Source organism: Phaseolus vulgaris, chromosome 7 (genome assembly GCF_051622355.1).
Source record: "Phaseolus vulgaris cultivar YP4 chromosome 7, ASM5162235v1, whole genome shotgun sequence".
Lineage (NCBI taxonomy): Eukaryota > Viridiplantae > Streptophyta > Magnoliopsida > Fabales > Fabaceae > Phaseolus > Phaseolus vulgaris.
Window position 1 is genome coordinate 59316186 of NC_143504.1, and position 59509 is coordinate 59375694.

At 30.0% G+C, this 59509-nt stretch overlaps 9 protein-coding genes and 1 long non-coding RNA gene across 19 annotated transcripts; 6 read left to right on the top strand and 4 right to left on the bottom strand.

The window, feature by feature from the left end:
- Positions 1–5549: 5549 nt before the first annotated feature.
- Positions 5550–7474, top strand: LOC137827557 (uncharacterized). Its single transcript, XM_068633744.2, is given in 4 exon segments — positions 5550–5967; positions 5969–6068; positions 6070–6209; positions 6292–7474. Coding segments are annotated over 4 exon segments (1578 nt in total). The 5' UTR covers positions 5550–5614; the 3' UTR covers positions 7277–7474.
- A 112-nt stretch (positions 7475–7586) lies between these two features.
- LOC137827559 (uncharacterized) lies at positions 7587–8911 on the bottom strand. Its single transcript, XR_011083759.1, has 3 exons — positions 8747–8911; positions 8521–8595; positions 7587–7743 (listed from the first exon to the last, which is right to left on the bottom strand). It is a non-coding gene; the product is annotated as an uncharacterized LOC137827559 (long non-coding RNA).
- An 8287-nt stretch (positions 8912–17198) lies between these two features.
- On the top strand, positions 17199–19174 carry LOC137827551 (uncharacterized). The gene is made up of 2 exons (XM_068633737.2): positions 17199–17909; positions 17992–19174. The coding sequence occupies exons 1-2, from the start codon at positions 17308–17310 to the stop codon at positions 18983–18985; spliced, it is 1596 nt and encodes a 531-aa protein (XP_068489838.1). The 5' UTR covers positions 17199–17307; the 3' UTR covers positions 18986–19174.
- A 1455-nt stretch (positions 19175–20629) lies between these two features.
- LOC137827560 (uncharacterized) lies at positions 20630–22517 on the top strand. The gene is made up of 2 exons (XM_068633745.2): positions 20630–21266; positions 21349–22517. Exons 1-2 carry the CDS (start codon positions 20668–20670, stop codon positions 22331–22333), a joined length of 1584 nt encoding a protein of 527 aa, XP_068489846.1. The 5' UTR covers positions 20630–20667; the 3' UTR covers positions 22334–22517.
- A 3011-nt stretch (positions 22518–25528) lies between these two features.
- On the bottom strand, positions 25529–26490 carry LOC137827561 (albumin-2-like). Its single transcript, XM_090304294.1, has one exon. It carries the CDS (start codon positions 26411–26413, stop codon positions 25733–25735), a length of 681 nt encoding a protein of 226 aa, XP_090160420.1. The 5' UTR covers positions 26414–26490; the 3' UTR covers positions 25529–25732.
- Positions 26491–30968: 4478 nt separating this feature from the next.
- On the top strand, positions 30969–32882 carry LOC137827562 (large ribosomal subunit protein eL14). Its single transcript, XM_068633747.2, has 5 exons — positions 30969–31142; positions 31265–31366; positions 32205–32334; positions 32417–32529; positions 32700–32882. The coding sequence occupies exons 1-5, from the start codon at positions 31140–31142 to the stop codon at positions 32748–32750; spliced, it is 399 nt and encodes a 132-aa protein (XP_068489848.1). The 5' UTR covers positions 30969–31139; the 3' UTR covers positions 32751–32882.
- A 2857-nt stretch (positions 32883–35739) lies between these two features.
- LOC137828428 (putative protein phosphatase 2C-like protein 44) lies at positions 35740–37742 on the top strand. Its single transcript, XM_068635006.2, has 5 exons — positions 35740–35844; positions 36105–36380; positions 36717–36978; positions 37147–37280; positions 37365–37742. The coding sequence occupies exons 1-5, from the start codon at positions 35812–35814 to the stop codon at positions 37500–37502; spliced, it is 843 nt and encodes a 280-aa protein (XP_068491107.2). The 5' UTR covers positions 35740–35811; the 3' UTR covers positions 37503–37742.
- Positions 37743–38885: 1143 nt separating this feature from the next.
- Positions 38886–39861, bottom strand: LOC137827563 (albumin-2). Its single transcript, XM_068633748.2, has one exon. The coding sequence runs from the start codon at positions 39813–39815 to the stop codon at positions 39135–39137; it is 681 nt and encodes a 226-aa protein (XP_068489849.2). The 5' UTR covers positions 39816–39861; the 3' UTR covers positions 38886–39134.
- Positions 39862–43767: 3906 nt separating this feature from the next.
- Positions 43768–44713, top strand: LOC137827564 (albumin-2). The gene has a single exon (XM_068633749.2). It carries the CDS (start codon positions 43826–43828, stop codon positions 44504–44506), a length of 681 nt encoding a protein of 226 aa, XP_068489850.2. The 5' UTR covers positions 43768–43825; the 3' UTR covers positions 44507–44713.
- A 3790-nt stretch (positions 44714–48503) lies between these two features.
- On the bottom strand, positions 48504–56898 carry LOC137827565 (uncharacterized). 10 transcript variants are annotated; one of them, XM_090304295.1, is made up of 14 exons: positions 56441–56826; positions 55562–55741; positions 55399–55467; positions 55060–55180; positions 54925–54982; positions 54728–54780; positions 54592–54647; positions 53383–53535; positions 53052–53248; positions 51201–52621; positions 49599–50534; positions 48995–49385; positions 48826–48888; positions 48504–48744 (listed from the first exon to the last, which is right to left on the bottom strand). In XM_090304295.1, coding segments are annotated over exons 3-14 (3513 nt in total). In that variant the 5' UTR covers positions 55401–55467; positions 55562–55741; positions 56441–56826; the 3' UTR covers positions 48504–48682. The 10 variants fall into 10 exon arrangements, with proteins under 10 accessions (XP_090160421.1, XP_068489858.2, XP_068489857.2 ...); XM_068633757.2 differs by having other exon boundaries at positions 54943–54982; positions 56441–56816; XM_068633756.2 differs by having other exon boundaries at positions 51201–52624; positions 54943–54982; positions 56441–56803.
- Between the last annotated feature and the right edge of the window lie 2611 nt (positions 56899–59509).

Below are 59509 nucleotides of genomic sequence, written 5' to 3' on the forward strand. Positions count from 1 at the left end.
TTTTTTTTTACAAAAATTAATATTTATTAAGCTTGTAGAGTAAACACGGTTGTCAAAATATTAGAACTCTTATATTCAAATTTTTTTTTCTAAATATTTCTTACATTAAATAAATACATAAGACGAATTAAACTCTAAATTCTAAAGTTAGTAACTAAAATTTTATCAACCAATTAAATACAAATTTAAAAATTATTTATTAATAATAAATAATAAAAATAATTTAGATATTAATAATTTGTTAAGATAAATATTGAATAAATTCCTAAACATATATATACAATATAATATATAAAAATTTATACTGAAATGTTAAATTTTTGTGAATAATTATGGTTTATAGTTGTGATTGTGAATATTTGCTAAAACGTAGTTGAAAATTTCAAAATGTTGAGCAGGACACAACTCAATGTTTGCAATAGTTCTCAATGTCTAAAAGAATGCAATGATAATTCCAAGGTAAAATTATCTCCCATATTATAGAATTTAATATCTTGTTCATTTCTTTACTATTAAACTTTTTCTAAATTCTTCCTACTATTTCTAAAACTACCAATTTGATTATCCTTTTCTTAAAAATCACTATTTCTGGACCCTTTCTCTCCCACCCCAACCCACTCTAAATTGCTAAATTGGTGATTGTTGGTCTTTCTACATCTCCATACTTTCTTATGAGAATCCATAAGTTTTTTAATTCCTAAAATATCTTTTTTAACATTTTGGATTATGTAATCTGGAAGTCTTTTGTGATTAGCTTCTGGATTACAAAATCTGAAAGTCTTTTCTATACACGAGATTAGCTTTTAGATTATGTAATCTAAAAGTCTTTTTCTTTCATATATTAGCTTTCGAATTACATAATCCAGAAGTCTTTTCTAGATTAAGATTAGCTTTCGGATTACGTAATCTGAAAGTCTTTTTTCAAATGCGTGATTAGCTTCCAAATTACATAATTCATACGCTTATCTCAAATCCAAAAAAGACTTTCGGATTTCGTAAATCTAAAGGAAACTTTCGGATCCAAAAAATCTTCTAAATTATGTAAAAGAGTATTTTTCACATTTGGTACGAGGATGACACAAAAAAAAAAGTATGGAAGTGCATGAAGAAGGAGTCTGAAATTCGTATGGAACTCTCCCATCAATTTCAATGCATACTTGCCACATTTATACCAGCATCTTTTAGTAGTTTAAGATTTAAAGTTTAAAATTTCATAACTACTGAACACAGCCATTGAACAATCCATTTGTATAAGCTTTTCCAAGAGTACCAACATCCCTCGCCAACCACCTGGTAAGTTTCAGCAGAAAAAAAAAATTGATCTGGATAATGAAGAACAGCTGGATCAGCATGAAAATGAAAAACACGTCCAATTTCATGGTGAACAAACTCTCTGACAACACTATAACGATATTTATCTGAATGATCACTAAAATGAAAAGAGAAGACGTGAATTATAAATCATTATATAATTAAGAATAAACTTTTACTTGAGTTACAGTAAAAAAAAAAAAAAAAACTACTAGCTCATATTGACATGAATGAATGAGGTAATAGTTTAGATACTGCTTGCTTGAGAAAAAAACAGATCAAGATGAATATAGCTTGAGGGAGCCATTCATGGAGGAAGATAATGATAAATCAGAAAAAGATAATAATCCAGAAATAAACTAGACGAAACCTAGAAATAATAAACCAGAGTTAGTACAACGAAAAAATAAAAAAAGATAATGATAAATATTGTGCAATAAGAATTTAAAATAAATCACAAAAACTAAAGAAAGTTAAAATTTAAAATTAAAGTTAATCACGATTAATTAAAACTACAATTGTATGTTATGACACAAAGCAAGAATTCATGTTTAAAACACTACAACATCGAAATTAAAGGTAAAAATAGTTTATCAGAAAAAAAAAATTATAAACAAGAGAGTGTTTAGCAAAATCCATAACATAGACCAGCAATAACCACAAACAAATAATTATGGTCAATCATGTTTGTTTTAAGATGAATTAGTAAACTGGATCCCTTATAATAATGGAACTGTAAAATGACCTAATTAATTCATAAGGATAGAAAAGTTTGTCCCTGCAAGAATAAGATTAAATAAATTATGCTCACTTAGTATATATTTTAAATAGAGTTTTACACACTGAAAAAATCCAAGAGAATGTAAAATAACTGAAAAGAATAGGTAACAGAAATCACCTTACATAAACAATCATTTTCCTTGTGCCTTATAAATAGTCTTAGGAATACAAGCCAAACTTTTAGACTCTGGTAGAGCTATGATGTTTGGAAAACTAATTCATTGCACATTGGCACTGTGAAATAACAAAACAAAAAATAAAAGGACCAAAATAAAAATATATATATATATTTTGGTTGGGTGTCTTTTGTATAATATTTTGGTTATTGTAGTGTAATGTATGTCAGATCCTTAGTTAGTTGGGTGATGAAAAATTTGTTTGGTGTTTTTCTAAACTCCTTTCATGGAAGAGAAGCTTCGAAACTACCTAGCGTAGCTTCAAAACTATCTAAACCCTAAACCGCTCCAACTTTAAATAAACAGTTATTTCTATGTTTCTAAATCTCGTTAACCAACATGATCCAAACATTATTCAACATAAGATTAACCGAAGTAGATGCATCTTGAATCTTGAAATGTTCAAAATATGACTCATGGACAATAAGATCGACCGAGCTCACTCCAAACTAGTCGCAACAAAGATCCAAATTAACTAAACAACTCTCACAATGTAATTATACATATTCTTTTTTAGTCATGGCAAAGAAAATAAATATTAAATTAAATATTATTATCGAATAAAATGCATGCAAAATTAGGTTATTTCACTTTTTTTTATACAAACATTCTACTTCACATATTTTTTCAATCGTTTAGTGTTCTTGTTCACACAAACAATATCCTAAGGACCACACGTCACAACATATGAATTTCCATTAACTTAACATTAATTTTGATAAATATATGATGTTGTTACAAATCATGTCAAGGTGACAACTGTACCAAAATTGATTGCAGGTCCCAAACAAATACAACACGTGAAAAAATACCACTAGCAGTGTGGATTCTTTAGCAGATATATACGTATATATATACACTGCAATAATTTTCTTAAAAATACATCGTTAAGATAAAATTCTGTTTTCAATTTTTTATTAATATAAAGTATACACACAAAATAAAATAATAAATACCATTATAAAATAAATAAAAAATATTGAAAGATAAAAGTTAGAAATGTCTGAATTCGAAAATGAAAAGAAATAGAAAACAGAAAACGCATTGAATTTAATAGCTTATCCGAGGACCACGTTACATGATTATATTTTTATAATTTCTATAATTTCATTTTATTTTTTAACGTATTTCACAATTTGTAATAAATAATTATAAAATTGAAAGAATTAGTGTTATGACAATATCATATATAAGTGTATGCAATCCTCAACCTCAAGAGCAGTAGAATGTTTGGGACAAGTATTCAATCCTCTTGATTTGTATGGAAAAAAAAAATAACCCAATTTTGCATGCATTTTATATGTATTTGTTAAAGTTGATTTTTGGTAAATACTTAATATGTATTTGTTTTGTTGTAGTGATTAAATCTTGCTGTATACAAAGTTAACGGGTGATACAATATCAGAAATAGCTCTGCAATTTTTATTTTTTTTAAATCTACATGTTATTCAAATAAATATAATAATATTTGCTTAATACAATAAATATAGTACTAAAAATAAATGAAAAAACTCTAAACATACTCACATGTGTATTCTAGAAATTACATAGACAGATTTACTAGTATTCTAATTACAACATGTATGATATTAATTAATACTCTGATAGTTAAAAACAACCAGAATAATAAAGTATAGATGAAAAAATTAAAACTCAAAATGGACTTATGCATGCATACCAATTTATACAACATACACATGTCAATAATAAAGTTATTATGTTAAGTAAGTAATATTGCAAATTAAAATATCCTATGATAGTGCTAAACTTATCCAGTTTATGTGACGAGGCAAAGAAATTTGTATTTTTTTAATTTGAGTTTATTAATCGAAAAATGATTTATAGATCATATTTATTTTCATTAAGACGCATGAATTCATAATATATAAATAATTATTAGTTTAGCTGGTGTTAAACTAGAATTAATGTTAATTAATAAATAATAAATTAAATAAATATAAATAATAAAATCAAACAATATTAGCATCAATTAAATCGAATAATTTTATTTATTTTTAAAAATAATTTAAATTAATTTTAACAAATTCATCATTGACATTAACATAAAAGAATTTACATTTTTAACTTTAAAAGGTTAATCTTTTACACTATAATAAAATTATTAAATAACATTTAATTTTTTTTAAATAATTAATTATTATATTGATTAAGTTAAATATTATTTTATAAATTAAAAAATATTAGTATTTTAAAAAAATATTATTAAATAAAATTTATAAACTAATTTTAAATTACTATCTCACACTTAATCTTTTAACTATTAATTATTTTATATTCTCAACTAATCTTTATAATAACTAAGATATTATATTGTATTAAAGTTAATTTAGTCAATATTTAATAATGTTACAATATTGAGTGACACAATTATTTAGAATTTAATTCGATAATTTTTATAATAAATTATCATAATTTTAGTAAAAAATAAAAAAAGATTGAAAAAAAAATTATGTTTAACATAAATAATTTTTTATTTTCAAAAATAAAAAAAATTAAAATTGAAGCACTTATTTTATATGTAATTAAAACATATTTAACCTTATTATCAAAAACAACTTTTCGTTTCGTGTACGAATATCATTGAGTATATGGAATCTCATTCAGCACAAGATTTATTTGTGTTACCTGTAAATGGAATTTTTTTATAAGAATATTTTAATGATGTTTAAATATAATTTTTTTCTATATATATATATTATGGGATTTTCTATTTAGTTCACACAATTTTAAAAAAATATACTTAAAGATAATTATTATTTTTATATATAAGACATATAATTTTTGTGTTACTACTCTATTCAAATCTTATTTTTCTATATTTCTTACATTAAATAAACAGAATAGACAATTTAAAATATATATTTAATTTTTTCAATAATTGTAATATTTAATAATAAGTTAAATTATATATTTTTAAAAAAAAATACGAAGATGACAATGTGCATGTTTTCGTCCGTGTATATATATAATTATTGTATATTACTAATTAAAATAAGTTATTATAGTAGGAATGGAGAAAGAAAGTTGATGCGATGACAAAACAGTACACGACAATGATTTTAAGTATTTTTGTTTTAGGTTTGGTCTAACCCCACCCTTTAATCTTATCCAGAAGTAAGAGGAAGGACACATTTCTCACGTGCTTTACTTTACTAAGTTAGAAATAAGTGTATTCATGATAGTTTCCTGTATCAATAGTAAAGGACTTCCCACTCCATAATAGTATAAATAGGTGTCTTTCATAGGAATCTAACCATCCACAAATCAACTCAGATCTCTCTATTTATCTATACTTTATCCATCATTTTCTACAGTTTGTTAAGAAAATGTCAATCCCTCCACCAAATGATCCATCCAGAGGTTGTTCATCAGAATTCTCACAGCCTCTCCGAATGGTAGATTTTGTTGAAGCTCTAGAATTGTTAAATAATATCAACCGTGTGAACGTCGTGGAAGGAAACTTGACTGGAATTGAGTACAGGACAGGTGATCAAGAATTAGATATTCGTCGTCCTGTATATTGTTGGGACAGAAGGCCCTACCAGGAGATCTTTGAAAATGGCTTCCAAGCATGACCTCAAGGACAAACTCCCAACTCCACTTATTATGATTTGCATCACTTCATTGAACATGCAGGAGCCCCTCTTGATTCCAATAGGCCTCCAACTACAACACATGTGTACCACACTCAACAATGCTTGGCAACCAACACCTTCTATCGAAGTCCTCCCACCCGGCTCTCAGATCCAATTTTATCGTTATGAAATTTATGCTCCTGGTGGTATTTGGTATTTGGGTTGCTCTCAGTCTTAATAGTTACCCATATATTTCTCAAGCTGAAGTTTGCTTTGTTGGAGGAATTGCATCTCAGTACATTCGATCTTGTCTCATATTCACAGCAACACGTGAAGCCGGAGCAAGGTTAGATTACATCTCATGCTATATAATTTTTATAATCATCTCATATAATCAATCACTAACTATAACCTATTATATTGTGCAGGTTTCCGAGATTACAGAGAGAAACAAGATTGGTGATAAACAGAAATTTTAATCCAGTGTCATTTCCTTACCTTGAAGTTGTAGTTCATATGCCAGTGTACTACTACAGAGATGATAATGGTGTAAACAGATACCTACCTGAAGAAACTTATCCGCCTAGGAGAGAGAAAAGAGAGGTCTTGAGTGCTGATGAGGATGCTGCTCTTAAGTGGTATACTAGTTCAGTTCTAGAGATACCAAGTTATATAAATTCTGCATTGCGTTCATCAAGAACAAATGAAGTTTATTTCTTCTTAAAAAATAAGTATGTGCGGGTTTATTACACTCCTGGACAAACAGATGATAAGATTTTGACTGATTTACGTTGGATTTATGATGGCTTTCCATCACTTGTTGATACGCCATTTGGAGAATATGGAATAGACTGTGTCTTCGACACTGAAGGCAACGAAGCATATATCTTTTGTACCAAACTTTGTGCCTACATAGACTATGCTCCAGGTACAATGAATGACAAGATTCTCTCAGGTCCTACCACAATTGCTGAAATGTTTCCCGTCCTAAAAAACACAGTGTTTGAGAATGGCATAGATTCTGCATTCAGGTCAACCAAAGGAAAAGAAGTTTACCTATTCAAGGGAAATAAGTATGGTCGCATAATGTATGATTCCAAACAGCTTGTTGGCACCATTCGTAATATCACTGATGGGTTTCCTGTTTTGAAAGGTACCATCTTTGAAAATGGAATTGATGCTTGTTTTGCTTCTCATAAGGAGAATCAAGCTTATCTTTTCAAGGGAGAAAACTATGTACGGATCATTTTCACCCCAGGCACTACCGATGACACTCTTGTGGGTGATGTGAAGTCTATCTTTAATGGTTGGCCACTTCTTAGAGGCATTCTACCTCTCGACAATAAAGGAGTTGATGCTCATCCTCAATCTGATCATGAAGAACCATATCCTGATCAACATGATGAGCTTTGAAAAAAAAATAACAAGATGCCATAATATGATAAGAATAAGGCTTTCATTGCCAAAGTATTGCTTCCTTTTCTTTCTTTCTTTCCTAATGTAATAAGTGTGGATGCTTGTGTTTACTTTCTTCTATGTGGATATTTGCTTTCCTTTCTTCATGTAATGCTAATGGTTTAATAATAAAAGTGTGCTTTTTGATTGAATAAATTATTCTAAATTTGTTTCCTTTAAAAAATTTACGGAGATGTTTATTGGTTGATTTGATTCCAGTGTATTTTTTAAAGGCTATGTGTAACACCCCATAATTTACATATAACTATTACAATAAAAGTTCTACCAGTTTCTATACAAACTTGGAGTTTTTCAAAACATTCCTAATACATGATTAGGATTTATAGAAATACAAATATTTACATATCCACAGCTCAAAATAAAACTCTGTAACCTCTAAGGCTCTCCTGCACCTGTATGGTCATCTGCTCGTGTACATAGTACAGTCATCGCAGTTCAAACACAGCAAGAAAAGCAAGGGTAAGCTACTGAAAATAGAATTTTATAATATACACACTTAAATCCAAAGAGAAAACCAAGTTACATGATCAATTTCTCAAATTACACAATCTTCTTCAAATCCCAACATTAAAACAATCACATAGATCTCACATGGATCTACACATCCAGAATATTCAACAAACAACATCTTCCGGAAGACCCGTATTAAGTAAGTCCTACCAGAGACTAACACCTGATCCAAAGATTACCAGCGAATCCAACAAAAAGGATTAGGGTAAGTTCAATACAACCCAAGCCGTGCATCTCATATGTCACAGTGTGCATGAACTCCCCCATCAGCTTCTCACCACCTGATATCTTAGTCTATGTGACTTAGATCATCAGTGAAGCTCGGAGATCTCTGTTACCACTTAGGCATCAATACTTAATATACAACAAACATCAGTCCATACATTATCTCAAATGTATGAATTCAATTTCATACCATTTCGTCATACAATATCATTCAAAAAGTTATCCACAATATTCAAAAGTTTATTTGGCATAAAAAAATACACTTTAATACTAAATCATCAAAACCCAATATTTTCACAAATTTAAATAATATATAAACAAACAACCCAATATAAATAAACACACAACATCCCTGCAAGAGAAATTGAATATTGGGACCACGTCCCTTCCGCATTCAGGTCTTCTATCCTAGGGTGCTATTAAAAAATAAATTTAGCTTCCCTTACCTCAATTGCTTGCTTTCCAAGCAACTTTTAGAATTTTATTCCCCACCGTTTGGATAAGCTTCAAGATTTACGGGCCTAATGCAAATTATCCAAACAGAACAAAATTTCAGTATATAATAGAATAAGTTGAGAGGATTAAACTTCTCAACTGACCCCATCAAAATTGATGACTAAATCCTAAGGAAAAACAGAGAACACAGGATATTTAGAGTAAAAATGAACTTACTCTGTTTGAAAATCTGATCGGGTAGAAATGTTCCTTAACTCCTCTGCTACAGCGTGGTATGATCAGATTCTAAAATAGATGAAGATTGAGAGAGAAATTAAGAGAGAGGGAGAGAAGAGAATTGGAGAGAGAGAGAAAGTGGTTTGGAAGAATGAAGAAGAAAGTGATAGTGGGCACACTGTTTCTGCTTTATATAAAGAAAGTGTCGTTACACTATGATACGTAAACTCAAGTAAAAATGATATAAAGAAGAAAAGAAAAATAAATCCAATAAAATTATTGAGGACTATGTGAATTTCATAAAGTATAATCTATTTTTTATTGTCAATAAATAAATAAATTAAAAAAAATATTTTAGAAGTGTTATAAACTTTATAAAAATATCAACAACCTCATCATCTTGTTTACGAATTTAGAAAAATATTACAAATATCAATAATAAGCAAACAAAACCAATACGAGACCTAGGCTTCCTGCAAAATTATGCAGAAAACCTTGCATAAGTATCCTTTTGATGAAGCACAATCTATATGTGAAACAAAAAGAATGTTCATATGTTAAAAACCCCACAACATATTATAATTATTAGAATAAAAAAATAATTTAAAATAAAATTATTAGAATTAGGTGAGTATCCAATTTGTACACTTTGATTTCAAATGTTATATTTAAACAAAATCAAGTTTGAAAAACTATACTAATGACGATAATTTAAAATACATAAAATCAAAGAAATACAATAATATTTAGAGGTGGTGGTGAAAATTATCGTCCATGATAATGAACAACAAAAACAACTATATAAAAAATTGTCATCTATATAAAAATAAAAATTACAACTTTAATCACATCTAAATTAAAAAATAAATTAACGACAATTAATAGACAATATATTGAAAATGATCACTCTAAAGATTCTAAAAATTATCGTCTAAACACCTTTGTCTCACAATGATTATACATATTCTTTTTAGTCATGGCAAAGAAAATAAATATTAAATTAATTATTAAGATATTTATGTAGGACTATTATCGAATAAAAGGCATGCAAAATTGGGTTATTTCACTTTTTTTAACACAAACATTCTACTTCACATATTTTTTCAATCGTTTAGTGTTCTTGTTCACACAAACAATATCCTAAGGACCACACGTCACAACATATGAATTTCCATTAACTTAACATTAATTTTGATAAATATATGATGTTGTTACAAACCATGTCAAGGTGACAATTGTACCAAAATTGATTGCAGGTCCCAAACAAATACAACACGTGAAAAAATACCACTAGCAGTGTGGATTCTTTAGCAGATATATACGTATATATATACACTGCAATAATTTTCTTAAAAATACATCGTTAAGATAAAATTCTGTTTTCAATTTTCTATTAATATAAAGTATACACACAAAATAAAATAATAAATACCATTATAAAATATAAAAAAATATTGAAAGATAAAAGTTAGAAATGTCTGAATTCGAAAATGAAAAGAAATAGAAAACAGAAAACGTATTGAATTTGATAGCTTATCCGAGGACCACACGTTACATGATTATCTTTTTGTAATTTCTATAATTTCATTTTATCTTTTTAACGTATTTCATTTTATAAATTCTAGAGTTGATAATTAAACTTTTGATAATTAATTATATATCAATTTTAAAATATTTATCAATAATAATAAAAACTAATTTAAATACTAATAATTTTTTAATATTTAAAATAATATTTAATTTACACAATATAATAAATAATTATTTTTAAAATAAAATAAAATTAATTTTTATTTAATAATTTTTTTAGTAATAATCTTTATAAAAGTTCAAAACTGAAATTTAGCTAATTGAAGAAGTTATAAAAGTTCAAACCTGAAATTAATTATTTGATTAAATTAGAAACTATTTTATAAATTAAAAAAATATTAATATTTAAAATAATTTTTATTATCAATAAAAAAATATAATTTTTTAAAACTGATATCTAATTATTAATTATTAAAATTTTAATATATTTTAAATTAATTATTTTTAGTGTTTTAAAAATTAATTTAGAATTTAAAGTATTTCTTAGTAAATAAAATCTTGATAACTAATTTAAATACTAATTTATAAAATTTTATTAATAAAAAACACTTTATATATTAATAACTTTTTATTTCTAAAATAATATATAATTTAAAGTTAATACAATTTTTATTTTTAAATTTAATTAATATTTAATAATATTTTAGTGTGATATGCAGGCATAAGTCCATTTTATATATATTTTTATCCTATATTATATTTGCATAGCATAAATGTCATCAAAGTATAACATTTATAATACTAATTAATACTCTCGTAGTTAAAAACAGCCTCGTAAAAAAGAGAAAGAAAAAAAATTCTCTGTTTAAAAATAAATATAATAGTTACAAATGATATTGTTTAATTGTTTCCTATATCTAAGAACATAGTTTTTGTTTCCAATTTTAGTAATTATTTTACTAAAATTATCATAATAAAAAAATATCAATTAGAATTAGCTTCTAAATAATAGCATAAAAAATGTAACATTATTAAAACCCACTAAGTAAACTTTAACATGACCTAAAAGATTAACTTTTTGTGTAAAAATGTAAAATTATTTTTAAATATATTGTTTTGTGTTAAAAATGTAAAATTATTTTTAAATATAATTTTATATTATGTAAAGTGTGTGTATTGGTTAAGTTGATGCTTAATATGATAATATAGTCAACCTAACTAATTATGAGTTGAGGTTAATTTTTTTTAAATATGTAAAAACATTTGTGTTAATGTGTAATAAATTAATTAACATTAACTCAAATAAATATTAAAATGTATTTAATTCCATATGGTTTAATTAACATTAAATTAAATAACTTTTATAAAGTAAAAAACATATGGACGTCAATTTAGCTAATATTAAATTATTTTAATTAAAAATTAATGTTAGAGTTTACTTAACTAACACTAATTAGAATTGTAAAAATTGACACTAATGAACTAGTATTCATAGTTTTAGAGCCTGTTACATATATAATATAAATTTATCACTATTAATTAATTAATCCTAATTTTTACTTGTTAGAATCGATTTTTAGTGAAGTTAAATTTATATTTTCTTATAGTGATTTGAGTTATATAAAAAAAAATGAAATCAACTTCTTCAATTAGATATATTTTGGGGTTTGAACTTTCACAAAGATTATATTTTCTAATTTGGTATAAAGTGTGTTTAGTTTAGGATGTATCTTGAAATTTTTGTAGGTGAATTTCTGATATAATAATTATGAACTTTTAATTTTATTTTCAATCTAATAATAAATCTCATGGCTTCTTCAAGATTAGGATTGCAAGTTATGTTACAAAGAGTACTTTATTCTTCAAGATTGTAAATTATGTCACAAAGGAGTAAATACATGCTTGTGTAGACTAGCCTTAAGGAATTGGAAAGTTAGGTCTCATTCCTTCCAATAAGACTCATACAAGAATACGAAATGGTTAAGTCTTGTTTGATTAGTACTCATCATTTTCCAATAAAGATCCTAGTTAGTGCAAACTAATCTAAGTATCCAAACTACATATATTATTTTTGGTAGAGTAAATTTATTTGGATTTTTCAAATCCATTTAAAACAAACTAAATTTATATTAAATCTACTTTATCAATTAGATTCAATTTTTTATGGGACTGACTTGACGTGGGTCAACTCAACCCAACCTTGGTAGACTTGACTCGACCTACCTTAAGTCGACTCAGCTCGACATGATCTACCTGGTCCGAGCTGACTAAGCTCGAATCGGGCCCAAGCCGACTCGGTTCGACCTAGATCTGACTTGACTTGGCTTGAGTTGGGTTAGACGTGTTGACTTGAACTCGGGCCAACTCGACTCGACCTTGAATCGCACCGACTTGGCTTTTTCTAAACCTAGGCCAACTCAACTCGACCTGGATCTGGGCTGACTTGGCTCAACTTGGCCTCGGGCCAACTTGGCACGACATGGAACATGTCCGACTAGCCTCGAACTAGGCTTATGCGCAGACTGACTTGGAAGCAGGTTGATTTAGCTAGACTTGGGCTCGGGTAGACTCGACTCGACATGGGACCATACATACTTGACTCGACTTGGCTCAACCTGGATTTGGGCCGACTCGGCTTGGCAAGGGGCCCATGCCGACTCATCTTGAAATGGGTTCAAGTTGACTCGACTTGACCTGGTACCAAGACAACTTGGCTCGACTTGAGCCCAGACTGACTCTGCTCTACATAAGCCCATGCTGACTCAACTTGACATGGGGTCATGTCGGCTCAGCTCAACTTGGTACTAGGTCGATTCAAGTTGACTTGGGCCTGAACCAACTCGGTTGATAGAGGCTCGACACGACTTGGGCCTGAACAGACTCGGTTGGACAGTGTTCGAATCGACTCGACTCCACCAAGACCTAAGTTGACTCGGCTGGACCTGGACTTGGGTCGAATCAACTGCACTGGGCCGGACAGGCTTTACCTCAGCATGCACTGACTCTACTCCACATGGGCATGAGCTCACCTGTCTCTACATGGGTTTGGGTTGACTTAGCTCAAACTGGGTCCATGCCATCTCAAGTCAACATGGGTCCAGGTTGACTCGACTCGATCCGGGCTGGGGTCGAGACAACTCGACATGGGTTCGGGTTAACTCGACTCGGCCCGGATCGACTCGGCTAGACCTGGTCCCGTGTCATGTTGGCTCGACTTGGACTGGATCATTTTGACTCAATCTAGGCCCAAGTCGACTCAACTAGACTTGGGCTCGAATCGACTTAGCTCGACTTGAGTCCTGGTTTACTTGACTCAACTTAGGTCCGAAATGACTCAAAATCCATCACAAAATTCATTTTGGATAATTAAAAATGTATTGAATGTATATCTAATCCAAATCTATTTAGATGAATTGAATTTAAATCCAAAAAATAAATTTGAATTTAAAATCTAAAAAATAAATTTGAATTTAAAATAAATATATTTAAATGGACTTACAAACAATAAATTTTTTTTGAATAATTATGAATTACAATTTAATTTTTTTAAAAAGATAGGTACCTTATAAAAGAATGGTTTTAAAGGGAGGTAAAAGAGTGAATGGTTATAAAATTATACAATAAATTGGTACATTGTATATTCAAATAACAACTTACGTGTTTCATGCATTTACATTGGATGCACTCATATATCCATTAAGTACATGATAATAGGTTGTTTTCTAATTTTAACATTTTTTTTACTAAAATTAGCATAGTTCATATTGTAAGAAAATGATTATGAGATATTATGATATACTAGAATTTAGTTTATGAACACATGACTATCTTTAAGGATGGTATATTCAGCTTAGTAAATATTGATTAAAGTTATATTATGGATATATTTACTTATTATTTAATAAATAAATATTAATCAATATTTTTTATTGATAGCAATCATATATTTATATTTTTCATTTGTAACATTAACAATGACACTAAATTTATTAAAATATTATTTCTCATTTGTATATTTAGATTTAATTTTAATAAATCATAGGTACGTATAATCTCTTTTATTTAATTTTTAATATTAAATATAAATATATATATATATAAATAATAAAATAAAAAATATGAATGCATATATATTAGAGTATCTGTGTGTTTCCGTAGTAATTAATAATAAAAAATTATAAAACTAAAAAAATTAAAGTTATGACAAATTATATATTTATAAAAAATAATGTAAAGTTAATGGAAATTCATATGTTGTGAAGTGCGGTCACTCGGATATGTGATTTGTATGAACAAAAAACACTAAACGACATGAAAAAAAAATCTTACATAAATATTTTGGTTTGTATGAAAAAAAAAAATCCAATTTTGCATTCATTTTATTCGATAATAATCTTACATAAATATTTTATCTTTCACTACAAGACAATCATGAAATAAAAACTAATTTTTAGATATCAAAATAATTAGTTGTAATAATAACTAAATTAGAGACCATTTTAAAAATTAAATAAAAAATTAGTTTATAAATTAATTTTTATTATTGTTAAATAGTTTCTAAATTGGTATCTAATTACTAACCAAGGTTTTAGAGACCAAATTTAGAAACTAAATAATTGGTAGTTAAAACCTTGGTTGTTAATTAGATACCAATTTAGAAATTATTTAACAATAATAGAAACTAATTTAGAAACCCAATTTTTTTATTTAGTTTCTAAAATGGTTTCTAATTTAGTTAATATTGCAAGTAATTATTTTTGTTTCTAAAAATTTGTTTCTATTTCATGATTTTCTTGTAGTGTTTTAACATAAACAATCCTACATAGTTATATTAAAATCCTTTTTTTTCAATATTTCTTTCATTAAATAAATACATAAGACAATTTAAACCGTAAATTTTAAAGTCGGTAGCTAAAATTTTGTTACCTAATTAAATACCAATTTAAAAATTATTTATCAATAATAAAAAATAATTTATATATTAATTTTTTAATATTTAAAATAATATTTAATTTATTCAATATATCAACTAATTATTTTTAATTTTTAAAATTAATTTTTATTTAATAATTTTCTCATAGTGACCCTTTTTATAAAATTTCTAAATTTCTAGAAATTTAACTAACCGAAGAAGTTGATTGAATAAAAAAGAAAATAGTGTAAATAACTAACATCATTACGAGAAAATACAGATTTAGTGTCAATTAAAAGTCAACTCAACTAAGTAGAAATAGACATTAATTAGTCAATAACATTAGATATAGGTATCTATGTAATTTATTAGTGTATCTATGTAGTATAAGTTAATACTCACTAATACAAAACAATGTTTTAATGACGATTAAAAGGATTTTTATCTAATAACTGTTATTATTTTAGATATTATTTTAGATGTCGTTATAAATTAGTTATTTATAATGACGATTCTAGAACCGTTCTTATAAAACTTCATTAATTACACGTATAAAAAATATCATTATTTTGTTAAATAAAAGAAAAAATATATTTATAACAACAATTTTAATAATTTTTTAGTTTATAAAATTATTTTTAATTTAATTAAATAATAACTAATTATTTTAATTTATAAAATTAATTTTTATTTAATTATTTTATTACTGTGTTATTTACTCACTATTAAAAATATTGTTTTAATAACTACACAGTAGAAAAGTTAAACTATAATTATAAGGTGATACAATAGAATTTTAAAATGGATCAATCTCTTCAAATAGATTTACATCTCAGAAATATCACTCTTTTAGCTGCATTATTGTATTAATAGGTATTTTACTCCAAATTGTTATCACTTGGCTTTTAATTTAGCGCATAAATAATCAGTGGGATGTCATAAAATGCCAAGATTAAAATAATATTTTTATTTTAAAAAGAATGAAAATAAGTGAATTATGTTTCACAGAAATATAATATTTTATTTGAAAAGAACAAAACAAAATTAAAATTAAAATTAAAACACACTTATTTTATATGTGATGATAACATATTTAACCTTATTATCAAAACAACTTTTCGTTTCGTGTACGAATATAGCAACCATCATTGAGTATATGGAATCACATACAGCACAAGTTTTATTTGTGTTACTTCAGCTAGTTTTTCTTTTTTTTTTTATTGGTGTTTCGTCTATTTGATTTGTCTGTATTTGCTTTAGTGGAATGTTGGATGAAGTTTCTGTCAGATTTTGTTTTGTCATGTTATGTCAGTAGCTGCTTTGTTTTTTAAATGTTTGAAAGATGTTATGCGGTTAGACTCGTACCCTTTTGTATAATGATTGAATCACTATTGGAGTGGTTCTTGGGTATATATATTATTGATTGCTGATAAAAAAAAGTCACGAAAATTTTAATTTGATTTAAAAAATATTTTAATGATGTTTAAATATAACTTTTTTCTATATATATTATGGAATTTTATATTTAGTTCACACAATTTAAAAAAATATATATATAGTTAAATATAATTATTATTTTTATATATAAGACATATAATTTTTTTGTGTTATTACTCTATTCAAATCTTATTTTTCAATATTTCTTACATTAAATAAACAGAAAAGACAATTTAAAATATTTCTTTTTCAATGATGGTAATATTTCATAATAAGTTAAATTATATATATATATATATATATATAATTTTTTTTAAAAAAACGAAAATGACTATGTGAATGTTTTCGTCCGTGTATATATATATATAATTATTGTATATTAGTAATTATTATGGTAGGAATGGAGAAAGTTGATGTGATGACAAAAGAGTATACGACAAGGATTTTAAGTATTTTTGTTTTAGGTTACCTCTAACCCCACCCTTTAACCTTATCTAGAAGTAAGATGAATGACACATTTTTCACGTGCTTTACTTTAAGCTAGAAATAAGTGTATTAATGGTAGTTTCCAATAACAATAGCAAAGAAGTTCCCACTCCATGATAGTATAAATAGGTGTCTCTCATAGGAATCTAACCATCCTCAAATCAAATCATATCCCTTTGTAAAGTTTGTTAAGAAAATGTCAATCCCTCCACCAAATGATCCATCTAGAGGCTGCTCCTCAGAGTTCTCACAGCCTCTACAGCTACAAGATTTGGTTGACGCTCAAGAATTATTGGAAAATGTGAACCGTGTGAACGTTGTTGAAGGAAACTTGACAAGAATTGAGTACAGGATAGGTGATCAAGAATTAGATATTCGCCGCCCTGTGTATCGTTGGGACAGAAGGCCCTACCATGACATCTTTGTAAATGGCTTTCAAGCATGGCCTCAGGAACAAACTCCCAACTCCACTTACTATAATTTACATCACTTCATTAATCATGCAGGTGCCCCTCTTGATCCAGATCGGCCTTTAAATACAAGACATGTCTTTGTGAGTACCACTCTCAGTAATAGTTGGCAACCAAGACCTTCAACTGCAGTCCTCCCACCCGGCTCTCATATTCAATTTTATCGTTATGAAATTTATGCTCCTGGTGGTATTTGGGTTGCTGTCACTCTTGGGCATCAATACGACCAATATGCTTCTCAAGCTGAAGTTTGCTTTGTTGGAGGTATTGCACCTCAATACATTCGATCTTGTCTCATATTCACAGTAACGCGTGAAGCCGGATCAAGGTTGGATTACATCTCATGCTATATTATTTTTATAATCACCTTATATCATCGATCACTAGCTATAAGTTATTATATTGTGCAGGTATCCGAGATTTCAGAGAGAAAGAAGATTGGTGATAAACAGGAATTTTAATCCAGTGTCATCTCCTTACGCTGAAGTTGTAGTTTATATGCCGGTGTACTACTACAGAGATGAAAACGGTGTAAACAGATACCTACCTGAAGAAACTTATCCGCCTAGGAGAGAGAAAAGAGAAGCTTTGGATGCTAACGAGGATGCTGCTCTTAAGTGGTATACTAGTTCAGTTTTAGAGATACCAAGTTATATAAATTCTGCATTGCGTTCATCCAGAACAAATGAAGTTTATTTCTTCTTAAAAAATAAGTATGTGCGGCTGTATTACACTCCTGGACTGACAAATGATAAGATTTTGGCTGATTTGCGTTGGATTGGTGATGGCTTTCCATCACTTATTGATACGCCATTTGGAGAATATGGAATAGACTGTGCCTTCGACACTGAAGGCAACGAAGCATATATCTTCTCTACCAAACTTTGTGCCTACATGGACTATGCTCCAGGTACACTGAATGACAAGATACTCTCAGGTCCTACCACAATTGCTGAAATGTTTCCCGTCCTAAAAAACACAGTGTTTGAGAATGGCATAGACTCTGCATTCAGGTCAACCAAAGGAAAAGATGTTTACTTATTCAAGGGCAATAAGTATGGTATCATAGAGTATGATTCCAAGCAGCTTGTTGGCACCATTAGTAACATCACTGATGGGTTTCCTGTTCTGAAAGGTACCATCTTTGAAAATGGAATTGATACGTGTTTCGCTTCTCATAAAGAGAATCAAGCTTATCTTTTCAAGGGAGAAAACTATATACGGATCAATTTCACCCCAGGTACTACAGATGACACTCTTGTGGATGTTGTGAAGCCCATCCTTAATGGTTGGCCAATTCTTAGAGACATTCTGCCTCTCGACAATAAAGGAGTTGATGCCAATTCTCAGACTGATCATCAACAACAATATCCTCAACAACATGATGACCATGATGAGCTTTAAAGAAAAAAGAACAAGATGTCATAATATGATAAGAATAAGGCTTTCATTGCCAAAGTTTGTTTCCTTTTCTTTCCTAATGTAATGTAATAAGTGTGATGCTAGTGTTTACTTGTATTTGGATATTTGCTTTCCTTTCTTCATGTAATATTAATGGTTTAATAATAAAAGTGTGCTTTTTGGTTGAATAAATGATTCTAATTTTTTTTCCTTTAAAAAATTTACGGAGATGTTTATAGGTTGATTTGATTCCAGTGTATTTTTTAAAGGCTATGATACGTAAATCCAAGTAAAAATGATATAAAGAAGAAAAGAAAAATAAATCCAAGAAAATCATTGAAGACTATGTGAATTCCACGAAGGACTAATAATAAAAAAAATGTGGATATACGTGTTTCACTAATACAAAATAAAGACGACAACTTTAACCATTGTCTAAATTAAGAAAAAAAAATAACGACAATCTAACGGATTGAAAATCATCACACTGAAATTCTAAAATTAGTTATCTAAAAATCTTTGTCTCAATGCAATCATACATTTTTTTTTTCATGGCAAAGAAAATAAATATTAAATTAATTACTATGATATTATGTAGAACTATTATCGAATAAAACGCATGCAAAATTGGGTTATTTCACTTTTTTTTATACAAACATTCTACTTCACATATTTTTTCAATCGTTTGGTGTTCTTGTTCATACAAACCATATCCCAGAGACCACACGTCAAAACAATTAAACCATATCCCAAAGACCACACAAAAACATATGAATTTCTATTAACATTAATTTTGATAACTATGATGTTGATACAAACCGTATCAAGGTGACAACTGTACCAAAACTAATTGCAGGTCCCAAACAAACACAACACGTGAAAAAATACCAGCAACGGTGTGGATTCTTTAACACATATATAAAAACTGTAATAAATTTCTTAAGAATACATCGTTACGATAAAATTATGTTTTCAACTTTTTATTTAATTTTTTTAAAATCAATTTTATACTTTCTATTTCAATTTTTTTATTAATATAAAGTATACACACACAAAAATAATAAATATCATTATAAAATAAATTAAAAAAATAAATCACTTTCGTGTTTATCAAAAACAACTTCTCACTTCTCTCTCACCTTATAAGTTACAATATTAACGTATCTCAAGTCTGACTCTCTTCTCTTATTTTCTTTTCTAATGGAGACACAACATTCCATTTTCACTTTTTTTTCTCTTTCTCTTTACTTCTCTCTTTTTTTTATGGTACTCTCATTCTCAATTTTTTTCAATTTTTTCTGATTTTGTTCCAATTGTTCCATCTTCTTTACATGTGTTTCTGTATATAGTTTTGTATTGGTTTACAAGCACGTGAAGTTTGGTCCCTTGGTTGAATTAAAACGAGTGACTCTTTGTCCAACATGTTCTCTTCTCCAATTTCTCTTTGTCCAAGTATTTTTGTTTTAGGTTACCTCTAACCCCACCCTTTAACCTTATCTAGAAGTAAGACGAAGGACACATTTTTCACTTGCTTTACTTTAAGCTAGAAATAAGTGTATTAATGGTAGTTTCCAATAACAATAGCAAAGAAGTTCCCACTCCATGATAGTATAAATAGGTGTCTCTCATAGGAATCTAACCATCCTCAAATCAAATCATATCCCTTTGTAAAGTTTGTTAAGAAAATGTCAATCTCTCCACCAAATGATCCATCCAGAGGTTGCTCATCAGAATTCTCACAGCCTCTACAGCTACAAGATTTGGTTGACGCTCAAGAATTATTGGAAAATGTGAACCGTGTGAACGTTGTTGAAGGAAACTTGAGAGGAATTGAGTACAGGATAGGTGATCAAGAATTAGATATTCGTCGCCCTGTGTTTCGTTGGGACACAAGGCCCTATCAGGACCTCTTTGTAAATGGCTTCCAAGCATGGCCTGAGGGACAAACTCCCAACTCCACTTACTATAATTTGCTTCACTTCATTGAACATGCAGGTGCCCCTCTTGATCCAAACCCGTCTTCAACTACAAGACATGTCTTTGTGAGTACCACTCTCAACAATGCTTGGCAACCAAGACCTTCAACTGCAGTCCTCCCACCCGGCTCTCGTATTCAATTTTATCGTTATGAAATTTATGCTCCTGGTGGTATTTGGGTTGCTGTCACCCTTGGAGATCGATACCAATATGTTTCTCAAGCTGAAGTTTGCTTTGTTGGAGGTATTGCACCTCAGTACATTCGAGCTTGTCTCATATTCACAGCAACACGTGAAGTCGGATCAAGGTTGGATTACATCTCATGTTATATTATTTTTATAATCATCTTATATCATCCATCACTAACTATAAGCTATTATATTGTGCAGATTTCCGAGATTACAGAGAGAAATAAGATTGGTGATAAACAGGAATTTTAATCCAATGTCATCTCCTTACGCTGAAGTTGTAGTTTATATTCCGGTGTACTGGTACACAGATGAAAACGGTAAAAACAGATACCTACCCGAAGAAATTTATCCGCCTATGAGAAAGAAAAGAGAGACCTTGGATGCTGATGAGGATGCTGCTCTTAAGTGGTATACTAGTTCAGTTTTAGAGATACCAAGTTATATAAATTCTGCATTGCGTTCATCAAGAACAAATGAAGTTTATTTCTTCTTAAAAAATAAGTATGTGCGGGTGTATTACACTCCTGGAGAGACAGGTGATAAGATTTTGACTGATTTGCGTTGGATTTATGATGGCTTTCCATCACTTGTTGATACGCCATTTGGAGAATATGGAATAGACTGTGCTTTCGACACTGAAGGCAACGAAGCATACATCTTCTGTACCAAACTTTGTGCCTACATGGACTATGCTCCAGGTACAACAAATGACAAGATTCTCTCAGGTCCTACCACAATAACTGAAATGTTTCCCGTCCTAAAAAACACAGTGTTTGAGAATGGCATAGACTCTGCATTCAGGTCAACCCAAGGAAAAGAAGTTTACTTATTCAAGGGCAATAAGTATGGTCGCATAAAGTATGATTCCAAGCAGCTTGTTGGCACCATTCGTAACATCACTGATGGATTTCCTGTTTTGAAAGGTACCATCTTTGAAAATGGAATTGATGCGTGTTTCGCTTCTCACAAGGAGAATCAAGCTTATCTTTTCAAGGGAGAAAACTATGTACGAATCATCTTCACCCCAGGTACTGCAGATGACACTCTTGTGGGTAATGTGAGGCCTATCTTTGATGGTTGGCCGCTTCTTAAAGGCATTCTACCTCTCGACAATAGAGGAGTTGATGCTCATCCTCAGTCTGGTCAGGAAAAACCATATCCCGATCAGCATGATGAGCTTTGAAAAAAAAAAGAACAAGATGCCATAATATGATAAGAATAAGGCTTTCATTGCCAAAGTTTGCTTCCTTTTCTTTCCTAATGTAATAAGTATGGATGCTTGTGTTTACTTTCTTGTATGTGGATATATGCTTTCCTTTCTTCTTGTAATGCTAATGGTTTAATAATAAAAGTGTGCTTTTTGGTTGAATAAATGATTTTAAATTTTTTCCTTTAAAAAAATTACGGAGATGTTTATAGGTTCATTTGATTCCAGTGTATGTTTTAAAGGCTATGATACGTAAACCCAAGTAAAATGATGTGAAGAAGAAAAAAAAAAATCTAAGAAAATCATTGAGGACTATGTGAATTCCATAAAGTATAATCTATTTTTTTATTAACAATAAATAAATATATTAAAAAATATTTTAGAAGTATCATAACCCTTATAAAAATATCAACAACCTCATCATCTTGTTTACGAATTTGAAAAAACATTACAAATATCAATAATAAAGTAAACAAAACCAATACATATTCTTTTTTAGTCATGACAAAGAAAATAAATATTAAATTAATTATTAAGATATTTATGTAGGACTATTATCGAATAAAAGGGATGCAAAATTGGGTTATTCCATTTTTTTATATACAAACATTCTACTTCACATATTTTTTCAATCGTTTAGTGTTCTTGTTCACACAAACAATATCCTAAGGACCACACATCACAACATATGAATTTCCATTAACTTAACATTAATTTTGATAAATATATGATGTTCATACAAACCATATCAATGTAACAACTGTACCAAAATTGATTGCAGGTCCCAAACAAATACAACACGTGAAAAAATACCACTAGCAGTGTGGATTCTTTAGCAGATATATACGTATATATATACACTGCAATAATTTTCTTAAAAATACATCGTTAAGATAAAATTCTGTTTTCAATTTTTTATTAATATAAAGTATACACACAAAATAAAATAATAAATACCATTATAAAATATAAAAAAATATTGAAAGATAAAAGTTAGAAATGTCTGAATTCGAAAATGGAAAGAAATAGAAAACAGAAAACGTATTGAATTTGATAGCTTATCCGAGGACCACACGTTACATGATTATCTTTTTGTAATTTCTATAATTTCATTTTATCTTTTTAACGTATTTCACAATTTGTTTAATAATTATAATAAATAATTATAAAATTGAAAGAATTAATGTTATGGCAACATCATATATTTATCAAAATTAATGTTTAAGTTAATGGAAATTCATATGCTGTGATGTGTTGTAACGACTTTATAATATGTGAAGTAGAATGTTTGGGACCAGTCCTCTATCTGGTTTGTATGAAAAAAGAGAGTAAAATAACCCAATTTTGCATGCATTTTATTCGATCATAATCCTACTTAAATATCTTATCTTTCATCATAAATAATCCTACATAATTATATTCAACTCTTATTTTTCAATATTTCTTACATTAAGTAAGACAATTTAAACTATAAATTCTAGAGTTGATAATTAAACTTTTGATAATTAATTATATATCAATTTTAAAATATTTACCAAACAAATTGAATTGTATATCTTGTCCTATATAAAATTTAGAGGTTTCTCAATTGTATTTTTCCTTTAATTGTAGTTTGGACACTATATCAGCTGCTTATTAACACTAGCTCCAACTTTTGATCACCAAATCCGAATCATAACGCGGAGCTGAGTGGCATGGAATACGAATTGCAATAAAGAACTACCACCATGTTGGAAATCTCACATCGACTAGAGATAAAGACATTTCATAATATATAAATGGGTGCAAATCTCACTCCTTCATTGAGCCGGTTTTATGAGGTTGAGTTAGGCTTAAAACCCACTTCTTAACATGGTATCAGAGCCATTTCGAACCTATCCTATCCTAACGAGTATTTGTTGGGTTTATCTGTCCACCCGCTATCGGGCCGTTACCAGACCACCCATAACATATATCTCCACGCACAAGTTGGTAGCCTCGGCGTGAGGGGTGGGTTGGAAATCCCATATCGACTAGATATAAAGACATTTCATAATATATAAATGGATGCAAACCTCACTCCCATGAACCGGTTTTATGGAGTTGAGTTAGGCTTAAAGCCCACTTCTTAACACACCAAACCAGAATAGTTGCACCATAAACTGACATTGACTGACAACACCCCTTTGCACCATCCAGAACAGCATAGGATACTTGAAAGGAGCACTAAACCAGACCATAAACAACACCCCTTTACACATACCTTCTTTTTATGCATAAAATGGGATTCAAATGCCATTCCGAATAAGAAAAAGTGAAAGAAACCTTTATTTCAACCATAACGAGGATCTCAGCTGTGCCATTTGGAATATTTCTTCTGCATCAGATACTTCTTAGCCACCCATACACCTTTCCACACTATATTCTCTGCTTAGTGCTCAAGTGAATAAGGCAGATACTATGAGTGGAAATTTCAAGTTTGTTCATGTTGTGGTAAATCAATTGCTAGAATATAATTATTTCTTTTAATTTTTTTGTTGCTTGAATAACTTAAGCCTCATTTCTTTTCTTCTCAGGAATCTGAAATTAAAGAAATAGAAGAGAAGCAGGTATAGTCAATTTGATTTAGGTCACTACTGCATAATTTGATTTTTTGTGTTATTATGCTTTATCTGTGATTTACTAGCAGATATATGTGTGTATATATAGAAACTGCAATAAATTTCTTAGAAATACAAGTTAAGATAAAATTATGTTTTCAACTTTCTCTGTTTTTAATAGTTATTAAATTTAGTATTAGCGTAATCAATGCTAAACTTAACTTTTTTTAATATTTGTATTTAATTTAAATCAGTATCGGTTAACGTTAATATTATTTATTGTTAATATTTATTTAAATTAACATAATCTAACTGAAGTTACTCTAACATTTTAATATTTATATAAAAATTTGAATCGACTGATACGATGTGTGATTTTATGCAGGTTTTGTACTGTTGTCTTGTGAGTATCGTTTCTGTGCTGGTATGGTTGAGAAGGGATTGCTTCTTTTTGCAGGTTCTACAAGTGGAGAAAGTAAGAGAGAAATAATGAGGCAAGAAAGCAAAGCACATCAATGAACAAGATTGGAACATATGAATCAATGATGACAAGAAGTGCTTAGCAGATTAGTTTAAAATACACACATATGTGTTAAACCAAACCACACAACCACACACTTTTTATTTATAATATGAAAATAGGAAAGACAAACATGCAGAGTTGCTACATTAGGAAAAGGAAAGAGGCTTTCAATCCTAATGTTACATTAAAGAGACAGAAACAAACGTTTGCAATGACAGCCTTATTTCTAGCATATTATCAGATCATGCTTTTTGATGGAGAGTGAAGCCTTCTTTAGCTGATAGGCAAAATGCCTCTAAGACATGTCCAACCATCAAGGATAGGCCTCACTTCACCCACAATACGGTCACCACTTGTACCTGGAGTGAATTTGATACGAACATATTTCTCTCCTTTGAAAAGGTAAGCTTCAGACTCCTTATGGGAACAAAAACACGCATCAATTCCACTTTCAAAGATCGTACCTCTCAGAATAGTAAACCCATCAGCGATGTTACGAATGCTGCCAATAAGCTGCTTGGAATCATAGTCTATGCGAGTATACTTATTGCCCTTGAATAAGTAAACCTCTTTCCCTTTGGTTGATCTGAATGCAGAGTCTATGCCATTCTCAAACACTGTGTTTTTGAGGACGGGAAACATTTCAGCAATTGTGGTAGGACCTGAGAGAATCTTGTCATTTGTTGTGCCTGGAGCATAGTCTATGTAGACACAGTATTTGGTTGAGAACACATATGCTTTACTCTCTTCGGTGTCAAAGGAACAGTCTATTCCAGGTTCTGCAAAGAACGATGCAGTAAGTGATGGAAAACCACTACTAATCAAACGCAGATTAGTCAAAATCTTATCATCTGATTTTCCTGGAGTGTAATATAGCCGCACATACTTATCCTTCATGAAGAAATAGACTTCATATTCTCTTGATGAACGAAATGCAGCATTGATGTAAGCCATCTTTCTTAACACAAGAGAGAGATATATGATTTGATTTGAGGATGCTTACATTCCTCCCAGAGGCACCTATTTATACTGTTATGGAGTTGGAACTTCTTTACTATTGGTAATGGAAAGGAAATCATAAAGATTCTATGACAACATAAAAAAATATAAAAAAAAGAATTCGCATTATTGGTGCAGCATGTCCTCTGTTTTTTTATTCTCTTATTTATGCATGTGCTGTTTGCCATTAAACATAAACAAATGTTACTATCATAGAATATTTACACTGTTACCTCAGTTTCAATACATAGATTACTGTGTTATTTAAACCATGTGCTGTTTGTATAAACTCGATAAGTTTAGCACTATCATAGGATATTTTGATTTGCAATATATAAATATATATGTTAATTTAAAAGATGAGTGTTTAACAGACAATTTAAAATTACTTTAAATGGTTATAAAATTATAAAAGAGACTGGTATACGTAAACTCAATAAACAATTCAATTATGTGTTCCATTCCATATGATATCTTAATTAATTAATGATGTGTAATCAATTATATTCATGAGAATAATATTCTAATATGTGTTTTTAGGAGGCAATAGTACATATTTTCACGTGGATCAGATAATTTTGTTTAATTGGTCGTGGATCTCAAAACCTGAGGAAAGAACACAAACCACAAGGTGGCCTATTACTTTAAAATTATTTGTATGAATAATACTTCATAATTGACACGAGTATTAAACAAAATTATTAAATAAAAAACAATTTTAAAGATTAAAATAATTAATTAATTGATTAAATTAGAAACTATTTTATAAATTAAAAACGTTAATATTTAAAATAATTTTTATTATCAATAAAAAAATATAATTTAAAAAAAAACTGATATCTAATTATTAATTATTAAAATTTTAACATATTTTAAATTAATTATTTTTAGTGTTTTAAAAATTAATTTATAATTTAAATTATTTCTTAGTAAATAAAATCTTGATAACTAATTTAAATACTAATTTATAAAATTTTATTAATAAAAAACACTTTATATATTAATAACTTTTTATTTCTAAAATAATATATAATTTAAAGTTAATACAATTTTTATTCTTAAATTTAATTAATATTTAATAATCTTTTAGTGTGATATGCAGGCATAAGTCCATTTTATATATATTTTTATCCTATATTATATTTGCATAACATAAATGTCATCAAAGTATAACATTTATAATACTAATTAATACTCTCGTAGTCAAAAACAGCCTCGTAAAAAAGAGAAAGAAAAAAAATTCTCTGTTTAAAAATAAATATAATAGTTACAAATGATATTGTTTAATTGTTTCCTATATCTAAGAACATAATTTTTGTTTCCAATTTTAGTAATTATTTTACTAAAATTATCATAGTAAAAAATATCAATTAGAATTAGCTTCTAAATAATAGCATAAAAAATGTAACATTATTAAAACCCACTAAGTAAACTTTAACACGATCTAAACTTTTTTTTTGTGTAAAAATGTAAAATTATTTTTAAATATATTGTTTTGTGTTAAAAATGTAAAATTATTTTTAAATATAATTTTATATTATGTAAAGTGTGTGTATTGGTTAAGTTGATGCTTAATATGATAATATAGTCAACCTAACTAATTATGAGTTGAGGTTAATTTTTTTAAGTTTGTAAAAATATTTTTGTTAATGTCAAATTAGTAATAAATAAATTAACATTCACTCAAATAAATATTAAAAAACAAATTAATATTAAAAATGTATTTAATTTAATATCGGTTTAATTAACATTAAATTAAATAACTTTTATAAAGTAAAAAAATATATGGACGTAAACTTAGGTAACATTAAATTATTTTAATTAAAAATTAATTTAAAACTTAATGCTAGAGTTTACTTAACTAACACTAATTAGAATTGTAAAAATTGACTAGTATTCATACTTTTAGAGCCTGTTACATATATAATATAAATTTATCACTATTAATTAATTAGTCTTAACTTTTACTTGTTAGAATCGATTTTTAGTGAGTTAAATTTATATTTTCTTATAGTGAGTTGAGTTATATAAAAAAATATTGAAATCAACTTCTTCAATTAAATATATTTTGGAGTTTAGGGTTTAAGCAAATGAAAAGTTAGGTCTATTTCCTTCCAAATAAGATTACGAAAGGGTTAAGTCTTATTTGATTAGTACTCGTCATTTTTCCAATAAACACCCTAGTTAGTGCAAACTAATCTAAGTATCAATTTCTATTCTAAATATTTTTTTAAAATCCATATAAATTCAATTTAAACCTAATAAAATAGATTGAATCTAAAATTCATATTCATTTTAGCTAAAGCAAATTTATGTAGATTTTTTCCAATTCATTTAAAATAGACTAAATTTAGATTAAATCCATTTTTATTAATTGAATTAAATCCATTTTTTCAATTAGACTTGACGCAACTCAGCCTTGGTAGACTTGACTCGACCTACCTCAGGTTGATTCAGTTCGACATGACCTAGCCCAACTCAACTCTTCCTGGTCCCATATCGACTTGGCTCAGCCTAGTCCAAGCTGACTAAGCTCGAATCGGGCCCAAGCCGACTCGGTTCGACCTAGACCTGACTTGACTTGGCTCGACTTGGGCCATACGTGTTGACTTGGACTCAGATTGACTCGACTCGACCTTAACTCTGATCGACTTGGCTTTTCCTAAACCTGGGCCAACTCAGCTCGACCTGGATCCGGGCTGACTTGGCTCAACCTGGCCTCGGGCCGACTTGGCATGACATGGAACATGTTCGACTAGGCTCGAACTAGGCCCAGACTGACTTGGAACTAGGCTGATTTAGCTAGACTTGGGCTCGGCTAGACTCGACTTGACATGGGACCATACAGACTTGGCTTGAGTTGGGCCTGGACAAACTTGGCTCAACTTGGACTTGGGCCGACTTGGCTCGGCATGGACTCAAGCCGACTCATCTTTAAATGAGTTCGAGTTGACTCGGCTTGACCTAGTACCAAGACGACTTGGCTTGACTTGAGCCCAGACTAACTCTGCTCTACATGAGCCCATGCCGACTTAGCTCAACTTGGTACTAGGTTGATTCAAGTTGACTTGGGCCTAAACCAACTCGGTTGGACTTGGACCTGGGCCAAATCAACTGCACTGGGCCGGACAGGCTTTACCTCAGCACGCACTAACTCTATTCCACCTGGGTGGCTCGACCTAGGCATGAGCCCACCCATCTCTACCTGGGTTTGGGTTGACTTAGCTCAACTTGGGTCCATGCCTAACTCTTAGCTCATGAGCCCACCCATCTCTACCTGGGTTTGGGTTGACTTAGCTCAACTTGGGTCCATGCCAACTTAGCTCGACATGGGTCCGGATTGACTCGACTCGATCCAGACTGAGGTTGAGTCAGCTCGACTCGGGCCCGGGTCGACTCGGCTAGACCTAGTCCCGTGTCATGTTGGCTCGACTTGGGCTGGATCGATTTGACTCGATCTAGGCCCAAGTCGACTTGACTAGACTTGGGCTCGAACCGACTTAACTCGACTTAACATTCAAAACTGTTTCTGATAAAAAAGAAAATCAATCTATTCACACTCCTGTCAGTTAAGTGACCACAAATAAAATAAAATTTAACGTAACAATCCCTCTATGCAGTAAAATAAAATTAACGTATCTCGCTTTTTTGTTAGGTGAGAACAAATAAAATAAAATTTTAAAACTGTTTTATTAATTTTTAAAATTATAAAATATCCAAATAACCAAAATAAATTAATAAAACAAAATTTTATGCAAGGATAAAATAGGAAAACAATTTAGAGCAATTAAAATGAGAAATCTTCTTTATATAGGTAAACTGCTTTATTAATTTCTAAAATTATAAAATATACAAATAATCAAAATAAATTAATAAAACAAAATATTAAAAAAAGGATAAAATATAAAAATAATTTAGAGCCATTGAAGAATCCCTTTATAGATTTTTATATATAGGTATAGATATACATTTAACAATAAATTTCGAGATTTAATATGGTTATTAGAAAAAATCCAAGTTTATTTTTTTTATATTGAAGTTTTATTACAAGTATCCACAATTATGAAAACAAAGCTTAAAGTCTAATTTCGTAGTTAAGAAAAGCTGAAATCTCTTTTTTACATATATTTTACATAAAAGATTTTAATTAATCTTACAATTATAATTAATATGCTATAAAATATTTTCAAAAACTATAAAGTTTACATGCATACATAACTTTCTTAAAATTCAAATAAAATATAAATATTTAATTTAAATAAATTCTTGCACGAATTTAAATCTAGTAAACTGTGAACATATATTTTTACTAATTCGATTTTTAAAATATGGAATTATAAAACCTAGTAAATTATGGGCCTTAAAATTTTAAAAAGCCTTACGGGCCTCCACCATAGCCAATTTTTGTTTTTTTCTAAATTACGACACAAAAAAGTTTGGGGTTTTGGCCCATTCATCACATGTTCCTTTCTTTATAATTGCATAACATAACATTAGAGCTGCAGGAATAAAAAACGTAGGGTGCAGGAAGAAATTGACTCTTTAACAACACAAACTGTATGTGGTTTTGGCCCATTTATCATGTTCCTTTCTTTATAATTGCAATTTCAACAAAACCCTAACTTCAAACAACTTTCACTCCTCCTTTCATCACTTCGGCAGTCACAGAACCCTCCCGAAAATGGTGAGTTTTCATTGACCAACCCTTTTACATTTTCTATCTACCTGTGTTTCTGCATCTGGGTTTTCTGGTTTTAATGAAAAAACTGTTTCTTTGTGTGTTTTTTTATCTGATCTGTGTTGCAGCCTTTCAAGAGGTACGTTGAGATTGGAAGGGTGGCTCAGGTCAACTACGGCAAAGAGTATGGGAGGCTAGTAGTCATTGTCGATGTTATTGACCAGAACAGAGTATGTTCTTTTGTTTTTCCTTCTTTGATTTGTTGCATTTTCGTTGGATTGGATTTTTGTAGTGCGTGCCCTATTCTTTGTCTTGGTTTCTTGTGAGGTTTGGGAGTAGAAAAAGCCTAATTTATGATCTTAGTGTTGATAAATTTCTACATGAATTTCTTTGCCGCATAATTTGTTCTGAACAGTGGTTTTAGGTTTTAGATTTTTGATTTTGTTGAGGATGTTGGTTTTGCTTAGTTTTATGTTAATTGAATCTCAAGGTTTTCTCTATTTGTGCATTAGAACAATCTGATAATGCCAAATTCCATTGAAGGGGTTAGAGTCGTTTACCATGTTTGTTTAATGATGGTTTGTTTTATTTTTTTTCTGTTTTGTGAAGCCTCTATTTTTTTTCCTCATTGTATTTAAACAGAGTCATATCCCTTTAGGCTTTGTTGTATATTTGTATTTTTTCAGCATGAACTAAATTTGGCTCTTTTTATCGATTTGGTTTGTGGGAGTATATAATATCAAGTTCGTGTTAAGAGGAGTTAAACTGTCAATCCCACTGAAAACTTCAATTAGCGGATTTTGTTTTTCCTATTTGGCGAAGTCATTGGCTTATTTAGATGCATTTTAATTGAATCATATATGCTTTGTTTGTATACTTGTGTTTTAGCTCGGTCAACAAAATGAAAAATTATGCTATTTTTTTTGGGGTTTTGTTATTAACTTGGCATGCAATAGAATGAAATTGCATTAAGATTTAGAGGTGTACAATTTTTTTAAGTTGAATGTGCTTTTGGATATTTGACTTTGAGATCATTTAGCATAATTTTCTACCACCATTTGTTGATAGGCTCTTGTGGATGCTCCCGACATGGTGAGGTCCCAAGTGAACTTCAAGAGGCTGTCACTCACTGACATCAAGATTGATATCAAGAGGATTCCAAAGAAGAAGGATCTCATCCAAGCCATGGATGCTGCTGGTTGGTACACGTTTTTTAGAATAAATTGTTATTTAATTTGAAGCATTCCTTTTGTTGATGGGTGTTTTTCCTTGCTGAACAGATGTTAAGAACAGGTGGGAGAAGAGTTCATGGGGAAGGAAACTGATTGTGCAGAAGAGAAGAGCATCTCTCAATGACTTTGACAGGTTCAAGATTATGTTGGCAAAGATCAAGGTTGGTTTCATTCTACATGACTATTCTCACTGTTTCGATTTTGGTATTGCTCTTCTAATAGTTTGTGAATTGGCTTTTATGCATAGCAAAATCCAAGTGTCTGTATTAGTGTGTTGTCATATCATTTTGGCTTTGAAGTTAATTTACAATTTTTGTTTCAATTTGTGCAGAGGGCATCAGTTGTTAGGCAAGAGCTTGCTAAGCTGAAAAAGAGTGCTTAGGCATAATTCCATGTGCAATTTCCTAATTTTGTTATGAATTTCTTTCAATTTAGTTTACTTTGGTTACATGGGTTTTATTATGTATCATTGACAGATTTTCTAGAAATTTTTATTTTGAGATCCTTTGTGTTACTAGTGGATTGATGCCTGTTTTCGCAATCTCATTCTTATAATATGGGGTGCCTATTTTTGCACTTGTTTGATTATTGGTTTTTGACATTATTAAAAATACCTTTTGCTACAATGCAAATGTTATCAGAAACTGTTTTTTAATTTTCTCATTGGGATTTGATCATTTTTTTCTCTTGTTTTTTGTTTTAAATTTTAATATTTCTGTTCCTTGGTAATTTGTTGTTCACAGTTGTGGTGTAAATGATTCAAAATTATGTTTTTTACCAAAATTGTATCAATTTTTTTATCAAATAGAGTAACATTTGCAAAAGAGTTTAGATTTGTTTTTGATTTCAAAATTGTTTCTCCTTAATTTAAACTAGTGTGTGAAGTTTACTTTTTAAGAATAGTCCTTTGTTAAATGGGTGGACAAGAAATTTTGATCCTACAGATTCTTAAAGGTGTGAGAAAGAGGAAAATTTCAATTTCAATTTGGAGGGTGGAAATGTTTTGGGACTTCATTTACGTTTCTTAAATGAATTAGTGTATTTTTGAACAATTATAAAATTAAACGTTTATGATGCTATTTATTACATTTTAATTCACATTATGTCAAAATTTAATATTTATATAATTATAATTTTAAAGATAATATTTTTGTGATATGTTTTTTTCGAAATTTATTTATTTATTTAATTGAAAATTTTCTATATATAGTAAAAATTAGGAACCTTCTCAACATTTACTTTTTTTGAATTGAAAAATCCTAATTTGATTATTCATATATACGAAAATATTAACCGAGTACAACTATATCTATTAAATAGGCAGAGCAACGAGTACAAGTGTTAAATAAGCTATAATTTATTATGGTCCAACATAGATATAATGATTCGGCTTTTTAATCCGAAAAAAATATAATTATATGATTTTTTATTTTTTGAAATAATAATATCAAGTAAAGACTTAATGATTTTTGGGAATGATATATTTTATAAGCTTAATTTCATTATTTAATTTATTCTTTAACAATAATACATTTAAATACTAATTGTCAATTTATATGATAAATTAATAATTGTTTGAAAAAAGTAAGTAATAATTGTTATTAATGAAAATTGTTAGTAATAAATTAATGATTTTAAATTGTTATTTTTTTTATCACTAGACGACTCAGCTAGATAATATTAGTAATAAACCTATATAATGTTGTGTTATTTTTTAATACTCAACTACTCAATTTTTTTTTTCCAAAATATATTACATCCAATAAAATTATTATTTAAATGAAAAAATAATTAATCATTATATTTAATTAAATTGAATATTATTTTATATAAAAAAAACTACTATTTAAAGTTACTATTAATAATAACTTACAAAATAATTTATAAACATTAACATTTTAGTTACGAAACTACTTTAAAACTAATAATTTAATTTAAAATATAAAGTAATTAGTAATTAAAATATTGATAACTAATATTAAATATCAATTTAAAAATAATTATATAAATTTTTATTAACAATAAAATTTATTTTAAATATTTAATAATCTTTTAATTTATAAAATAGTATCTAATAACACTGATTATATTCTTTAAGTGGAAGAATATTTGAAAAAAAAATATGGTGCTAAACAAAATTGAATATGCAAGTTTCACTAAATGAAATTATGTGGGGATGAACTAAATAATTAACTCGAAAAAACAAATAATTGAAATGGTTGCCCCTATAATCATGATTGAAAAAGGACACGTAAATGGCATTAAAGTATGCAATAGGTAGATTTTAAAGCATATTGATGTCAGTTTCTGAAAAAATAACACCCCAATTCCACACCACTGTTTCTTACTTGTTTCATAAATACTATTTTTTTATATTTTATCCTTTCATTTTTTTCTTTTTTCTTTAGGGTTCTAAGCTCTGTTAACTTCATAACTTTGGCAAGAATCATGGCATGAGGCATGCAACAACAAAAAAATTAAATTAAGTGTCATACGTCTCTCTCTCAACTCAATTTTATAAGTAATATAATGCATAAATTTGGTGGATAATTTTAATTAATTCAACCAATTGTTTTTTTAGAGTTTTGTTTAGGATACTGCTTAAAAGGTTTAAAAAAAATAGAAATCATAAAGAATTTTTTTCGCCTATACTAAGAAAATGATTAACATTTTTGCTTTTAAGTTATATTTGAATTTAAAAAAATCAAGACAGATAAACTACATCTTGTCTTTGTCTTGAGGATAACTAAGAAAACAAAATTATTTAAACTAGAATCTAAATTTTACTTAATTTTATTTAACGAACTTATAAGATAAAATTTGTACTATTTATATATTATGAAATAATTCAATTTTTAGTTAATAAAAAATCTTTAATACATTTTTTCACTTTATATGTTAATAAGTTAAAACTATTAACTGAAACTATATATTATTGAATAGAACTATATATTAATGAATCATCCGATAGTAATTCAATATATAGAAGGTAACAATAAAATTAACAAACTTTTTTTTTTTCAGATGAGATATATAAAATTAATAATAAGTTTAATTTAACTTTCATCTCAAATGTATAGCTGAGGTTAAAACCAAGTTTTTAATCTTAAAATAACTTATACTAAAAAATTCTTAAAACAACTGAATCTTTAATTTTACTAATAAAGACATTTCATACATACTGTATTCTCTTTAACTAAAACAACTTAATCTAATATTAATATTTGTAGTTGTTGTTTTTAGTGTAATTGAATTCCTTGTTTTTTGTGCAGGACGGTTACTGCATATTCAAAACTTTCTCCTAACAGATAATAAAAACCAATCAATTTTTTGAATAGAGCAGCTACTACTACCTCACACAACACCTCTATTCAATATGCAACCACCCAGCCAAAAGAATAAATTGCCTCACATCTTTTTTTCATCTCAAAACATTAACAAATATGGGATTAAGAGAGTTTCATATCACCCTTAAGGTATGTCCATTCTTCACTGTTCTATTGAGGTTATTTGAAGTTCATCACAAATAATCATTACCCTTTACACATTTTCTTGTAGCCAAGAACAAACCTTTAGATATAGTTATATATATTTAATGAATCTTTCATACTGCAAATTAGTGAGATGAAGCTCTAATCTTGATTGAAGAAACAAAACCAAAAGTAGCTGAGTTTTGTTCTTTTGGTAAATGCTTGTTCATATGAATGAATGGTAATCTTTCCATTGACTTGAGCAGGCATTCCGGGTGAAACGTTTTTTCTTTGGAAGAAGGAGAAATAAATGGAGTGCAAACAAGCCTTCATGGATGATTCCAATATCACATGGCCATCATGTGGTGGAGCATCATGTGATCAAAGGTGGTTCTGATGACTCAGAGTTTGATTCAGTTGTGATACAGAGGGAGCAGATGGATCACACAGAACTGTGGTATTTTGGAATTTTTGATGCTGTAGTTGGAGATGGGGTTACCAAGTATGTGCAATCCCATTTCTTTGGCAAGAAGCTCAAAGAGGTGAGAAATCAATATAAGTAATAATGCTCATGAATGGTTATTAGTGGCATATATTCTCATTTATCAAATTTAGACATTCATTATGAAAGAGAGGTAGAGAACAAAGCTTAAAATTTCAATTTCCATTGGAGATGGTCATAAACATCTAGGCTTCATACATTTTATTACTCAATTATCATTATATTATACATTTCCAGTAAAATGTGTGGAAAAAAGCTGATAGCTATATATGCAATTAAGCCAAATATCCACAATACTTCACCTAAGGATTATTCTAAGATGATCATCTATATTTCTGGCCTCTGGTGTGTTTGTGATGTTTCAACTACATGTTAGTGTCATATGAGGAGAAAGAGCAAAGAAACACTGAAGAGAGCTTACCTCGGTGTGAGAACAAAGATCAGAGAGGCACTGAAGCCAGAGGAGGAGATATGCAGAATAGGTTCAACATCAGTGATGGTGATAAATGGAGAAAAGCTTGTGATAGCCAACATGGGAGATTACAGAACTGTTTTGTGCAGAGATGGTGTTGCTTATCAGACAACTGGCAGATACAATCAATCAGCCAAGAGAAACTGGTACAACAAACTCTTCTCAGGTATCAATCACTCACATTTTTTTTTCATTATCATTTGAAGATCCAATCCTAGACATTTCATTATATATAACTGGTTTTATGGGATTGAGTTACACTTAAAATTCACGTCATAATTTATTTGTTTTTGTTCACATATCTCATAATGAATGCTATGCATGTGCACAAAAGCACGCATGATTGCTTGTGAATCAGGCAACACAACAGGCACAAAGCATTCTAAAGGCTCAGAACTTGTGGTGGGAGGTGATAGAATCGACTCTGATACTGAATTTTTGATCCTAGCAAGCAATGGAATATGGGAAGTAAGTCCTAGAAGATTAGGTAACTCATAACAATAGTTGGTCACTAGAAAACAGTGGATCATGAATCTCAATATGTGTTTGCAGGTGATGAAGAACCAAGAGGCTGTGAATCTCATAAGACACATAGAGGATCCACAAGAAGCAGCTGATTGCTTGGCAAAGGAAGCTTTGATTAGGATGAGCAGAAGCAAAATTTCATGCTTAGTCATTCGCTTTGACTGATATGCCACCATAATTGGTTTATCCTAGTTGCAGCACTTGAAGATTGGGATAGAGAGCACTTTATGAGTTCAATACAGGTGTTTGCAGATTCATCATCTCAAAACTCACGAAAAATGGGCCTAGTAATGACCAATGTGGTTGATGAAAAATTAAGTATTTTTTTTCTGTAATTCATAAGTGATTTGCACTAATGTTCACAGATTTTTTCTATAAGCTAATTTGGTTTACATTACTATTTAATTACTACTTTAATGTAATTTTATTTATAATACATATTATTTGACATACACAAAATAAAATGAACCAACTTTATTTTGATACTTCATCCTGAATTATTATAAAAACAGACAAACTTATTATACACCTCCTATATAAAACTGAAACAACAAATAATATGTAACTATAACTATATTATCAAAATGTAAGTATTGAATAAAAATATATTTACTTAATAATTCTTTTGGTATAATCCAATAGAAAATAAATATATGAAATGTCTCATAAAATAATTTTGAGATTATGAGATCCTTTACTGAATAAGATCATCCAAAATTAAAATGTTACAAATTAAAAACAGCGGATCTAGTTCCTGCTAAATTTCCCTATGACTTACCCAGAAACTGAAACTGAAGTTGAGAAAAAAAAACAAGAGTTTAGAATAAGAATGACTTGTTCTTGCATATACGTTTATTTTTTAAACTTCACAAATCAATAGTATTAAGTATTATAGCGAGATTATGGTGAGTGTGATCATGTGTAGTAATGAAAAGTGTAATATGATTGTAGCCCTTTTGTATGCTCATTTTTTGGTGTCTTGTGCATACTTTAGGTAATATATGCATCATTTTCTCTGTATCCACTTTCAAGGCTTCATTCGCTGCTCATCACCAAACAAAGTTTAGTGTTATATCTTTGGTGTCTCTCAGAATTTTTCTCCTTAGATATTTCATTCTTTATCATTTAAGCTTCTGCAGTAGCATGTCCTTTAACATAATCCAGAATAATGATTTATCTGACATTTCAGTTATTGTAAGTGTGCTTCTTAAATATTTCTATTTTGTACTTAATCTGTTTTCATTTTGATTTGATTACTTAATCCTCCAACATGCTAAATAAACATCTATAAGGCCCTTGCTTCCTTCAAATTTCAAGCTCTCCACTTCCTAAAATCTCATTCTTACCTCAAAAGATTCACTATCTCATCTTCTCTTACTCTCTTTTCCTTCTGTCATGCTTTTATGTAGTCATATTCTACTAAAATCTACTTAAATTGTAGTATTTGAAAAAAATAGAGGCCTTTTACTAAAATTAGATTTTGACAACAATTATCTATAAAGTCACAAATTATTTTTTTATGGATTAAACTAAATCTATAATAATCAATTGTATTAAACCAAACCACCCACTTTTATTTATTATTGTGTCAAATTACATGAAGATAGGAAACAAAGACAGGAAAGGAAACACAAACATCAGACTTGTTACATTCGGAGAGGAATGAGGCTTCCAATCCTAATGTTACATTAAAGAGACAGAAGTAAACTTTGGCAATGAAAGCTTTATTTGAAGCATATTACGAGACCATGTTTTGTGATGAGACTAAGGTGGTTGATGATGATGGTGAACCCTTCTTTAGCTGACAGGCAAAATGCCTCTAAGACATGTCCAACCATCAAGGATAGGCCTCACATCACCCAGAAGAACGTCATCATATGCATCTGGGGTGAATTTCATACGCACATACTCATCTCCTTTGAAAAGGTAAGCTTCAGACTCTTCATGGGAAGCAAAACACGCATCAATTCCACTTTCAAAGATCGTACCTTTCAAAACAGGAAACCCATCAGCAATGTTACGAATGGTGCCAACAAGCTGCTTGGAATCATAGTCTATGCGAGCATACTGATTGCCCTTGAATAAGTAAACTTCTTTTCCTTTGGTTGACCTGAATGCAGAGTCTATGCCATTCTCAAACACTGTATTTTTTAGGACGGGAAACATTTGAGCAATTGTGGTAGGACCTGAGAGTATCTTGTCATTTGTAGTACCTGGAGCATAGTCTATGTAGGCACAGTATTTGGTTGAGAACACATATGCTTCGTTGCCTTCAGTGTCGAAGGCACAGTCAATTCCAGGTTCTGCAAAGAACGTTGCTTCAAGTGATGGAAAACCACTACTAATCAAACGTAGATTAGTCAAAATCTTATCATCTGTTGATCCTGGAGTGTAATGCACCCGCACATACTTATCCTTCATGAAGAAATAGACTTCATAGTCTCTTGATGAACGAAATGCAGCATTGATGTAAGCCATCTTTCTTAACACAAGAGAGAGATATGAATTTATTTGAGGATGCTTACTTTCCTTTGAGATGCACCTATTTATAGTGTTATGGAGTGGGAACTTCTTTACTATTGGTATTGTTTCAACGTAAAGCAATTGATGAATACTATCTAACAAGTAAAAACAAACCAGCCTTTAAGTTAAAATGTTTTGATGTTTTAAATTGTTGTTGAGAGTGTGGCACTTGAAGATAAGAGGGATAACACGTAACCTTAAAAGCCACTAAATTGAAACACGTAAACTCCACGATGAGGGTTAGAGAGATTGGAGTTTCTTGCTTACCTGAAAAAGGGAGACTCAACAACATCATCATTCCTTCTTGTAATCATGCTTAAGTAAACTAAAGATGATGGCAATGAAAAACTGATATTTAAATGAAACTGATACGTTAAGGATGTTCCAAACTTTTATAAGCCTAAATACAAAAATTGTGTCCAAAAAATCTTATAATGCAGTTTAAATATGGCTCAACTAGCTGTGAAAAAATTATTTAATACCTTTCTTGAAGATTAAGCTCATAAAGTTACCTTTTCTTGAATAGAAAAAACTGTATGGCACACCAATTTTCTTGTCGCACTTTCCATTTAACTATGAAAATATTACATGTGAAAATAATTTCAAAAGTGGAAAAGAGTAAAGGATGTATTTACTTAAAAAAAACTAAACCAAAGAGGTCTTTGGTAAAACCATATTTAAACCAGAGAGGTCATTAGTGAAACCATATTTGTACTTGTATAGGGTTATAACGTCTAAATATAGATAGTAATTGGTAGTGTCTTTCGTCCCTCAGCCGCTTCTCCTTCATCTTCTTTCTCATATTCACTCCTTGGTATTCCGTCATTCCTCCTTTCTCTTCTCGTATTCGCTATCTAATATGTCGGCTGAGAGTTAATCTGCAAAAGATTCTCCGACAATCAATTAATAAGTCTGTATACGAGTGAGTGATATATTGATATAAATGTACTTTCCTATTCTTGTAGGAATGCTTATTAAGTAGGAATGCTTATTTAATAGTGTTAAAATTTTTAAATTGGAACACTCAAACAAATGTTATCTAACTTCTGCATGCATGTGCTGTTTGTGTGAATACATTAATCTATTACTGTGTTTTTTTAAAGCGTCTGCTGTTTGCCACGTCACATAAACTGGATAAGTTTAGCACTATCATAGGATATTTTAATTTGCAATATTATTTACTTAACATAATAATTTTATTATTGACATGTGTATGTTGTAGAAATTGGTATTCATGCATAAGTCCATTTTGAGTTTTAATTTTTCATCTATACTTTATTATTCTGGTTGTTTTTAACTATCAGAGTATTAATTAATATCATAAATGTTGTAACTAGAATACTAGCTAGTAAATCTGTTGATGTAATTTCTAGAATACACATGTGAATATGTTTTCAAATTTTTCATTTTCTTTTATTAATAAAAAATAAATAAATTAAGAGGGATACTTCTTTCAACTGTTATTGACAGATTCCTACGTTCTCTTCATTTGTCTGTCTTACTGACAGATTCATAAACACTACAAGCTTCACCCAAAACAGAAAATTGAAATACCCTGTGATCTCTATAATACTATATATTAGTCTTTGCAAAACCTGCATAATTATGCAGAGTAGCATGAGAAAGAGACACCTGCATAATTATGCAGAGTACCATGAGAAAGAGACACCTGCATAATTATGCAGAGTAGCATGAGAAAGAGACACCTGCATAATTATACAGAGTAGCATGAGAAAGAGACACCTGCATAATTATGCAGAGTACCATGAAAAAGAGACACCTGCATAATTATGCAGAGTACCATGAGAAAGAGACACCTTGCATTATGATCAAAAGCACAACATACTTGAGTGGCACGCATCCTCCCTACCATTGTTTTGAGATTTTTCACATATACTTTATTCATGTGTTCTGTTTGTTTGGTCCCAAACATTATTTTCTTCATGTCGTTTAGTGTGCTTTCTGTGTTTTCATTTCTAACTTTTATCTTTCAGTATATTTTATTTGTTTCTTATTTATTTTATAATGGTATTTATTATTTTATTTTGTGTGTATACTTTATATATTAATGAAAAATTGAAATAGAAAGTTGCAAACATAATTTTATCTTAACGATGTATTTTTAAGAAATTTATTGCAGTTTATATATCTGCTAAAGAATTCACACTGCTACTGCTATTTTTTCATTCACGTGTTGTGTTGTTTGTTTGAGACCAATTTTGGTACTGTTGTCACCTTCATATGGTTTCTATCAACATCATATATTTATAAAAGTTAATGTTAAGTTAAAGGAAATTCATATGATTGTGACGTGTGATCTTATTTCAGGTTGTTGTAGAAGTTCACAAGCTATCCTCACATAATCAATTTATTTTTGGACTCAGTGATTGAATATTCATAAAATATAGAATAAGTTTAATAATTAATCTATAAAGTAAACAATTTGTGTTATAAAGAATTAGTTAAACATATTATCTGTGTTAACCTCTTTCAATATTAAGTTGGAAATTGTGTCTACATTAGTTATAGCACAACATGTTATAGTTTTCTTTCTCTTGTGTTTTTGCTAAAGAATAGCCACATCAATCTATGTCTTTATGATGCTTTTTTTTTAATTGTAACTGTGAAGATGAGTTTGTATAAAGGTTGAAATAACCTGAATAGTCTCTTTCAAATTATTTATTTATTATTGATAAAAAAAATATAGTTCTTACTATTATTGTCATCCATTGCATTAAATAATATTGACACTCACGCTCTCTCATTTGTTGATTGCATATAACTCATTATTAATGAAGATATTTATTTAATAAACAAAACAAGATAGGAAATGAAATAATGAAAATTACAATAACCTTTAAGGGGCAACCATATCAACTTTTAAGATCTTGCAATTCGTTTACCTCTCAAAATGTTATATATACCTCTCAAAATGTTATATATAGTGTATGAACTAATTATAAAATAAAACACTCATTATGGAACACTTAAGTAATATACATACATAAGTATACATAAGTTGACAATGTATTTACCAATCTTCTTGTTTGCTTACTTTTTTATTGTGAACGAAACCACACAATAATGTGATGAATTAATTAAGAATATCATAATTAAAGGGACGTTTGGATTAAAATTAAGAATAACCATTATTATTTTTTAAAACTCTATTTTTTTAAACCCTTATCCATCTATTTATGTATTTATACTTTTCTTGGTTAAATATACTTATTTTCAATATTTTAGTTATTTTTCAATTTGAACATATTTCTAATTAAAATCATAGTAATGTAGTATGAGGCTCATGTTAAGTAATCTATGTGTCTTTTAGGAGTTGATGCTAAATATTTCATCAGTACTTATATTAAAATCTTACTATTTTATTTTTATTTTTCTTACATCCAAACCTCTTTTGCTCTGGTAAATAACGCAGACAAAAAGGATTAGAGATGTCTGGTTTACATTGTTTAGATTAAGAATAACACAAAAAAGTGCACCGATGGTTGAGGGGGATAACATTGTATATCTGAAGCATTTCTTCTCAGTTTTCACTTCACAAATTCTCCTTCAATATTCAACCCTCTCACTCCTATGCAAAATCAAATTGCTCAAGTAAATCAAAGAAGAACAAGATAAATGAATCATTTTTTCTAGTTTCAATTGCTATTTAACATTCTCAATGTTGTGTCTTCCAGAGTCTTAACTCTAGCAAGTTACAGAGTCTCATGACAAACAGCACATGCATAAATAAGTGTATTCATGCCAATAAAAGAACAGAGAGGACATGCGCACCAATAATGCAAATGTTTTTTTTATTTTTTAGGTTGTCAAAGAATCTTTATGGTTTCCTTTCCAGCACCAATAGTAAAGAAGTTCCCACTCCATAACAGTATAAATAGGTGCCTCTGGGAGGAATGTAAGCATCCTCAAATCAAATCATATATCTCTCTCTTGTGTTAAGAAAGATGGCTTACATCAATGCTGCATTTCGTTCATCAAGAGAATATGAAGTCTATTTCTTCATGAAGGATAAGTACGTGCGGGTGTATTACACTCCAGGAAAATTAGATGATAAGATTTTGACTAGTCTGCAGTTGATTAGTAGTGGTTTTCCTTCACTTACCGCATCGTTCTTTGCAGAACCTGGAATAGACTGTTCCTTTGACACTGAAGCGAGTGAAGCATATGTGTTCTCAACCAAATACTGTGCCTACATAGACTATGCTCCAGCCACAACAAGCGACAAGATTCTCTCAGGTCCTACCACAATTGCTAAAATGTTTCCGAGCCTCAAAAACACAGTGTTTGAGAATGGCATAGACTCTGCATTCAGGTCAACCAAAGGAAAAGAAGTTTACTTATTCAAAGGCAATCGGTATGCTCGCATAGACTATGATTCCAAGCAGCTTGTTGGCACCATTTGTAACATTGCTAATGGGTTTCCTGTTTTGAAAGGTACCATCTTTGAAAGTGGAATTGATGCCTGTTTTGCTTCCCATGAAAAGTCTGAAGCTTACCTTTTCAAAGGAGAGGAGTATGTGCGTATCAAATTCACCCCAGATGCATATGGTGACGTTCTTCTGGGTGATGTGACTCCTATCCTTGATGGTTGGCCATGTCTTAAAGGCATTTTGCCTGTAAGCTAAAGAAGGCTTCACTCTCCATCAAAAAACATGGTCTCATAATATGGTATAAATAAGGCTGTCATTGCCCACGTTTGTGTCTTTCTCTTTAATGTAACATTAGGATTGAATGCCTCTTTCCTTTCCTAATGTAACAACTATCTGCATGTTTATCATTCCTATTTTCATATTATAAATAAAAAGTGTGTGGTTGTGTGTGGTTTGGTTTAACAGATATGTGTGTATTTTAAACTTCCAAACTCCTCCAAAGCATATATAAACAAGAACCTCTCTAATGTAAACTTGAAGTAGAACTAATCTGCTAAGCACTTCCTGTCATCATGGATTCATATGTTCCAATCTTGTTCATTGATGTGCTTTGCTTTCTTGCCTCATTATTTCTCTCTTACTTTCTCCACTTGTAGAACCTGCAAAAAGAAGCAAACCCTTCTCAACCATACCAGCACAGCAATGAAGAAGAAAAGAACCTGCATAAAATCACACACCAACACACTCACAACTGTATCAGCTAATTCAATTGTAATTGTAGTGTGCCAGGAGAAGACATCGTATCAGTCCATTCAAATTTAATTAAATATTAAAAAGTTAACAGTAATTTCAGTTAGATTATGTTAATTTAAATAAATATTAACAATAAATAATATTAACATTGACTAATACTAATTCTAATTTAAATTAAATACAAATATTAAAAAGTTACAGTAATTTCAGTAAGACTGATGTTAATTTAAATAAATATTAACAATAAATAATATTAACGTTAACCGATACCAATTTAAATTAAATGCAAATATTAAAAAAATAAGTTTAGCATTGATTAGGCTAATACTAAATTTAATAACTATTAAAAATAGAGAAAAGTTGAAAACATAATTTTATCTTAACGATGTACTTTTAAGAAATTTATTGCAGTTTTATATATATATATATATATATATATATATATATATATATATATATGATAATATATTGAAGAAATTTTGGAAGTAATCAAAGACCAAACGAAAAAATTTCAAAATGATCAATCACTCGTCTCTTAAAAATTTGTTTATTACAATGAGTTGTTTGTGTGTAGTTAATTGAGTAAATAACTTATTATTTATATGGAGATGCATTAAAGCCCTAGAACATTTTATTTTTACTTTTAGATTTTTTCTGTGACATTAGATGAATGGTCAAGTGATGAAATAGATGCAATGGTTGAAGTTGGAGGAAATTCTTGTGCTAATTCACTGAGGCTTATTGAATTATACAAATCTTATTTTCAATCTCAGTAAAAATAAATAAAAATTCTGAGGATCTGCCAGTATGAAAATAAAATTGGTGTTTGGTGTTAACAAGTAACAACCCACATTAATTAATCAACAACTATATATTTAGTGGGCTCTAAAATTATGAATGTGAGTTCATTAGTGTCAACTTTTGGTCAACACTATTTTATTGCTAATTTTTAAATGATTTTTTTTTAATTAAAGCAGTTTAATATTGTCAAAGTTGATTTTAATACAATTTTTTATTTTAAAAATTATTTAATGTATAATTGATTATTTCTATACTAAATGTAATCAACACTAAATAACGTATATATTTTTAAAAAGTTTCGCATACAATGCAATCATCTTCAATAAAAGGAGAAAAAAACATAAACAAGATATTTTGTGATAGTTATTTTAAATAAAAAAAAGTAGTCACTATCTATAACCATGTTCGCAATTAAAATATAAAGAATCGCAATTAAAAATATAAAGAATTTAAAGTTCTTACTTTATAATTAAAATTTAAATGTATTTAATTAAAATAATCCAATTAATCTCATAAAAATCTAAAATATTAAATTTACTAAAAAAAATTTACCCTGAATCAAACAAGATATTTTGTGATAGTTATTTTAAATTTTTATAAAAAAAAATTACCAACTTAAAAATTTATATCAAAAGAGACTATTAAAGTTTGTTCAGTTAAAAACTTTTTGGTTTTTTTGAAAATAAGAATAAAATTTCACTGGAACTTTAACTAATTAGTTATGTTAAGAATTTCATTTATAGCATCCAGTGATGATTGTGATAATCTTCAGAGTTTAATATGATGGTTAAAAAAAAGTTGAAATCTATTTTAGAAAAAAAATCGAGATTTAATATGGTTAACTTTTAAAGTTTAATTTCGTAGTTAAAAGAATATGTAGTCTCTTTTTTACTTATATATTACATGAAAGATATTTTAATTAATCTGACAATTATAATTAATATGTCATAAAATATTTTCAAAAACTATAAAGTTTACATACATACATACATAAATTTATTAAAATTCAAATAAAATATAAATATTTACTTTAAATAATTTTTTGCACGAATTTAAATTTAGTGGAACTGTGAACATATATTTTTACTAATTCGATTTTAAAAATATGGATAATAATTATAAAATCGAGTAAATTTTGGGCCTTAAAATTTTAAAGAGCCTTACAGGCCTCCACACAGCCCATTTTTTAAAAATCGAGCTTTCTTTAACGGGCTTCTTCTTTCTGCTGCACCCCTACGGTTTTCTGATTTTAATAGGAATATTTACATAATATTGTCGGAGTGCAGGAATAAGAACGTATGGGTGTAGGAAGAAACTTCCTCTTTAACGACACAAAATATGGGCTTCTTCTTCCTGCATCCCTACATTTTTCTTCCTGCACCCCACAATTTTCTAAATCCCAAAATTGGCCTTAATATTTTATTTGAAAAAGGATACCGTGGTCACCGGAAATAGGAATCTGGAAGTGTGCTACGGATTCAACAATCTGGAACTGAATATTTTTTTTTCTGGATGAGGGGTGTTTTGGAACCAATTTTTGCATAAATTATTGATTTTCAGATTGCTGAATCCGGAAGTGTAATTCTATTACATATTCATGGATCCAGAATGCTTTTTTTTTAAATTACGAATTTTTGAATCCAGAATGCATATTTCTGTTACGGATTGGTGGATCCAGAATGCTTTTTTTTGAATGATGCATATTTTGAATTATAGATTGGTGGATCCGAAATTTTACCGGAAATGCCAATCCGAAATTTTTCCGGATTCCATAATCCATAATGCAAAAAATAAATATAGTTCAAGTTCATTTTAGGTTTTTTAAAGAATAATAGGGACAATTTGGTCTTTGCATAACATTATGGGGGTGCAGGAAGAAAAATGTAGGAGTGCAGGAAGAAACTGCCATTGGTGATTCTTGGCAAAGGCAGAAAAGTACCCTATATTGGTGATGTGTTGAAGAATTGTGTAGGACCACTCCTCTATTTTATCAAACCTTACACACTCTTTTAAACCATCCATGTTCTAATACCCCAAGCTTTCAGGGACAGTCCTTGAGAGAGAAACTTCCAACTTTCATTTCACATCTCTATCAAATCAATGAAGTAATTCCTTTCAAATTCTATAAAATCAATATGTCAAAACAACACTATAAATACAATATAATCTATGTCTAAATAGATGAAATGATTATATATATATGGCTTCTGTTTTGGGAAGGAAGAGTCAGATATGGGGCATAGAAATGGGTTAAAAATCTGTGGGAGTTGTCCTATAGATTGTACATTGTTTATTATGTTTTAAATTGAAGTTTAATATGTTATTAGTTTGCTTATTGTTCACAGTCAGTATCATCTGCCCCACATCTCACAACAAACATTTAATATACACCAAATTATGTCTTTTATTTAATATTGTTATGATTCCATTAACTACTCACTTTAAAGTGGAATTGATGTGTGTTTTGCTTTTTCATGAAGAATCTGAAGCTTACCTTTCAAAGAAGAGAAGTATGTACCTAAACTTTCCACAATCATCAAGTTTGCAAAAGAGTAGACCCATTTATTTTATAGTTGAATCAAATTAATTGAGTGAATGAAATGTATCTCCAAATTAATGTTACCCATTGAGATGTTGATATTTCTGTTGTCAAAACAAATAGGGGTATAATTATTAATTTACATCATCACCACAATGCTGAACCAAATCCTTAAGGATTCAGATTCAATTTCGCCATTTAGATAACCAAATAATTTTACAAGGTTTTGAAGCTCAAAAGAACTGTCAAAAAGAGGGCCTGAAATCACTTTTGGTTAAGAGACACACTCCAAGGGCAAAATAATCTCAGCTAAGACAAATATAACAGCATAAATTCTGTCAAGACATCTTTTTTCCTTTGTTGCTTCGAAATGGTGATAACAAAGAGAAAGAGCGAGAAGCTGCATAAGAATGATATGTTAGATCAAATATTAATTTGAATCTAGATAAGATGAAGTAAGAGTTGATTGAAGGTCACTTACACTTTTCAGGAGTTGTAGTTGGGGGAGTTTCATCTCGAGAGATCAAATTCTTCAGAGTATGAACTAAGACAACATACAAAATACCAATATGATGATCAGCTTGAGTATATTAGTCATCTTACAAATGAGTATATTAGTAATATGATGGTTTCTGTTAGAATCATGTTACCTTCATTGGGGGAACCATTCTTTCCAATCTGATTTGCTTTAGAACCATCGATACTGTTGCGCCCAGCAGCAGGTGGCGAGTCATGGTTGTCATGGTTCTTTTTTCCAAATTTCAACAGCCGTTTCAACCCTTTAGATGATTCCTTTACCTGAGGCTTCTCAATCAGCTCGGGAATCTTCTCAAGAGTTGAATTTCTGGAATCAGACACTCGTGATCTAAAAGTCTCCATACCAATTGATGCACTGTCAAAGCTTGCAGAAGGTGCTTTACTGTCCTCGGAGCTTTGGGTACTACAATCTTCCAAAGAAGAAACTCGAGCATGATAATTTTTCTCAGTAATATGAATGCTGGACGATTTTGTAGGCTGTTTCTCTATATCATTCATTGTAACCTGATTTTGGAAGAAAATACGTTCAAAACTGATGTATAAGAAGTTCTCTCATGCATGGAAATTTCAGATAAACAACTATGATACAGGCACGTAGACAACAGGTCAAATTAGAATTTCCTTGACCTTGCAGTTACATATCTAAAATAACACACCACTCCTGAAATTAATTATCAAATATCAGCAAATTTCTCCTAATGATTGAACATAACACACCTTGGATGATCCGGGTTGCACATGTGATTTGTTGTCTGAGGTTTCTGTATCTATTGAAACTGATGTATGAACGGCAACATAACTTGGCACTGTCTCAGTTTTCTCCCTCACATTATCATTCGCATACTGTCTCTTCGGTATCCGTGTTTTTTCCTTTGCCTTGCCATCATTACTATTGGGAGCAGAAGGTTTTTCACGTTCAAGCACTACAACAGTCTTCTCAATAATAGGATTGTTTTCTTCATCGTCAAGAGGTGAGATTTCAAATTCAATTTTCTTCAGCAAGGTGCCTTCTAAATTCAAGGAAGACTTGCTAACATTCGGCTTCTGTGTCCTCTCTTTAACTGAGGATCCAGTTTGGACAATGTCATTTGCTTTAGATGTTCCGATTCTTAGTTCAGGGAGTGCTGTAGTCTTGCTTTTATCATGATTCACAATAGCAGAAATCTTTCTGATATCAGTCTCATTAGCTGCTTTAGTAATTGAAGTTTTCCTAGCACCTCTAGGTTTAACAGACACCGAGGAAGAATGACGAATGGTACTCATTTTAGGCTCTGACAATCTTCTAATTCTCGCCATTGATGCCTTATTGTCAGTGGTACCGTCACCCTTCTCTTGCTTGGATTCAGGCAGAGAAGGTGCTGATCGACTTAATTTGTTTGTATTCAATCTGCTGATTTTTTGGGCTTTTGAAGAATCATTGGATCCAACAGAAGCAGTTCTGATTGGAAATCTTTGGAAGGGTGAGGATGAATTTGGCTCTGAATCACTAAATTTAGAGCCTTTATAAGAACTAGGTGAAAGCTTCACCGGAATCTGTTTCTTCGTTTGCTGTGGTGGTGTGGATAACTTGGTGGTCATTGAATTACTCCTGGCAGCAATTCTCCTTTGCCTCTCCATCTTTAAAGCATCAAGGCGTTTTTTCTCTTCCTCTTCCTAGTTATTATCATAAATAGGAAAGAAGAAATAAATAGATTTGAGAAGTTGATGAACAACCTTAAAACATGAATCTCTCACAAATCTAACTTTAAACATACTAAATGCAATGTACTTCAATTGTATGTTAAGCATGTGCAATACAAACATGAAACAGGAGTTTTAGTAATTAGGGGAATGTAGATTACTTCTCTTTGTTCATATTGTGGAGATCAGCTTAGTAAAGAAGAAACAAATAGATTTAAGAAAAAGATGAACAACCTTGAAAACATGCAATATAAATTTAAACATACTAAATGCAATGTACTTCAATTGTATGTTAAGCATGTGCAATACAACCTTGAAAACATGAAATATAAATTTAAACATACTAAATGCAATGTACTTCAATTGTATGTTAAGCATGTGCAATACAAGCATGAAACGGGAGTTTTAGAAGTTAGGGGAATGTAGATTACGTTCTCTTTGTTCATTTTCTGTAGATCAACTTTGTAAAGAAGAAATAAATAGATTTGAGAAAGATGAACAACCTTGAAAACATGAATCTCTCACTAATCTAGATTTAAAACATACTAAATGCAATGTACTTCAATTGTATGTTAAGCATGTGCAATACAAACATGAAACGGGAGTGGGAGTTTTAGTAGTTAGGGGAATATAGATTACCTTCTCTTTCTTCATTTTCTGGAGATCAACTTTGTAATTCCGTAGTCTTTCAGCACGTGCTCGTGCTTCATCCAATGGACTCAGTTTATTAGTCTTTCCTCTCCTTATTGGCCCAGGAGTCTTTTTTAGATCAGAAATATTTGCAGTAGGTTTTGATTTCAGATCTTTGTCCAACATCTTGGATTTTGGTTTCAGACCTTTGTTCTTTTTATCTTGCAAAGCGCCACCCCCAGTCTGAGCCTGCATTTCACAGTCGAAGGCATGATCATAATCCATTGCCCCCTTTTCTGCTCCTCGTTCAGGCATCAGACTCAATTCATTTGGCTGATAATTGGAATTATTCTCTTCCTTCTTGTGTACCTTGGGGAACTCTGAGTCCATGTCAATAGCATTTCTCTCAAGATTTCCTGAATCATTGACTCTGACTACATATGAGTCATCATTCATATCATGAAACAACTTCCTTTCCAATTTTTGGCTTGAATAACCAAATTCATTAACAAAATCACCATTTCCGCCCCTTCTATAACCAATCCTTCCATCTATTTCTAAAGACTGCATAGCATCCACAGACCTACCATTAACAGACTGTCCTGAGCTTCTAGATAACAAGAAACCATCATTGGGTGACCTAGGCATATGGGTCAATCCATTGCTAATTCTCTGCATATCTAAGGCGTCTCTACCACCTTGAGCTTCATGCATATTCCGCTCAGTAAAATCTATGGGATCATTCCCTACAACATGTTTTTTTCTTCTCACTTGATCAAACTTGTCTTGGTCAACAGCATGCCTATCTTCATCTACACCTCTCAGTAAACACTTTTGGAATGCTAGCCACTGTCCTCCATCAGCATCTTTCCCAGAGTCTGTTACTTCCTTATCAGATAAATTCAGTCTTTTAAAGGATTTGTCACTGGATCCTCTTCTTTTTGATGCCTTAACAGATTCCTTAACCTCTTTTTCTTCATCAGTTTCAGAGGAATAATCTGAAGATGACCCACATCCAGAAGATCGTTCTGTCTTTGTAATGTAATTGATGTTCCGAATGACCACCATACCAGATCTGTGTCTTCCTGATCGGCCAGCCTTCTTCCGTCGTTCTCCAGTCAGTGAACCCTCTCTCTCCATGGCCATTTCATCTTGAGTTTCAGATTCAGTAAGCTGTCCATTATTCATGGAATGCATTACATGTCCCACATTTGGACTAGCATTTAGTCTGGAGTCCTCCATAGGTGAAGAAACTGGCTGCATTAATGGGATGTTGCCTGGATACGTCTGATAGTAGGGTATCCCTTGCACTGGATAAGGCTGAAACATTGGTAAAGCACCCGGGGGAGAATGAACAGGCCAAGAGGAGAAGCCATTAATTGGAAAATGACCTTGGACATTATCTTGGTAACCTGGGGTTGGTTGTCTGTCTTCTGAACACGCATCAATAATTTTTTAAACAATAATGTCAGTACATTTTAGGGGAGAAAAAAATAGACATCAGGAACTTTACTAATTTTGCTCAGATATAGAACCGCTGGCAGTAAGAACTAAAAATTTGATTCAATTCAATAAAACCCCAGTTAACCATAGATTATATCAAATAGAAAATCCCATATTTATGTGTTATTCATGGCACCTAAACAAATAAAAAACTACCAACTAACCTACTAAAACCCATCATAAGTGTTCATGACTTCCCATACCATCCTTGCTCTCATACCCCCCAAAATGGATCTTCCTCCACCTATTTTCTACTGTTAATCCACTCAAGAAACCCCTAATAATAATCCCTTCATTGACCTCAAAGTTAAAAGTGCATGAATATGCAAGTCCAAATGTGCTGAAGATGTCAGCTACCTGAATTAGTTTTGCCATTACTTTCTGAGTCCAACTCAGTATGGGATGTAGCAACCATATTGGAAACTACTATGCCAGAAGCATTTATTGCACTGGAGTCAGCACGATTAGGTGTCACTTTGGCAGCTTCAATTTCAAGCCAATGGCCACTTTCATGCTTTATTTTCCATATAGATATAAAATTTCTGCATGCATCCCTGAAATGTGACAATATTAGAATCAGAAAGATTGTCTAGAAATCACACACATGTGCGTGTGTGCTATCAGCCAATTGGCCAAGTAACCAAAATCTCACTAGTAAAACATAGTTAAGAAAGATAATTATTCTTACATCAAACGTGATGCTTCAAAGCATTCGGCAAATGACATCAACGCTGGCATGTAGTCAATGTCAAAACCAGCAGCAACAGCACGTGCAAACGCCATTCCTTGCTCTTTCTGCAGAGCAGATTTACGTGTCTCCAGGACTTTCAAAAGCTGAACTCTAAAACAATAAATAGAGGAGGGAATACAGTAGAAAAGAGGTTAACAAACAATTATTCAGCGTACTAAGCTCAATGAATATAACAACTCTTAAAGACTTATACATAATGCACACCACACAATTAGGTCTCAATGTTGGCTTAATTTTATAACAAAAATTCACTCATTAGCACTTCATTCACCATATTGTGAGAATGGTCTTGACATTAGTCCATTAAATTCAACAAGGAGGAATCTTTATGCTGAATTGTGAAGAAACTCAGGAAAAGTTAGGGTGGAAGGTTAATTCCAAAAGAAGAGAGAAAATTCTTATGTTTGCCACAGAAAAAGTTGGAAATCATAGTATCCATCAAGATCAAACAAGACCTGAAGATTCCTAGATAGCATATTATCTAGTCAGTATATTCATAACTTCAGGGGAAGGGTGGTGAAGATAATGTTGCAATAGAATTTATTAGAATTTCTAATGTTTGCCACAGAAAAAAAGTTGGAAATCATAGTATCCATCAAGATCAGACAAGACCTGAAGATTCCTAGATAGCATATTATCTAGTCAGAATATTCATAACTTCAGGGGAAGGGTGGTGATGATAATGTTGCAATAGAATTTATTAGAATAATCTACTAGAAAATTATTGGTTTTATATGGCAATACAAGGAAAATAAAGAAGGGTAGGACTTAGTCAATAAGAAATCAATTGATTTCAACTGGTGGAGATGGTACTGGATAACGGATTATCTTTAAAGGGTCAAAAAAGAGATGGTCAAACTGGTACAAGAGCCTTACAAGTCCTTTTCTTCTTTACTCATAATTATCGGTTCTATGTGTCCAGACTAAAAAATAAGTTCTATCTGGTTCATAATTGTTTCTAAAAATAACTGCAATAGCAGTTTGCTCTATCTGTTTTGACCATATTACAAAAAAAAAAAAAAAATATATCCAGGTCAGGCCTAGGCACTTAAGTATTTTATATTAATCAGACACAATCATCAACTAAAGTTTCTTAGTGAGGGATGATCATAGAAAAGAAGGAAAAAAGTAATGTTTAGAACTTACTTTGAGTTTCCTTCTGATTTGGTGCTTCCATTTGTATGAAGTGGCTGTGTATCAGACTGACACATATCCGCACAAACAGATAAGGAAATAATAAATCTAATCTATATAAGATTAGGGTATTCAAGATTTTCCTAACCTTGTAAAGTACAATAGCTCTGTCCTCATTTGTATCCTGCTGATTCTTCCTGCCTGAGTAAAGCCAATGGATCTTCTTAGTCGCAGACAATTATAAAGTTGCAGACAATTATAAATTTCAGCAAGGCTTTATATATCCATTTTTGTTGAATACAAGATACTTAATAGTTTTAAACTATAACCATATGCAATAGATACCTGTTCTTTCAAAATTACCTTCAATGTTTTCCACATGTTTTATTTGGTTTTCTTCTACCTACAGATATACAAGTTAATTTAAACAAACCTTTAATGGCTGCAGTTGAATTTAAAAATTGCTAGATATGTACTTACAAAGCTCATCCCTACAGAATTATTTCCTTGAATTGCAATTGCCTCTTCAATTTGTGCGATTTCAGATTCGACAGTATATACACGTTCCAATATCTCAGGAGTGCTCACAAAGCGAACAAACCTAAAGAAGCAGAGGAAATTAGTTCAGCCTGCTAATCTATACAAAATTAAATGTGAGCTAGAATCATTTGTAGCAGAACAAACTTTAAGCTTCCAACCATAGAGTTAAAATTCATTTAGTCTGAGAGTTTAACATTCAAAGGAATCCCAGTACTTCCCTCTACTTTTGAAAGAGTAAGAACACAAAAAATATAAAAGGAATTTTGGAGTACATATTACATGAAAAACAGGACTTCCAACACAGCATACTAGATCCATGGTGAGTTGAGTACTGGAAGAAATGATAACCTTGAATAAGCATAGACTGATCAGTTTCAATTCAGATTCAGACATACATTGATAAGAATAGTTAACGAAAAAATACTATGATAACAAGTCACACCTTTCAATTGTTCCCTTGGTAAACCATGAGGCATCAGTGTCAAGCTTAGGCACAAGAACAATTGAATAACCACCCTTTGCTATTTGATCTTGAGCTGCCTTCAAGTGGGATAGAAATGGATTGAGCAACCCTGATGCAACTTTCTCCTTCTTTCCATTAACAGTTATAACCAAGTCAAATCTGAATTACAGATGAGGGCAAAAATCAAAGGAAAAAGTCAGGCAGCTAATACCTACAATCATGTTACTGGAAGAGTAATTCCTACAATCATTGTTTTGAATGAGCTATTGCAATTTTGATCACATAACAAATTAACCAGCAAATTTAAACAGAAGAAAGTGCAGAGACTTCAGCTACAACATTTGTAAATAAGGGCAAGACAACACTCCAGTTGCAAATTCAAAAAAGGTCAAACTGAACTGAATCCATGAGACTGTTAAACTAAGTACAGTCCGCTAAATTATTATTGCTGTTAAGAAAGGTAATCAACTAGTCATCTCCATTTTAATTCATTTTATTAGGACTATCAAATACCCAACTGCAAAAAAAGAAAATACAAAAATAAACAAACTTATTAAGATTATCATACACCCCAAGAGCTTAAAAATACACAACAATATTCAATGGTTCTTGTTTTCTATTTAGGGTGAGAAACGGAACAAGTAGTAAAAAACAACAATAAAATGGTAAAAATATTGATGAATGGGGTAACACTGTTGTTAGGACTATCAAACACCCCAAGAGCTTAAAAAAACAAAAACCAACAAACTTAATCCCCACAGTTCTTGTTTTCTATTTAGGGTGAGAAATGGCACAAATGGTAAAAAAAAACAATAAGATGGTAAAGTATATTGATGAATGGAGTAACAATATTGTTACCTGGTTCTAGTTGGTGTGAGCTGAAACATAACTGAATCCAACCTTGTAGAAGAGTTCATTGTGAGAGAGACCAAACCAGAAACTGGGTTTTGCTTTCTCAGGGATCACACATGAGACTCTAAAGTGAGGCTAAGCTCACATACCCAAAAAGGAAAAAGCAAAGCTTCAAAGTGGGGTTAGACTCTGGTGACTCAAAAAGGAAAGCTTTGCATGAAAAACAGGCTTCAGGGCCCAAAAGGAAATAAAAGGGTAGGTTGCAATGAATGCTTAGAAATGGTTGAAAAGAGGAGCTTCAATGGCTTCCAAAGACAAGTGACTCTTTTGAGACAGGATCCAAAGTTGTTCTTCTTTGGATACCAACTCAGAAAAAGGGACCATCACTCTTCAATATCACAAAAAAAAGGTGTATTTTTTTGGAAATGTGGAAAGAAAATGAGGGCAAAACCGGGATTTCTAGCAACATTGTCAAACGGCCACATGGTGACGCTATCAAACACATACTTGTCTTTGAAAATTGATGCTATTTGGATGAAATTACTATGTTGGCCTCAAAAAGTTTTTTTACAGTGTTTTTTCTTTGTAGAGTACCGTTGAAGATGACACCCTGTTATATGATATCATCCCCTTGTTCAGTTACAGTTGCAAAATTTATTCTTCTGTCAACTCATAAATGCTTCATTATCTTTATTTTAAAACTTAACTACTCAAGTTATTACTATTTAAATGTATTTTAGAATTATCTATTATGATTATTTTTTAAAAATATAAAGTATATTTTATTTTTTTCTATTCAGTGAAAAAATATTTATAGTGTGCTTTCATACACATTGAAAATATATTTCGTGAACCCATTGTATCAGAAAGTTTATCTTTTAACCAAAAAAAACCCGTTTATCAAGATTAAAATTATTTTAATTCAAAATCAATTTCGAATTTTGAATCAATATTAACATTTTTTTTTATCAGCAATAACAGATATGTAAATGTGAATCACTTCAGGGTAGATCAACCTTTATACAATAAATACATAATCCAACGTCTAACAGTATTCTCCAAACCAAACATGTAAAAACATTATTCACTCTAAGAATCTAAAAACCTAAAAAACATTAAATAACCAAACGCATACATTCCAAAGGTTTCAAAAACCAACTAGAAGTAGTGTGAGATTTTGCAGAAATCCAAGATCAAACATTTGTTTGCATCAGGTACAAACTTCAAACGTGTCAGTTACACCCCTATTAAAAATAATAGAATTGATGTGATTCCATATTTCCCTCATCAATATTAACATATTAACATCTAATACACTTTTGAAGATTTGTTATCATTATTGAATTGCTGAACTTTCTTATTATGAAGAAATTGCTTTAACACACATGATTTTTAGTTTTGCAATGCATGATGCTACCATGAATTTCTTTTTGTCACTTGACTTGGAAATTTAGCCACAGCTAAGGATATTGATCAATGGGTTCAATAATAATAAAATTTGTGGATAAGAACTTAAAGAGATTATAAAAATTTCACCTGCTATTTGAAATTAATGTTTGTTCACTTTGCTTAAGTTTATAATTATGGTGTAATACTCTAACAAACTATTCCATTTTTTACACATTCATATCTATACACCAGATCATATTATATTTGTATAAATAAAATTTTAAAAATTCCTAATGTGATTTTACTTCTATTTTTAATATTTGTGATAATTTTTGGATATCTCGCGTGCATTTATTAGAGATAAATATATTTAATAATATATAAGTAAATGTAAATTTTGTTTTGTAAATTAATTTTATAAGATTAAATATATTTAAAAATTGTATAAATTGCTGAAGATAATATAAGATAAATAAAAATATGAATTTCTTAAAAAATATAAAAGAAACAAATACTGAAATATAATAATTCACTTGCATCTGTATTATGGTATGAATATGATGTGTTGTGTCTTTTTCTAGGGTTTAAACAGGTTAAATCCTATAAGCAATAATTGTACATTATTGTAAGCTTTGAAGGGAGAAAATTGTAGTATGACATGGACTACTTAGGTAGTGTTTTTTGTCATACTATTTTTTATAAGGAGAAAGGGAAAAATAATATCAACACAGTGAAAATCAATAGGTGACAAATTATTAATTGATGAATTGTGGTAGTTACTTTTTATTGATGGACCAAAAGCTAAAATGTTTCCAAATGCATGATCAAACTAATTAAATATTTAGGAATATAAGAACAAATTGGTCAATTCAATGTCATATTAACTAATAAAGTCAGATTAGTTGATGAAGATATTTTAATTTTATCTAGGGTGACATTTAATGGATATAATAATTTAATTTTATATTGTACACATTCAACATTTCTCAATCCATATTTTTCCTAAAAGAAAAAACAGAGACGAAAAATCTTCTATGTAAAAAAAACTGTTTTTTTTAAGAGTTTACAATAATGTTAGGTTTAAGATTTAGAATGTAGAGTTTAGGATTTAGAAATTAATATAACAACCACATGATTCAAAGTTTAGGTCAATAGTCAATATTTATTTTCTAGTTATGAAGTTGTCCCAATTTATCCAAAATACAAGTTTAATTTTTAATTACAATCTTATTTACTTTATATATTTCCTTTCCTATTGCATATTTATTTTATATTTAAATATCTAGTAGTGTGGAAGATTTTGAATCACATTGGCTAAGTTGATTCGTAATTATAAAAGATAAAAAAAATGTTATTTATGTTATTGTATTTATTGTTATTATTATTGATTGAAAAATAAATATTAAAATATTAATAATGGTAATTTAATAAATATTTTTATTGTAAAAATCTTTAATTTTGCATAAAATTATAATATTTTTATCACTTATTTTTAGTTTTATAATATATACAACTCTACTATAAATCAATGAATATGTGGTTACGATTAGTAATAAAAAATAGCTTTTCTTGGCTAATTCTAAAGTCACAAATTTTAGTGACAATTTTTTAAAAACTACACTTAGCAAATCATTCAAAGTAAATTATAAGTTACTCGCAAAAATATAGATACTATTTCGCTTATAT

Bases quoted from the DNA above. Each gene is read 5' to 3' on its own strand.
- LOC137827551 (XM_068633737.2), top strand. From the start codon at position 17,308: ATGTCAATCCCTCCACCAAATGATCCATCTAGAGGCTGCTCCTCAGAG. The intron at 17,910-17,991 runs GTTGGATTACAT...TATATTGTGCAG, and splicing joins ACGCGTGAAGCCGGATCAAG to GTATCCGAGATTTCAGAGAG.
- LOC137827560 (XM_068633745.2), top strand. From the start codon at position 20,668: ATGTCAATCTCTCCACCAAATGATCCATCCAGAGGTTGCTCATCAGAA. The intron at 21,267-21,348 runs GTTGGATTACAT...TATATTGTGCAG, and splicing joins ACACGTGAAGTCGGATCAAG to ATTTCCGAGATTACAGAGAG.
- LOC137828428 (XM_068635006.2), top strand. From the start codon at position 35,812: ATGGGATTAAGAGAGTTTCATATCACCCTTAAG. The intron at 36,979-37,146 runs GTATCAATCACT...TGTGCACAAAAG, and splicing joins GTACAACAAACTCTTCTCAG to CACGCATGATTGCTTGTGAA. The intron at 37,281-37,364 runs GTAAGTCCTAGA...ATGTGTTTGCAG, and splicing joins CAAGCAATGGAATATGGGAA to GTGATGAAGAACCAAGAGGC.
- LOC137827561 (XM_090304294.1), bottom strand. From the start codon at position 26,413: ATGGCTTACATCAATGCTGCATTTCGTTCATCAAGAGAATATGAAGTC.
- LOC137827564 (XM_068633749.2), top strand. From the start codon at position 43,826: ATGGCTTACATCAATGCTGCATTTCGTTCATCAAGAGAATATGAAGTC.
- LOC137827563 (XM_068633748.2), bottom strand. From the start codon at position 39,815: ATGGCTTACATCAATGCTGCATTTCGTTCATCAAGAGACTATGAAGTC.
- LOC137827565 (XM_068633750.2), bottom strand. From the start codon at position 56,499: ATGAACTCTTCTACAAGGTTGGATTCAGTTATGTTTCAGCTCACACCA. The intron at 54,648-54,727 runs GTTAGGAAAATC...GATATGTGTCAG, and splicing joins GAGCTATTGTACTTTACAAG to TCTGATACACAGCCACTTCA. The intron at 53,249-53,382 runs GTAAGAATAATT...GTCACATTTCAG, and splicing joins TTTGAAGCATCACGTTTGAT to GGATGCATGCAGAAATTTTA.
- LOC137827562 (XM_068633747.2), top strand. The intron at 32,335-32,416 runs GTTGGTACACGT...CTTGCTGAACAG, and splicing joins CCAAGCCATGGATGCTGCTG to ATGTTAAGAACAGGTGGGAG. The intron at 32,530-32,699 runs GTTGGTTTCATT...CAATTTGTGCAG, and splicing joins TTATGTTGGCAAAGATCAAG to AGGGCATCAGTTGTTAGGCA.